The sequence below is a fragment of the Lithobates pipiens genome, unplaced genomic scaffold (genome assembly GCF_037356315.1).
Source record: "Lithobates pipiens isolate NorthernLeopardFrog02 unplaced genomic scaffold, aLitPip1_a1.2 Scaffold_18, whole genome shotgun sequence".
NCBI lineage: Eukaryota > Metazoa > Chordata > Amphibia > Anura > Ranidae > Lithobates > Lithobates pipiens.
The window spans coordinates 570,080,563-570,152,651 of NW_027507758.1; the positions used below are offsets into that span (position 1 = coordinate 570,080,563).

General features: G+C 41.4%; 3 protein-coding genes across 3 annotated transcripts; all 3 read right to left on the bottom strand.

Moving 5' to 3' along the window:
- Positions 1-6,842: 6,842 nt before the first annotated feature.
- Positions 6,843-22,915, bottom strand: LOC143990281 (interleukin-17F-like). Its single transcript, XM_077490341.1, has 3 exons — positions 22,794-22,915; positions 19,349-19,515; positions 6,843-7,856 (listed from the first exon to the last, which is right to left on the bottom strand). Exons 1-3 carry the CDS (start codon positions 22,818-22,820, stop codon positions 7,625-7,627), a joined length of 426 nt encoding a protein of 141 aa, XP_077346467.1. The 5' UTR covers positions 22,821-22,915; the 3' UTR covers positions 6,843-7,624.
- A 16,460-nt stretch (positions 22,916-39,375) lies between these two features.
- On the bottom strand, positions 39,376-43,976 carry LOC143990282 (interleukin-17F-like). Its single transcript, XM_077490342.1, has 3 exons — positions 43,884-43,976; positions 41,768-41,976; positions 39,376-40,808 (listed from the first exon to the last, which is right to left on the bottom strand). The coding sequence occupies exons 1-3, from the start codon at positions 43,905-43,907 to the stop codon at positions 40,574-40,576; spliced, it is 468 nt and encodes a 155-aa protein (XP_077346468.1). The 5' UTR covers positions 43,908-43,976; the 3' UTR covers positions 39,376-40,573.
- An 8,742-nt stretch (positions 43,977-52,718) lies between these two features.
- LOC143990283 (interleukin-17F-like) lies at positions 52,719-56,549 on the bottom strand. Its single transcript, XM_077490343.1, has 3 exons — positions 56,435-56,549; positions 54,607-54,815; positions 52,719-53,535 (listed from the first exon to the last, which is right to left on the bottom strand). The coding sequence occupies exons 1-3, from the start codon at positions 56,456-56,458 to the stop codon at positions 53,301-53,303; spliced, it is 468 nt and encodes a 155-aa protein (XP_077346469.1). The 5' UTR covers positions 56,459-56,549; the 3' UTR covers positions 52,719-53,300.
- Between the last annotated feature and the right edge of the window lie 15,540 nt (positions 56,550-72,089).

A 72,089-nucleotide genomic window follows, 5' to 3' on the forward strand; every position in this document is an offset into this window, starting at 1 on the left:
CAAAAATAGGTCCTCTCCCACAACAATGGACCCCCCCAGCAGCCAGTATCAACAGACCCTGCAGCATACCCCAACACCCCATGCCATTATATACATTCAGTCCTGGAGGTGGCGGAATGGCATTCCCCCACGTTCCCGCTGAAAAAAAGCCCTGTTAATTACACCCCAACTCAGCACTGCTTTAATTCAGTAATTTCCTGTCTACATGCAATCACTCCAAACTTGACTGTACATCATTGCTGTGGATTGGCTTCCTGGTAATGACAACAATGGACCATGCACAACTCTACCCTAAAGTACAGCTGTAAATGGCTTTCTACCCAGGATACATTCTCGGTCACCATTTACAGCTGTCATTCAGGGTCAAGTTGTAGTGTCTTTCTCCATGGTTTAATTCAGTGTCCTCTCTAGATGTTTTATTTGTTGCCATCTTTACTTTTGCTAGCTTTCTATTGAGTGTGAGTCCAACAACTGCAAATATGACCTGCTTTCCTTGGGAGAAGCCCTGATCATATTTTTGTACTTCACTTTAAAAGGTGTTTTACCTGTACTTTCTGGTGTCCTCTGTTTTAATCTTTTCTACAATTAGTAATGTTTCCTTTGGATATACACAGTGCTGACAAGAACCAGCAGTTTTGCCTAGATGCCAGTGAAGTGTGGTACATTTGAAGATTTTGTCTAAGATAGATGGTTAGGTTTATGTTAAGCATTACATTTAGGGGTTTATAGGTTAGGGTTGAGATTAAGGGTTGTGTTTATGGGTTAGGTTTATGGCTAGGTTTAGTGGTTGGGGTGAGGTTTATCAAGTAACTTTATTAGATGTCTTGAATAATTTTGTTAGGGTGGGATAAGTATGTTACATATGTGGTAAAAGTTATCTGTGAATTTATCTTTCAAGCTTCTACACCAGAGAAAAAACAAAAACAATTTTATGATTCTAAGAACTGTAGGCTGACCATACATTTATAGATTTTTTTGCTGAGCAGCAACTGCTGCCAAGTTGTTACTGCATGTGAGTTAAATAATGGTTCTGTAGCACCCTGGGGTTTTGTCAGAGGGCTCCTCACCAAATTCCTTGTTAGGGGTAGCTACCATAGTTAAATTGTTAGAGATCCATTGATTTCTCTCTAAGTTTGGCCTTGTTGTACTTTTCTCTTCAACCACTAGGTGGCCACACACTTGGTGGTACTAGCTATGAGAAGGACAACTCAAGGTCAGGTTATGGGTTTATGGGGTATCTCAGGCAATGGGCAGGGGTTTTCTTGAATCCCTTGGCTTGCTGGGAGAGCCTATATATTTGGGTGGAATCAGGTGATCTGTGTTCTGTGCCACCCGGACTGCCATCTGGGTGGACGTGTGTTGTCTGCCCGGGGCTGCTAGGCCAGAGATTGAGCCTATCCCAGGTGCATCTGGCTGCCGGGCTGTCTGAGGGCCTATCCAGAAGTAAGAGGGCAGTGCAGGGTTGGGACTGCAGCTTGCAGTGCAGTGAAGGTTCTGCTGGCCTGAGAACCTGTCATGGTCTGACGTAGAAGGGAAGCTGTCGCCACTAAGGGACCAACCACCTTTACCAGGGACCACAGTGAGTAACTGAAGCAAGTCCCAGAGCAGTATTCTCATGGAAGGCGCAAGGTGGAGTTTCGGGAAACTTCACGTGGTGATGATGTAAGGGACCCAACCAGCAGAGGTGACGATTGAAGGTATCCGAAGTGCCAAGCTAGGGACCCAGCAGGGAAGCATGGGTGGTGCTTGAGTGAGATACCACTGAAAAAGCCTTGAGGAGCTCACAGGATTCAGTTAGTGAATCAGAGGTTACATCGAGAGACCAGGAGCTCAAGGGGCTGAAGAACTACTAGTAGAAGTTGTAGTAAAGCTGAGAGAACTGTTATGTTTGAATTAGGAACTGTTAAGTACTGTAGCCATAGGGGACAGCAAACCTGCACGGGCAGAAGTGGCACCTTGCTGGGGCCTTTCCCTGTATAGCTGTCCTGCTATTGAAGCCACAGAGTTTGCCTATTGAAATTGCAACTACTTAAAGCGGGAGTCCGCCGGGACTCCGCGTTTTTTTTTTTTGTTTTTTTTTAAGTCAGCAGCTACAAATACTGCAGCTGCTGACTTTTAAAATAGTGACACTTACCTGTCCAGCGCGCCCGCGATGTCGGCACCCGAAGCCAATCTCTAGATCGACACTCGAGTGCTGCCGCCGCCATCTTGGGTATGGGAATCAGGAAATGGAGCCTTTCGGCTTCATTTCCCGGTTCCCTACTGCGCATGCGCGAGCCGCGCTGCGCAATGAGGACGGTCCCCGCTGCCTCTGGGATCTGTGTGTTTCCCAGCAGGCAGCGGGGCACTTGCGGAAGGGGGCGGGCACTTGCGGAAAGGGGCGTAATGTACGCCCCTTTCCGCAGAGAGCTAGCCCGGAAGTGGGTGCAGTTACCTGGATTATCCAGGTAACCGCACCCCCCTCCCCCCTGAAAGGTGCCAATTGTGGCGCCGGAGGGGGGGAGGAATCCGATGAGCGGAAGGTCCATTTTAGGGTGGACCTCCGCTTTAAGGGCGCCCTGGCCCCAACCCTCTTTCCCTTGCAAAATATAAAAGGACTGTTAAAAGAAATGAAACCTCTTTTACATCCAAGAAGTGTCTGGCGCCCAATGACTTTTACCACCTTTGCATCCACTATGCCTCACAAACCCACTACATATTGAAGGATGTCAGTGGTCTGTGGCCTCAAAGGTTCTCATTAGACTGGAAGAGGTTAGAGATTCTGCTACAGTTCTAATTTACAAGATATATTAGAGGATCCTGAAGATATCATAGATTTGTGAAGTCACTGTTTTCTCTAAGTCCATCCAAGTTTTAGCCTCTGTTGAGCCCTGATAAATGGGGAGTGAGGCTGCTCCTAAAACATGTTGCCTATTTTTATATGACCTATTTACTAATAATTAAAATGATCTTTGACGCTTTTATCTGGTTTTGGTTTGGCACTCCTTTCTGTATTTCTATGGTTTTAGCTACTGTTAACCACTTTCAGACCGGACCAATTTGCTGGTCAAAGACCAGACCACTTTTTGCGATTCGGCACTGCGTCGCTTTAACTGACAATTGCGCGGTCGTGCGACGTGGCTCCCAAACAAAATTGACGTCCTTTTTTTCCCACAAATAGAGCTTTCTTTTGGTGGTATTTGATCACCCCTGCGGTTTTTATTTTTTGCGCTATAAACAAAAATAGAGCGACAATTTTGAAAAAAACACATTATTTTTTACTTTTTGTTATAATAAATATCCCCCAAAAATATATAAAAAAACATTTTTTTCCCTCAATTTAGGCCGATACGTATTCTTCTACATATTTTTGGTAAAAAAAAATCGCAATAAGCGATTATTGATTGGTTTGCGCAAAAATTATAGCGTTTACAAAATAGGGATAGTTTTATAGCATTTTTATTAATAATTTTTTATTATTTTTTTTTTTTACTAGTAATGGCGGCGATCTGCGATTTTTATTGTGACTGCGACATTGTCGGGGACCCATCGGACATTTTTGACACATTTTTGGGACCATTGTCATTTATACAGTAATCACTGCTATATAAATGCAGTGATTCCTGTGTAAATGACACTGGCAGTGAAAGGGTTAACCAGTGGGTGGCAGTGTAGGGGTTAAGTGTTCCTAGGGGTGTGTTACTAACTGTGGGGGGGTTGGGCTTTCATTTAGTGTACACTGATCTCTGCTCCAATCACATGGAGCAGAGATCAGCGTCACTAGTTGCTAGGCAGAATGGGAAAATGTTGTTTATACAGCATTTCCTCCATTCGGCCGCTCCGTGAGACGATCGCGGGGATGCCCGCGGCGATCGAGTCCGCGGGTCCCGCGACCGGACTCACGGGGGTCCCGACCAGCGCGGGAGCGCGCCGCCGGCGGCGCGCTCCCGATGGCACGGCGGCAACGAATATTGGACGTACATGTACGCCAATATGCCTGCCCGTGCCATGCTGTCGACGTACATCGTCGTGCGCTGGTCGGGAAGTGGTTAAATACCCATTGAGGGAAGCCCTGCTGTGTGGAAGCTGCCTTACCAGAGCTATTGAGCTTCTTTGAAGTTTTCCTTCATCTGAATACACTTGCATGACTAAAAGTTCCCAGAAATCATGACTATTTGCACCTTGCCTTAAACATGCACAGTTCAGATTGCTAGCTCTCTAGAGCGGTTCTAGGCGGCACTTGCACATTATAGCCAGTTGCCCATACTGCACTATGTGTTTGGCCGATGATGCATGGATCAACTGAACACAACGCCAGAGCATAGTATGGGCAATGACCTGTACTGTGCATGCATTGGACAAATTCAACTCTAGAGAGCTAGTGGCCTGTACCGCGCAACAGGGCCAGATTAACATAGGGGTTATGGGAGCTGCAGCTCCAGGCCCCTTTCTCAAGATAGGCCATTTGCCCGAAAAAAAAAAAAAAAAGATTGACTTTGAGGATTGTAGCTCGGCGATCAGGAGTCACAGCCTGTCAGAAGCTACATACAGAGCGGTCAGTTTAAATACAAGCTGGAACACTCTGCAGCAGACTGAGAGGATGAACTCACAGAGCTTATAATAATAATTTGTATATTACTTATGATAATTAACCCCTTGCCACCCAGGCCCATTCTGAGACTTCTCTCCTACATGTAAAAATCATCATTTTTTTATGCTAGAAAATTACTCAGAACCCTCAAGCATTATATATTGTTTTAGCAGACACCCTATGGAATAAAATGGTGGTCTTTGCAACTTTTTATGTTACACGATATTTGCGCAGCAATTTTTCAAACTGTTTTTTTTTTAAAGAAACTGTTTCATTCATAAAAAAAAACACTAAAGTTAGCACGATTTTTTGTTGTGTATTAAGCGATGCTTTACATTATTGCTCTCGCTCTAACGAGCGTGGCGTATGTAACCTGTGTGTATCTGGCTCTAATACTAGCCAGAGCCTACCCAGGGACTGACTAGTATCTCTCCCCAGCCTGTCCCCACACACCTGCTGACCTGTGAATGGGGCGATCACTCCCGCAGTGTTATTGTGTTCTGCCAGTGAATACAATGATTAGTGTTGCTAACTGTAGCTGGCAGCACTGATTGTTTTGGGGAAAACCTGACAGGCTGGTTGTACTCAAGTCGGTTAATAGGTTGACTTGTGTAAAACCAGCTAGCCCATAGATAGATCGACTATGGCTGGTCTCTGCTTAATTGGTGTAATTTCAATCCATGTATGGCCCACCTAACCACTACGCAGTCCCTAAACATCCTTCCACAAACCTTTACATTTTTCCTTCCCAGATTACTTCATCCTCCTCTCCTATACATAGTGCCCACTGTCATACCCTCCACACTTCTCTCCTATACATAGTGCCCACTGTCATACCCTCCACACTCCTCTCCTGTACATACTACTCACTGTCATACCCTCCATACTCCTCTCCTATACATAGTGCCCATCGTCATACCCTCCCTCCACACTCCTCTCCTGTAATTACTGCTTACTGTCCTACTCTCCACACTTCTCTGCTGTACATAGTGCCCACTGTCATACCCTCCACACTCCTGTACATATTACTCACTGTCATACCCTCCACACTCTTCTCTTATACATAGTGCCCAATGTCCTACCCTCTACACTCCTCTGCTGTGCATACTGCCCACTGTCATACACTTCACACTCCTCTCCTGTACATAGTGCCTTCTGCCATACCCTCTGCACTCCTCTTGTGTACATAGTGCCCACTGTTAGACCCTCCACATTCCTCTCCCTCATCTGCACATACTTCCCACTTTTATACCATCCATACTCCTCCCCTATGCCTCTTACCCACAAAAACTGTTCTTTAAAATTATACTGAATATCCTCAATGTTACCAGCTCTAGAATAAGCACACCTTTGTTAGTTCAACTAAAGGAAATCTCACAGTCCTCATATTTGTTCTGCCCATTATTAGTACTTATTTAATTTTGTAATTACTATTGTGATGTATAGAGGAACATAGGGGATGTCAGCTACTCTAAATATAGCACTTGTAAAAAAAAGCGTCCCTGAAAATATTTTTGAAATGTTGACAACTATGCACTTAGGCACTGCCCAAGGGCCACAGGGTCAGTAGGGGGCCCCATGAGAGGCTCCTGTGATATTAAAGCGGTAGTAAACTTTTCTAGCATTACTACTTTTTAGAGGCCCTGGGGCAGGTTATGCCATAAAGTACAAGTATGTAGCACATTACGGTACACTTAAATTGTCAGACTGAGCCCTCCAGTGCTGTGCTGTGATCAATCCGGCGGGGCCCGGGCACTTCCATCTTCACCCGGTCTTCCTTCTGGGTTCTGTTCCTTCGGTCGCTTGCCTTGGCCAGGCTGCGTTGATGTCATTCACACACATGCTCATGTGTATCCTCTCTCTCATCCCCCCTTTCTCTCTCATCCTCCCTCCCTTACCCCTCACACCTCTTTCATCCCCTTTCTCTCTCTCTCTTTCTCTCTCTCTCTCTCATCCTCCCTCTCTCTCTTTAATTTAATTTGTTATAACAAAAAATAGTTTGCATTTTTATTTATTTATTGTTTATAAAAGGCCCCACCAAAATCCTCAGCACCAGGCCCATGATGTTCTTACTCTGGCCCTTCTGTGCAAGTGTTGGCCAAATAGTACCAGAGTGCTATCCTTGCATTGCATGCCTCCTTCCAAGCATGGCATTGAGCTTCTATTCAGTTATGACTAGCACATCAGGGATATCCTGCAAAGCAAAGATGCCACACTGTAGGTAGAAAGTAAAGTTATTTTTGCTGCATGAAAAAATGACAGGAAACAATGGTGACTTAAGGTATGTTACATTTATTTATCTTTTTCTTCACAGAGGGTTTAATAACATTTTAACTGATGTCATTTGGAGATCACAGGTCACACCTTTTTACACCTTTACACATAATCATATAGTCATACCTGTAGGCCATTTGGACCTCCCACAGAAGTCCTGCCATGCTTTCACTTCCTGTCCTGACGATTCATTAAAAAAGTAGAAGGAATTTTTTCAGGAGATGGAAAATCAACTTGTAGACAGTTGTCCCCAGAATAGTTATCCCAATTGGAAGCTCTCTGAATTCCCCATCACTTTCTGTTCTGGTGACAATGATCAACAAGACACATAGAGGGGTGAAAGCAGGGACACAAACAATGCAGACCTGACAAATGTTTTAAGCCTTCCTTTTTTGGCTGACCTCCCTTTAAAAATGTTTGGTTGTTTGGTTTATATGCTGGCCCACTTGTTTCAATAATTTCAGAATCACTGATTTGGAATAAGTAGATTGAAAATTTTTAATCTGCGCACTTTAAAATTAAATATTGCTCCCAACTAAGTCAGCACACTCAAATATTTACAAGGATCAACCTGTCAAATAAAAAAAGGTATCTGGTCCCAAGGCTAAAACTGACATATTTTCGCTTCCAGGGCACAACCAGAGACAACCTACTGTAGAGGAGAGATGGTGCTGCTGAGTTTCATATAAGAATTAAACAGATCATTTGCCCCATCCATCCTATTAGGTTGTCTTTGCCTTCAAGCTATCTTATTTGCATGTTCCCAACAAAGTCTTGATCTTATCCTTGACGCTTTGTTTTAGACTTGATGCAGGTGCAGGCCACAGGAATTATTTTGGGCTCCAGCTTGATGGTCTTGCTTCTTTCTTGAAACCTTACAACTAGAATCTCCTGGTATATGGGTACAGAATTCAAACTGTTGATCACGTTATTGTCGGCATCTAAACATCTCTCCAAGAGGCATTTTGCTTCAGAAATTTCCCAGGGGAACATTATACAACCCATCCGAGATCTGGGAAGGAGGGAAACAAAAATGAATGAATTATAACCTGTTTGTTGTGTCCTTTCTACTCTACTTCTACTAAGGGGAAGAAGTATTATTCTTCATAATCCTTTAAGCCAAGTGAAGGACTGTGAAGTCATTGCTGACCCTACACAAATTAACCCTACACAATTTCTGTGAGACGTGATCTATAATGCTTTCATTGGGGTAAAAATAATGCCCATGGTGTTCTGTCCCACAGCCTCAAAACCAGTATAAGCTCAACTCTCCTTAAAGTGGCACTAAACAATGGTTTTAAAAAAAAAATCTATTCATGTATTCTTAACTACAGAAGTATCTTCCATTGTTCTCAACTTCGTGAGCCAAAATTGCTTTATTTTTTTTTTATTTTTTTTTTGCTGCTGTGATCTGTGATTTCCTGTTAGAGGGTGGCTACTTATCTTCTCCATGTTGCCACCTTGTGTAGAAACAAATAGTAGATAATGGCTAGAACTGAAGAAGGCTTTCTAGGCACCACACCAGTTAAAATTAGGAGTGGCCGCCTCTTAGCCCTTGTACACGCGGTCGGAGAATCCATCGGAATGTGTCTTATCGGACCGTGTTGTCGGATAATCCGACTGTGTGTGGTATGCATCGGACTGATTCCGTCTGAATACCGTCGGACCCAATTTTCCAACTTGTTGGAAATATTTTCCGACCAACTGGTTCGATCGGACATACTCCGATCATGTGTAGAGAATTTTGATCGGACCAAGTGCCACGCATGCTCAGATCAAATTCCTACATCAAAGCTATTGGCTACTAGCCTGAACGTAGTCCCATCGTAACGAAATTACGTCATCACGTTCTGAATGATCGGATTTTTCGACAACTTAGTCCGACCGTGTGTATGCAACAGTTTCGGACAAGATCCGATGGACAAAATCCGACAGACAAAATCCGACGGATTTGGTTGTCGAATTCTCTGACCGTGTGTACAGGGGCTTAGAATACAAGGGCGCTGTGCAGTGCAGGGTCCTTAATGCTGGCCCAAGCTTTTTGTGGAGGCTTTAAAGCAGGGGAAGGCAACCTCTGCATCCCAGCTGTGGTGAAACTACAAATTCCATCATACCTCTGCCTCTTGGAGTCATGCCTGTGACTGTCAGGGTCTTGCAATGTCTCATGGGACTTGTAGTTTCACCACTACCCTGGAGGGCTCAGGCTGCCAACCCCTGCTTTAAAAGGTCTTCACATTCAATGGATGGGCATTTTAATCCTCCGTGGCTATCAGTTTCCATGCTGAAGTACTGAATATAGAGAATTGTAAGCCAGGCATACAGCATCTTCTAGGTAAACCTGTTCCTACATTTTATGGTTGTAGACTAAGAGTACTGTGGGAATACGTTCTAATTCAGCTGACCAGCATCTGTTCGTTTAGGTCAATGTGCTGGAAGTGCTGGGTAAGTGCTGGGTAACTCAGTGATTTGTTGTTATTGTTGTAATGTCCCTAAATTTGCTTTGGTACCTTATATTGTGTCATTCTGTGTTGCCCCTGCAATTCCATCCATTTGTTGGATTAAAAAAAATTGAAAAAAATTGAAAGTATACCCAAGCTCCTAAAGAAACGTTGATTCACGAAATATATTTAGCTACATCAAGCTTATTTAGGTTAAATTTGAGTCTCACTGCACCCCAAGTATCTCACCAGTACTTCATTACCACAGTGGGATTTTGTTTGGCCTTTGTTATATAATAATCTCCAAGCTTGATGTTTTAAACTATGGTTTTATATTGTTTTCATACCAGCAATTTTTTATATGTATTGTGTAGTCTAAAAAAAATGTAATTTCTAATAAAAAATTTATTTCAACCAGACTATAAAACTATGTAACTAGTATGGTGTCTAAAAAGTCTTTCTTCAACTCTAGCCATTATCTACAACCCCTGGCAAAAAGTAAAAGGTATGGCATCACCACTGATGAAAATAGTTATGCAATTTTTTAATAGTGTAAAAAAAAAGTAATCCCAGACATGCTTCAAAACTATTTTTATTTAATATTCCAATCTTCTGGCTTTCAGAAACACTTAAAAAAAAAAGAAAAAAGAATGAAAACTGTAGTCAATTGCAACTGTTTTTGCACATCAAGCAGGAATCCATTCTGAGGAAAATACTATGGAATCGTAAAAAAGCACTACAGCAGTTAGTTGCAACACCTCTGGCTTTTATAACAGCTTGAATTCTCTAAAGGCATTGATTTAACTATCGACAAACAGTATTCTTCATCAATCTGGCTCCAACTTTATCTCTTGCAGGTGCCAGATCAGCTTTGCAGGTTGGAGCCTTGTCATGGACCATTTTTTTTTTTTCATTTGCACCATAGATTTTCAATTAGATTGAGGCAGGCTATGCCATTGCCATAATATGTCTTTCTTTTACGGCTTTTGTGTATGGCAAGATGCAATATCATCGTGAAAATGATGTTGTCATCAGCAAACATTCTGATGGAACAAGAATAAGAAAAGTGTCCAAAATCTCAATATAAAATGGTGTATTTATTGAATATTTAATGACTGTTATCTCCCCCCTACCTTTACCTGACATGCAACCCCATATCATCAAGGATTGTGGAAATTTGCATGTTTTCTTCAGGCAGTCGTCTTTATACATATCATTGGAACGGCACCAAACAAAATTTCAAGCATCATCACCCTGCCCAATGCAGATTGGTGATCCATCATTGAATATCACTTTCATCCAGTCACCCACAGTCCATGATTGCTTTTCTTTAGTCCACTATAACCTTGTTTTTTTATGTTTAGGTTTTAATGATGGTTTTTGTTTTTCTGTATGTAAATCCCATTTCCTTTAGCTGATGTCTTGAAGTTCAGTGACAGACATTGACTCCAGTTTCTGACCATTTGTTCCTCATTTGTTTTGTTGTGCATTTTCTGACACATTGATGTCTTCCTTGGCCTACCAGTATGCTTCCCTTTAACTACCTTCCTATTTGATTTATACTTGGTCCAGACTTTAGACACAGCTGACTGGGAACAACCAACATCTTTTGCAACATTCCGTGATTTACCTCCTTGAAGTTTTAAAATCCTATCCTTTGTTTCAACTGACCTCTCTCATTTTGGAGCTATGATTTATGCCAATCAGGTTGGTGCAACAGCTCCCCAAGGTGTGCAAGAACTCTTTTTTAATGCAGACTAATTAGCAGATGTAATCGGATGCAGATGTAGAACTGCAAAGTACATAGTGATTCCATAATATTTTCCTTAGAATTGAGTGATTCCAGATTTTTTCCTCTGCTTAAGCTGCAAAAACAGTTGCAATTGACTACAGTTTTCTTTCTTTTTTTTCTCTTTTAATTGTTAAAGCCAGAAGGTTGGAATGTAAAATGAAAATAGTTTTGAGGCACGATTCGTTTTTTTCTACACAATTAAACAATTGAACAAACATTTTCTAAGAGTGGTGATTGCATACTTTTTGCCAGGGGTTGTACTATATTATCCAGGATGTCCACTACTACCCTGGGGTGGTGTACAAGTATTTACTCAACTATGTTACATAGAAAAATAGCCAAATCTTGCTAGCTTCTGAGATGGACTAGGGGCTATAGATTATAGACTATGGGATGGGTAGTGTGCATAGAGCAGTGCACATGAACACAACTAATGTGCAAGGAAAAAGGAAATGTTCAAGAGCTCACAGAGGATGCTACAAGAAGGTAGAAAAACTGTGAAAAAAAGAAAATTTAATTAAAAATAGATTACAGAGCCATTAAGTAATGGATGTGTATGGATTATTAGCAGTGATGTAACTAGCAGAGTTAAAGTAAACTGCGTTACTTTAGATGGTAACGAGTAATCTAACTGATTACTCTTCCCCTCATGGTAACACTGTTCCCATTACTTGGGCGGCGTTACCGCAATTACATCTACCGCCACTAGGGGCGCACCCGCCACGATCTGCAGAGCGCGCCGTGGCCTTGGCCTTAGGAAAGGCCGTGACTTTGGCCTAGCTCCAGAGCGGCGGCCATCTTGGTGCACCCTCCGGCCATTTGCAATGTGATTTCTCCATCAATTGACGGAGGGATCACTTGTTAACAAACCAGCGTCATGTTGATGCCGGTTCCTCTCTCCCCTCTGTGTATAGATCTGTACAGTGGAGGGGAGAGATCGGATGGCAGCAGCGCTTTGGGCTGCATCTGTAGTGACCACAGGGCTGTTCTGTGACAATTGCAGTCACAGCCATCCCTCCATACCCTGCCAATACTCTGCAATTCCCTGCCAATACTCTGCAATTCCCTGCCAATACTCTGCCATACCCTGCCAATACTCTGCAATACCCTGCCAATACCCAGCAATACTCTGCCAATACTCTGCAATACCCTGCCAATACCCTGCCAATACTCTGCAATACCCTGTCAATACTCTGCATTACCCTGCCAATACTCTGCAATACTCTGCAATACCCTGCCAATGCTCTGCCAATACTCTGCAATACCCTACCAATACTCTGCAATTCCCGGCCAATACTCTGCAATACCCTGTCAATACTCTGCAGTACCCTGCCAATACTCTGCAATACCTTACCAATACTCTGCAATACCCTGCCAATACCCTGCCAATACTCTGCCAATACTCTGCCAATACTCTGCAATACCCTGCCAATACTCTGCAATACCCTGTCAATACTCTGCATTACCCTGCCAATACTCTGCAATACTCTGCAATACCCTGCCAATGCTCTGCCAATACTCTGCAATACCCTACCAATACTCTGCAATTCCCTGCCAATACTCTGCCAACACCCTGCAATACCCTGCCAATACTCTGCAATACTCTGCAATACCCTGCAATACCCTCACAATACTTTGCCAATACTCTGCCAATACTCTGCCAATACGCTGCAATACCCTGCCAATACTCTGCAATACCCCGACAATACCCTGCAATACTCTGTCAATACTCTGCCAATACCCTGCCAATACTCTGCAATACCCCGACAATACTCTGTAATACCCTTTCAATACTCTGCAATACTCTGCAATACCCTGCCAATACTCTGACAATACTCTGCAATACCCTGCCAATACTCTGCAATACCCTGCCAATACTCTGCCAATACCCTGCAATACTCTGCCAATATTCAGCAATACTCTGCCAATACTCTGCAATACCCTGCCAATACTCTGCAATACCCTGCCAATACTCTGCCAATATTCTGCAATACCCTGCCAATACTCTGCAATACCCCGACAATACTCTGCAATACCCCGACAATACTCTGCAATACCCTGCCAATACTCTGCCAATACCCTGCCAATACTCTGCCAATACCCTGCCAATACTCTGCCAATACCCTGCCAATACTCTGAAATACCCTGCCAATACTCTGCAATACTCTGCAATACTCTGCAATACCCTGCCAATACTCTTCCAATACTCTGCAATACCCTGTCAATACTCTGCAATACCCTGCCAATACTCTGCAATACCCTGCCATTACTCTGCAATACCCTGCCAATACTCTGCAATACTCTGCAATACCCTGCCAATACTCTTCCAATACTCTGCAATACCCTGTCAATACTCTGCAATACCCTGCCAATACTCTGCAATACCCTGCCATTACTCTGCAATACCCTGCCAATACTCTTCCAATACTCTGCAATACCCTGTCAATACTCTGCAATACCCTGTCAATACTCTGCAATACCCTGCCATTACTCTGCAATACCCTGCCATTACTCTGCAATACCCTGCCAATACTCTGCAATACCCTGCCAATACTCTTCCAATACTCTGCAATACCCTGTCAATACTCTGCAATACCCTGCCAATACTCTGCAATACCCTGCCATTACTCTGCAATACCCTGCCAATACTCTTCCAATACTCTGCAATACCCTGCCAATACTCTGAAATACCCTGCCATTACTCTGCAATACCCTGTCAATACTCTGCAATACCCTGTCAATACTCTGCAATACCCTGCCAATACTCTGCAATACCCTGCCATTACTCTGCAATACCCTGCCATTACTCTGCAATACCCTGCCAATACTCTGCAATACCCTGCCAATACTCCGCCAATACCCTGCCAATACTCTGCAATACCCTGCCAATACTCTGCAATATCCTGCCAATACTCTGCAATACTCTGCAATACCCTGACAATACTCTGCCAATACTCTGCAATACCCTGCCAATACTCTGCAATACCCTGCCAATACTCTGCCAATACTCTGCAATACCCCGACAATACTCTGCAATACCCCGACAATACTCTGCAATACCCTGACAATACTCTGCAATACTCTGTCAATACTCTGCCAATAAGCTGCCAATACCCTGCCAATACTCTGAAATACTCTGCAATACCCTGCCAATACCCTGCCAATACTCTGCCAATACTCTGCAATACCCTGCCAATACCCTGCCAATACTCTGCCAATACTCTGCCAATACTCTGCAATACCCTGACAATACCCTGACAATACCCTGCAATACCCTGCCAATACTCTGCAATACTCTGCAATACCCCGACAATACTCTGCAATACCCTGCCAATACCCTGCCAATACTCTGCCATACTCGGTAATACCCAGCCATACTCGGCGATTCTGCACTTCCGGGTCTGCGGCTTTCACACGCGCCCGACAGCAACCCGCTCCCGCTGTGATTGGACACAGCTGAGCCAATCAGTGTGTCTGGCAGACCTGATCGATCCCAACAGAGACAGAATGGCGGTCTGCCTATGAAAACAAGGCAGATTACAGTTCTGTTAGTAGGGGAAACAGTGATCCTGTGTTTCTGCTAAGCAGGAACATGGATCTCTGTCTTCCCACCATTAAAGCACCCCCCACACAGTTAGAAAGCACTCCCTAGGAACACATTTAACCCTTTGATTGGCCCTGATGTTAACCCCCTCCATGTCAGTGTCATTAGAACAGTGACAGTGCATATTTTTTAGCACTGATCACTGTATTGGTGTCACTGTGCCCCAAAAAAGTGTCACTTAGTGTCCAATTTGTAAAAAAATGAATTAATTAATAATCCTTAAAAATATCCCATAGTTTGTAGACGCTATAATTTTTGCGCAAACCAATCAATATATGCTTATTGGGATTTTTTTTACCAAAAATATGTGGCAGAATACATATTGGCCTAATTTGATGAAGAAATTAGATTTTTTTTAAATTTTTATTGGATATGTTTTATAGCAGTAAGTAAAACATTTTTTTTTTCAAAATTGTCGGCTTTTTTTTGTTTATAGCGAAAAAAAATTAAAACCGCAGAGGTGATAAAATACCACCAAAAGAAAGTTCTATTTGTGGGGAAAAAAGGCAGTTTCGCAAAATATGGCATGAAGGGGGGTAAACCTTCCGGAGCTGAAGTGGTTAAACAAGTGTAGAAATAAGGAGTACCAGAAAAAAACACTTGCTCCTTTAAAACATGCTTGTACTGGGTCTACAATTCAAAAGTATGTAATGAAAACAATGATGTATAACCCCTTTCCGCCAAGCGTACGCAGATGTGCTTACTCAGCTTTCGGGGGTATACCGGGATGATGCCTGCACCTGCAGGCATCATCCCGGTGCTGTTTTTCAGAGCCGGCGATCGGCTTTCCAGCCATAACAACCGTCCCCCCTCCCACCGCCTCCCGCCACTCTTACCGGGGCTCCCGTTCAATCGGGAGCCCCGATCTAACATTTGATGCCTCCAGCAGCTAGGGAGGGACTGGAATGAAGCCTTCATGAAGTCACTTCCCGTTTACTCAGCTGCCAATGGCGGTTTTAAAAAAAAAAATACAGTATTCAGAATCACTGAAAACAGCAATCTGAATACTTTGAAGTGTAAAGGAGGGATCGAGGGTCTTTTAGACCCCCGATCCCTCCATAAAGAGTACCTGTCACCACCTATTACTGTCACAAAGGATGTTTACATTCCTTGTGACAGCAATAAAAGTGATCAAATTATTATTTTTTTTTTAAAAACAATTTATTAATTTTAAAATAAATAAGAATTTTTTTTTTAAAGTGCCCCCGTGTCGCCGCGAGCTCGCACAGCAAAGAAAACGCATACGGAAGTCGCGCCTACTTATGTAAACAGTGTTAAAATCACACATGTGAGGTATTGCCGCGATCGTCAGAGCGAGAGCAATAATTCTAGCTCCTCTGTAACTCTAACCTGGTAACCAGAATTTTTTTTTAAAGCGTCGCCTATTTTTAGGTACCGTAGTTTGTCGTCATTCCACGAGTGCGTACAATTATAAAGAGTGACATGTTTGGTATCTATTTACTCGGCGTAACATTATCTTTCACATTATGCAAAAAAATTGGGCTAATTTTACTGTTTCTTTTTTTTTAAATTCATGAAAGTGTCCCTTTTCCCAAAAAGTTGCGTTTAAAACACCGCTGCGCAAATACCGTGTGACATAAAATATTGCAACAATCACCATTTTATTCTCTAGAGTCTCTGCTAAAAAATATATATAATGTTTGGGGTAACTTGCTAGCAAACAATATGGATTTTAACTTGTAAACACCAAATGTCAAAAATAGGTTTAGTCAGGAAAGGGATAAAGATCTTTAGATGTGCCTACTAGCAAAGGTCAAAGATAAAATCAATACTTTTGAAAAAAAATAACATTTCTTAGAATGATATCTTTTGTCACAAAACTGCATCGCTAAGCCCTAAACTATAAATTAAAATAAAATAAAAAAACATAAATTTAATCTAAATAATCTCATCTGTGTCTCTACTAACTTTGTACATTTACACTTTGCAATATTTGCCCACTCTTCTTTGCAGAATTGTTCAAGTTCAGTTAAATTTGATGGTGGCCGTTTGTGGACTGCAGTCTTCATGTCATTCCACTGATTTTCAATGGGGTTTAAGTCTGGGTTCTGACTAGGCCATGCAAGAACATTCACCTTTTTCTCCTTAACCGCTATGTGGTCATTTTTGCTGTGTGCTTTGGGTCATTGTCATGTTGGAAGATTTTCCTTAAGAATTTGATGGTATTTTGCCCCATCCATTTTTCCTTCTATCCTGACAAGTGCTCCAGTTCCTGCTGCAAAGAAATACCCCCATAACAGGATATTAGCACCTCCATGCTTTACTGTAGGAATCGTGTTATTTGGATGGTGAGCTGTATTGAATTTCTGCCAGACATATAGTTTGGTGTTGAGGCCAAATCATCCAATTTTAGTCTCATGTGACCATAACACCTTTTCCCATGTAGCCTCAGAATTTTCAAGGTGCGTTTAACATGGTCAGATGAGACTAAAATTTAATTATTTGCCTCAACACCAAAGAATATGTCTGGTAGAAATCCAATACAGCTCATCCAAATAACACCATTCCTACAGTAAACATGGAGGTGGTAATATCCTGTTATGGGGGGGGGGGTTCTCTGCAGCAGGGACTGGAAGGGGAAATGGATGGATGGGGAAAAATGCCATCACATTTTTGAGTAAAATATGCTGCCCTCTCCCAGACAGTTGTCAATGGGAAGAAATTTTACCTTCCAACATGACAAGGACCCAAAGCACACAGCAAAAATGACCACACAGTGGTTGAAGGAGAAAATGATGAATGTCATTGTATGGCCTAGTCAGAGGCCAGACTTAAATCCTATTGAAAATCTATTGAATTACTTGAAGACTGCAGTCCATAAATGGTCAACATCAAGTTTAACTGAACCTGAGTAGTTCTGCAAAGAAGATTGCCAAGACCCTGAAACGGGAAAATATCGCAAAGTCTAGATGGGCAAAGTCAGCAGAGACACATCCCAACAGACTAAAGACTGTTTTTTAAAGCAAAAGGTGATTCAACAAAAATAATGACCTAAGGCAGTAATCCTTTTTCCAACTCAGTGATTCTGTTTTTGAATTTCTTTTTGAATTTTTTTATGACATGTTGGTGTTATATCTTTCACTTGGATGTAATAAATTGCACCAGTAAATACAGCTGGATAAAACAAAAACGGTGTCTGTTTTGATTTCAGGCTGCAAAGAAACAAAATGTGATTATTTTAAAGGGGGGGGGGGGGGTGATCCTTTTCTATGCTCACTGTAGATACACTTTAAGGCCGCGTACACACGGTCGAACTGTTTGACGTACTTAGTCCGTTGAAACACAGTTCAGCGGACAATCCGCTCGTGTGTGGGCTTCAGCTGACTTTTTCAGCGTGCAGTCTGGAGTACTAAGATTTTCGGTTTTTCCAAAAATCTGTCCGTCGTACTTTGGTTTCAGCGGACAGTACGGTCGTCAGTATGCTAGTTCGACAGACTAAGAATGGCACATGCACAGAAAGGATTTACACGGCGGAAGGGTGCTTTGCTGTGTCTTGGACTTCCTATTTCTAGTCCCGTCGTACGTGCTGTACACGTCATCGCGCAAGCTTTCGACGGACTGTTTGTGTATCCGTGTGTGGTCAAGTCCGTTCAGTGGAAAGTACGCCGGATTGTCCGTCGGATTGTATGACGGACTAAGTACGCCATACAATCCGCTCGTGTGTACGCGGCATAAGTTATCAATTGAATATGTTCTCTTTTATGTGTTGAGTTGTGTTGTGATTGCTGACAACTTGTGATTTTTGTGTTTTGCAAATGTCTATGCCATTCTAATCTTACACTTGGCATGTTCATTATTTTGTACAATAAAAACCTATAAATTCCCCAATGGTTTCATGGTTATGTGTAAGTGTGAATATCTTTTGCTGTTCTCTGTGGATGAAATATCCAATTTCAACTCTCAAAGGAACTCTTCACTGCCAGCTGTCTAGTACAATCAAGAGAAATGTCTGATGCAAATGACACCATTATTTCTCTCTAATGCCCTGTATACACGATCGGACATTCCGACAACAAAATCCATCGGATTTTTTCTGACGGATGCTGGCTCAAACTTGTCTTGCATACACACGTTCAATTCCGATCGTCAAGAAAGCGGTGACATACAACACGTATGACAGGACTATAAAGAGGAAGTACAATAGCCAGTAGCCAATAGCTTCCGTCTCGTGATTTATTCTGGGCATGTGTGGCACTTTGTGTGTCGGTTTTGTCAACACATGATCGGAATTTACGCGTTTGGATTTTGTTGTCGGAAATTTTTATATCCAGATCTCATACATTGTGTGTCGGAAATTCAGATGGAAAAAGTCCGATGGAGCCTACACACGATCAGAATTTACAACAACACGCTCCAATCACACATTTTCCATCGGAAAGTCCAACCGTGTATACAGGGCATTACACAAATCCTCTTTGTCCTAATCAGAAGAGCCATCCAAAGATTGTGTCTGTATCACAATCCAAGCAATAAACGTTGGAGAACTTGAATGGTGGTCTCAAGTTCTCCAAAGATGTTTATGGGTTGGACACCTATTAGAGGAGGACAGTAAAAAATTACAGAACCTGGAGATGGATCAAGAACCAGAATATGGAAGTTGGTGAAGAATCGCTCCAAATATAGCTTAACGTTTAATGGAATTTATGTACCGTGATGTTTGTCTTGTGTAGTTCCACGGAGAGAGGGATCGCTCATTAACGTTCTCAAAGGCAGGAACATGACTGGTGTGCTCTTCTAGTGAATTACTGGAGAACAAAAGCTTGAGATCTTGTAGTTTTATTCCATGAATAGTCCTTCCCAAGAGAACCAGCAGAAGCTGAGAAAATGAATTAAGAACAACAGTTATTTGTGGTTCACCAACATATCTGTAGTTTTCTAGTTGCTGATAGAGGAGTTATATATGCACTACAAAAGTATTTTTCAACTTTCTGGTGGGGGATCCTTTTTACCAAAACTGCAAAATTATTATTATTTAATATAAATCCTGCTAAATACATAAGCAGTTTCCACTACCCATTACTTCAACTAAACTCTTCCTGCTGACCACAAAACAAGCCTTGACACCCCAGAATGATAAGTAGCCAACAACCATCTATTCAAGGCTACTTCTTTCAAATCTGTCCTGAAATCATTCAAACAAGTAACACTTGTCCCAGACATTCGGCGCAGCATAGTGATTGGATTATATCATTAGAACAGAGTGGTTTCACAAACATTCACACCTCCCATCATGAAAATCAACATCTGCTATGACCCATTCCATGCAGTGTTACTTTTGGCAGCAAATTTCAATTTAGTTTTAGTCTTAGGACTAAAATGGCATTTTAGCTTTAGTCCCATATTAGTCTTCTGCAATTGTTTTAGTCCTATTTAGTCGGCTAAATCTCCAGTACATTTTAGTCGACTAAAACTCATTTTAGTCATCTAAAATCTAGCGGGTGTAGTTAAAGCGTAAAGCATTATTTAAACATTTCTCTACAATTTCCAAACTCATATACTGCTGGAGTGAAAAATTTAATATGTAATTAATTCTGGTATTAAGGTATGAGCATGCAATGCAGACCAGTGTTAATTTTTACATCAAATTTCAATTTAGTTTTAGTCTTATGCCCCATACACATGGTCGACGGAAAATGTGCAATCGGATCATGTTGTCGGATCGTGTGTGGGCTCCATCTGACTTTTTCCGTCGGATTTTCAGACGCACAAAGTTTGAGAGCAGGATCTAAAATTTTCCGACAACAAAATCCGATCATGTGTAGACAATTCAGACGGACAAAGTGCTACGCATGCTCAGAATAGACTAATGCCCTGTACACACGATCGGACATTCCGACCACAAAATCCGTCTGATTTTTTCCGTTGGATTTTGGCCGAAACTTGTCTTGCATACATACGGTCGCACAAAGTTGTCGGAAAATCCGATCATTCAGAACGAGGTGGCTTATAAAACGTACGATGGGACTACGTAAACGCCAGTAGTCAATAGCTTTCATCTCCAAATTTTTTCTGAGCATGTGTGGGACTTTGTGTGTCGGAATTCTCTACACACGATCGGAAAAAGTCCAATCAGATTTTGTTGTTGGGAAATTTTAGGTCCTGCCCTCAAACTTTTTCCATCAGAAATTCCGACGGAAAAAGTCCACTAGAGCCCACACACGATTGGATTTTCCGACAAAATAATACGATCTGACTTTTTCCGTTGGAATTTCCGACCATGTGTAAGAGACGAAAGCTATTGGCTACTGGCCTCTTTATAGTCCCATCATACGTGTTATACCGCATTCTGAACGATCAGATTTTTCGACAACTTTGTGCGATCGTGTGTATGCAAGACAAGTTTGGGCCAAATTTTGTTGTCGAAATGTCCGACCATGTGTATGAGGCATTAGTCTTTTGACTAAAATGGCATTTTAGTTTTTGTCCCATTTTAGACTTTTGACTAAAATGACATTTTAGTTTTTTAGTTGCATTTTAGGCAGCTCAATCGTTTTAGTTTTAGTCGTATTTTAGTAGACTCAAATGGTATTAAGTCAGTTGACTAAAATGTTTTAGTCGGTTTTAGTTGACGAAATTTACACTGATTCCATGGTGACTAGATCAAGGTGACCGCTTTACCCATGCATTATTTATAAATAGTGAGGTATCTGCGTTTATGTATAGACTAGTGGAACCAAGAGACTATATATAACACAAACAACCCTAGAGCCCACATTAACCACTTGGCAACCGCATAACTTAGCTATACAGTGAAAGGGTGGCTCTCCTGTGTCAGATCACAAACTAGGTACATGATCTGGCACTTTCGTGTAAGGGGCACTCAAGCACCGCCCACACCATGGCTGTGATTACACACAGCACAAGCTTATCAGAGGTTGCCGGCCAATGAATCTCCACTGATCAGTGAGGAGAGACACAGAACAGAGCTCTGCCTATGTAAACAAGGCAGGGCTCTGTTCTGTATAAACAGGGATCTGATGGATTTTCTTTCTCTGAAAAGCAAAGAATAAAATCCATCACATCCCTTAGTAAAAGCAGCGCACACAGTACACAAAAACATTGGGGAGGTACACAGTTAACCCTTTGCTCTCCCTAGATGTTTAACCCCTTCCCAGCCAGTGTCATTAGTGACAAAGCATATTTGTAGCACTGATCACTGTATTAGTTTCACTGGTTCCCACAAAGTCTCAGTTAGTGTCAGACTGTCTGCCATAATATCGCAGTCCATTACCAGTATAAAATAAATAAATAAAAATGACAGTGTATATCCCATAGTTTGTAGATGCTTTAACTTTTGTGCAAACCAAACGCAATACACGCTTATTGGGACTTTTTTTTTTTTACCAAAAATATGTAGCAATATATATTGGCCAAAATTATGAAGAAATGTAATTTTTTAAATTTTTTTTATTTAATGTGTTTTATAGTGTAAAGTAAAAATTATTGCTTTTATTTTGAAATTTTTTTGTTTTATTTCATATATAGCGCAAAAAATAAATTAAAAAAAAAACCGTGGTGGTGAAACACCACCAAAAAAAAAAAAATTACATACATTTCATTTGGGTAAAGCCTTGCATGAACGCACAATTGTCAGTCAAAGTAACGCAGTGCCATATCCCTAAAAAGGGCCTGGTCACGAAGGGGCGTACATCTTCCAGAGGTCAAGTGGTTATATCTCTAAGGGGCTTATCTCTCCTAGTACCAATTGGTGTAGATTACCAAAATAATAAATAAGCATAATGACAAATTTAGGTCGCAAATACTAGTTAGCTGGTTGTCATGCCTCAAACTACAGCTAAAGACTTTTGACTTTTATCCCACCTTCTCAATCCTCATTACTGTTCAAGGTCAGTAACTGAAAAAGTATTAAACCTGTGTTTCAGCATAAAAGCTAGGCAACTAACATTCTCATAGGCATCAATGACAGTGAGTTTGTCATAGGACAAATTTAATTTAAGTAGGTTAAGTTAATAAACAGCAGTAGCCAGATGACATTTCAGAGATGTCTCCTAGCCCTAACTCAGTCTCAAGTTGTAGAACCCTATTTGGCTTGTCATGCTATGACAAGTAGGTCGATCTTTGGTTAACACTCACCAGGTAGGTGCCTCTCAGGATTTCCATAACTGGGTGACCAGCTTCTTCCCTGCATGAAAGGAACAGATGTGTACTATGGCATTAAATGTTGACTCTATATAAGCGCCCCAAATTGTACCGGGATTTCCACTATAAAGACTGAGGTCACCTGTGGTTTTACATTGACTAGATATTTCAGTAGAAACTTGAGCAGTATTTATACAGTAAATAACTATATATGTGTTTCCTGCCTTTTGCCAGAACCTGCACATTTGCAGACAGCTGTCTAACCACTCAAGGTGCTTTTACAAGCGGTAAAGGTATATGACAATGCAGCAGGGAATAAGGTCATGGTTTATACATGCCAAAACACTACATGCCTTACCAGCCCTGGTTAGAGAAAACTTGAAATTATATGTAATATATTTGTTCTTTTTTATTTCACATGTCTTTGTATTTTTTTCAGCAAAGCTTGCCTATATTGATAGATTTCAAATGAAGGTTTGTACGGTTCATATGAACATTCATATGAAAGTTCTAAGGACATTCAATGACTTCACCAATGTCCCTTGAAAGAGCTTTAGAATTTAGTTTGTACAAAACGGTATGTGGCGCTACCTCGCTTACTAAAAAACTACAAATAATTAAATAAATTTTACAAATAATTAAATCAATTAAATAAATATTACAAATAACCCTTTGATAAAGTCACATGGATGTGACGCAACGCGTTAGGGAGGAGCCAGGTGTCACTATCGTCACTTCCGGTCGCGGCCGAGACCAGAAGTCTGTTTGTTTACTTACTCGAGAATTTGTCTAGCAGAACTGTAAGTGTGGATATATTTTGAATAACGATTTTATTATACATACTACACATGGGAGCCCCCCCCCCCTCTGTCTTTTTCTCATCTCATACATGGCTGGTGAATTGTTATTACTGACGGGCTGAACTCACGAGGAGGAAAAGAAAAGTGAGAGTGTCATCAGGGTTTACACAGCGCCGTATGGCCTTTGATGGTCTTTTTTTTTTTTTTTTTTTTTAAAGTATTTATTGAGAAATGCAACAGAAATAATAGTACATATGCATCAAAAGTAAGTGCAGTACAGTAGGACCATCATCGCAGATGAGGTGCGCGAAGAGAAGGAGAACAGAGTAAAGCTGCAACATATTAATCGTACATCACATACTGTAATAAAGGAACCAAATAGCGAGTAATACCTCAAGTAAAACAGGGCAGCAAAACTAACAATAACTGGATGGATCCTAAGGCAAAAGGTTGTTGCGATAGCAATATAGAGTTAACCAAGAAAATGACATTTCCCAGAATTTAGTAAAGATAAAAATAAAAAGGGGGGGGGGGAAGGGAGGAAGGGACACAAACAGGAAGGGGCAAACGGGGGGGGGGGGGTGAAGGAGGGGGATGGGGTAAGGAGTCATGGGTTCTCGTGTCTAGTTCCAGAGGCGGGGGGGTTCCGTAGGGTGGATCCTGGGGAGTAGTGGGTTGTTAAGAGCAGATTAGCCATTAGGGGGGGGGGGAGGGGGCTGACCCCCAGAGCAGATGGAGAAGCGCCATAGTAGAAAAAAGTGTAGTGATCCAAGTTGGTAATGTCCACCGGGGAGAGAGTGAATGATATGAAGGGAAGCCATAGCGCGTAGAAGCGAGACTTTGCTTTTTCGTCCCGAAAGTTTGCGTTGCATCGGTCCTTGTAGAGGAGTGAAAGGAGGTCTTTCTGCGTCTGATCAACGGAGGGGGGAAGAGAAGAAGTCCAGTTTTTCAGAATAGATTTCCTGGCTAGTAGCAAGCAGAGGAGAGCCCAGTCTTTGTGGGAAGGTTTGCAAGGCGTGCCGTTAGGGGGCACGAGGCCACCGGTGGGAGACCACGGAAGCAAGAGGGGGTCCCAATATCCAAAAATGAGGAGGAGGGGGTCCTTTGGTAGTTGCAATAAGGTAACTTTGAAGATGTAGGCGAGTATCCGATCCCAGAATGATGAGATGTAGGAGCAGGACCAGAAGCGGTGAGCCAGCGAGGGCCTGTTAAGAAGACAGTGGGGACACTTGGTGGTGTCCTGGTCAGTGGCAGATGGAAGGAAGGGAAGGTATGCCCGGTGGGCAATTTTTAGTTGCGATTCTCTACAAAGTTCGTTGGGAGTCAGACGATATACTTTGTTGAGACCTTGCAGAATTTTGTTTACTAGATCCGGGTCAGGAAAGTCTTTCTTCCAATTGGCGACAGATGAAGATGTCAGGGGGGAGGAACATCGCTGGAGCAAAGGTTTGTAGACGTCTGATATTTTGTAGGTATCATCTCTGAGCAGACGGTCCAAGAAAGTTAGGGTGAAGCGTTTATGTTCCTCTCTGCAGATGCCGTTTAAGAAGCTGGTACATTGCCTATAATGAAAGGCATGGGCTGGAGGGAGGGAAAACTTTTCTGCTAGGAGAGCAAATGACAGAGGGCGGCCAGAGTCCAGGTCACAAAGTGTAGCAAAGCTTGTGATGCCCTTCTCTTTCCAGAGGTGGAATGTCTTGTGGAGAAAGCCAGGGGAGAAAGTAGGGTTCCCCTGTATCGGGAGGTGCCTGGAAACAAAAGGGGGGAGCTTGAGGCACTTCCTGGTTTCTCTCCAGGCTATGGCAGTGTCCCGGAGTAGGAGATTGTGTTGGAGCAGAGGTGGTACCGATTTCCACCGGCAGTGGAGGAGAGCTGTCAACGATAGTGGATAGACCATGGCGGCTTCCATAGAGTAGTTGGAGTATTTGGAGGATTGGGATATCCAATCCAAGCCAGTGCGTAACAAACATGACAAATTATACAATCTTAAGTTAGGCAAGCCAATACCCCCCTCGTGTCTGGGAAGATGCAACTTTTTTAGGGCTATACGTGGGCGTTTGCCCTGCCACAGAAAGGAAGAAAAAGCTGACTCTAGAGTCTTGAAATCCTTGTGGAGAAGGAGCAGAGGGATGGTTTGGAGTGGGTACAGTAGCCTGGCAAAACTAACCATTTTTAGAAGGTGGCATCTTCCCAGAAGCGAGAGAGGCAGATCCATCCAGTTAACCATTTCCTGAGAAATTTTTGTGATCAGAGGGGGGTAGTTAAGGTGGTAAAGGGAGGAGGGCAATTTACCAATTTTAATACCAAGGTAGGTGATGTGGGAGCTAGCGGTTGTGAAGATAGAGTGTTGCGTCCAGGGGGGTGTACGATGGGAACCTATCGGGAGGATTTCGCTTTTGCCGTAATTTATTCGAAGCCCTGAGCAGGATCTGAATACATCAAAGACCTCTTTAATGGTGATCATGTCGGAGGCAGGGTCCGACGAAAAAATGAGCACATCATCTGCAAAGAGGGAGGTGCGCAGATCATGTTGGCCTATGCGGATACCGTGAAGGGGGGCCTTGTGTGTTAGGTATCTGGACAGGGGTTCTAGGGCGATGTTAAAGAGGAGCGGGGAAAGTGGGCACCCCTGACGAGTGCCCTTGTGCAGGTGAAATTCATCTGAGAGAACACCAGCCGCTACTAATTTTGCTACAGGGGAAGAATACATGGCTTTGATAAGGTGGCAGAAGTGGCCCTTGAAGCCCATTTCAGATAGGGACATAGAGAGCCAATCAAAACTGACGTTGTCGAAGGCCTTTTCCGCATCTAATGTTATAATGGCAAAGTCCCCACCGGGGTTGTTTTTTGCATGTTCCAAGGCGAGCATAACCTTACGAATGTTCAAGGTGGCAGTTCTGCCCTTCACAAAGCCAGATTGGGCAGGATGGATTAGGGAGGGAATAATGGCAGCTAGTCTAGTGGCTATTATTTTGGACAGTATCTTGACATCCAGGTTGAGGAGGGAAATCGGCCTATACGAGCCTGGTTCGAGAGGGTCCTTCCCCTTTTTGTAGAGGAGTTTAATAACAGCCTGGTTCCCAGAGGGGAGATATGGACCACCGGACCAGATGCCATTATATACCTTGTGTAGTGTGGGCTCTGTGATGGAGGAGAGGGTTTTATAGAATTCACTGGTGTAACCATCGGGGCCGGGAGCTTTGGATGGGGTTAGTGTGCGGATCGTGGAGGAGATTTCGGCGAGCGAGATGGGGGCATTAAGGGCTTCTAATTGTTCAGAAGTGACTTTTGTTAGGGGCACACTATCTAGGAAAGAGCGGGCGGAGGCATTATCTATAGGGTCTGGAGCATACAGGGCCGTGTAGTAGTTTAGCATCACCTTGTTAATTGCTTGCGGGGTGGAGTGAAGGACACCCTTTGAATCTTTAAGAGAGGTGATGTGCGTCGGGTGAAAGGGGCCTTTGTATAGCCTCGCTAGGAGTTTACCCGCCTTATTACCAAACTTGTGGAGCGTTGCGTCAAGTTGAGATCTTTTCGCACGTTCGAGTGTGTCCGCCCAGGTGTCAAAATCTTGCTTGGCTGCCCGCCATTCGGCTCTATTGTTGGGGGAGTCAGTAGTGGAGAGGGATCTTTGGGCTAGATGTAGTCTCGCGCTGGCCCGTTTATAATGGGACAGGGCGTTTCTTTTGAAGGAAGATGCATAGGAGATAATTCGGCCCCTGAGAAATGCTTTACCAGCGTCCCAGAAGAGGTTGGGGGACTCAGAGTGGGGGGAATTCGCTTCCGAGTATTCGCGCCAGGATACCGCCATAAAGTGTTGGAAGTCAGGATTATTGTGGAGATAGGAGGGGAAGCGCCACAGTCTAGGGTGTGGTGGAAGATCTAAGTTGTCAAGTCGAGTTAAGATCGGGGCATGATCAGAATTAGCAATGTCAAGAATTTCTGCTTCAGATAGATTGGGGATGAGGTCGTCGGATCCGAAAAAATAGTCGATTCTCGAGAACATGTTATGGGGGTGGGAGTAAAAGGTATATTCCCTGTCTGCCGGGTGAGACAGGCGCCACAAATCACGAAGATGTAGGGACTCCATGGTGGCGGCAAAAACGGAGGTGTCAGAGGGAGCACTTTTTAAACTATGTCGTGGGGGAGGGGATCTGTCGTCTGCGGGGTGAAAGATGTCATTGAAGTCACCGCCGACCAAATGGGGTGTTTGGGTGAAACGAAGGAGCCAGGAGGTCAGACTGCTGTAAAAGGATTTACCGGGGCTATTGGGAGCGTATACGTGAGTGATCACTAGGTCTTTGGTTCCCAGGCGAATATGCACTGAGAGGAGCCTGCCCTGAGAATCTGAGTGTGTGGACAATACTTCGCATGGGAGGTTTTTATGTATCAGCAGGAGAACACCCGCCTTTCGGTTAACGGCATCGGAGCCTAGGACCTTTCCAACCCAGAGTTTCTGCATGCGATGAAAGTCTGGAGCGGATAGGTGGGTTTCCTGTAAGAGGGCAATGTCTGTTTTCAATCTTTTTAGGTGCCGTAGGATCTTCATTCTCTTATTGGGCGATCTTAGGCCTTTCACATTCCAGGATATTATGTTCATGTCAGGGGGGGCGAGAAGGGGATATGGGCCGATGTTGTATGTTTAACGCTGGCCGGTGGACCGAGCAGGCTAGAGTGTGGATTGGATAGAAAGAATCCAGTGTAGCAGTGGAACCCGTAGAGTGTGACGTAGAGAGGGGGGACGTAGTCTCCAATAGAAAGATAGGGGGGGGGAGGGGGGATGGGGAATAAACTGAAATACATACATAAACAAAAACATTGGAGCGAACTTCGCTTTTTTCCGCATGGAGTCACTGTGTAGGCCAGCCCCCAGTACACGACCCAAGGCAGGGAGCAAAAGCACTCGGGTGGGAGTATGAGCACGGTAAAAAGTGTTAGAGGAGAGCCAAAAAAAAAAGAATACGTGCCATGGTACGGCGCTAGTCTTGCACAGTGAGTCCAGAGGGGACACAATATCGTCATAAGTCATGTAAGGAGGGAGCTTCATATAGGTATGAAGCTTAAGCATTTTAGGAAAAAGACCCAAAAAAAGAAAACAGGGTAGTTTACGGGGGGAGCATATCTATAGAAGAAAAAGAAAATGTGGACCGTAGAAATATACGTATCAAAAGAGCATATAAAAAAACAAAGAAACATACAAAGATACTAGTGTAACCAAAAATTACAACATATAAGATGGCCGCAATAGCGGCAGGGCCACGTCTAAGCGAGGACAAAGAGTCAGTCGATATAGAGGTGGCCAGGAAGACAGAACAACGGTGGTTAGATTGCTACATAAGAGCATAATTTGGCACGGGGCCTAAAAATAATAGAAACTGGGTATGCATCAGGCAGAGCAAACATCCTTGTCTGGTCGGATGAATTAAAACCTAACAAGGCAACTTACAAGTCTGATGGACCCGGCAAAAGGGTCGCCGGAAAGGCGAGCAGAGGAGGAATCCGGGAGACTGCCATGACCTCACCGAGGGGTATCACGGGGATAGCGGTCCGGGGCAGAGGGCCTGAACCGTTTGGGCGAGTCTTTCCGCGGGCTCCGTTGGTCCAGGGAGCGGTTAAGCGATGATGGCTTGGATGGGGTGTGGGGGTGCGAATCCGAGTGAAGAGAGCGTATAAATGCCTCCGCTTCGGAGGGATCTTGAAAAGTTAGCTGGTCGCCGTTTGGAGCTTTGAGGCGCAGGACAGCCAGAAAGGCCAGGGAGAACTTGAGTTGCATTTTGAAAAGTTCCGAGCACACCTGCTGGAATGCTTTCCTCTTCTTGGAGACCTCGATGGAATAATCGGCGAAAATCAGGACCTTGATTCCATCCAATTGAAGAGAACGGGTTTGTCTGAACTTCTGTAGGATCAGGGCCTTGTCAGAGTAATTGAGGTACTTTGCAATTATAGGTCTGGGGGATTTGCGTTCAGGTGCGGCGGGACCCATCCGGTGGGCCCTCTCTACCGTGCAGGGGCCCGGGAGGCCCAGGGCCTCTGGGATGCGGATCGCACAAAAGTCAGATAATTCGGAGGTCTGAAGCGACTCAGGGATGCCAACGAATCGCAGGTTACTCCGTCTGGCCCTATTCTCCAAGTAATCGAGCTTCTGTAAGATGTATTGGTTCGTCCTGTCCTGGGAGCGTTCAGTAGCTTGGGCCTGGTACAATTCCTCCTCCATGTCAGACACGCGGTGTTCCAGGTCATTTAGTCTGGTGTGGTGTTCGCCTATTTGGGCCTTTAACTGTTGCATGCCTGCATTTACGGCCTTTTCCACCGATGCAGAGATCATGGGGGATAGTAGAGCAGCCACGGCCTGGGCAATGCGCTCCGTAGTTGAATCACCTGCAGGGGTTGTGGGGAGAGTGCCCTGGGATGGAGGAGCTGGAGAGGTCAGTGGGGATTGTGCAGGGCGAGGGGAGGATGGGTCACTGCTCACCTCCATGTCTGTAGAGCGCTGTGAGGAGAAGGTAGCCGAGTAGGCCGAAGCCGGGGCCTCAATTTGCGGCCGCGCCGCGGTCGCGGGCGGCGCCGCGTTCGTTCGCGCGCTGGACTTCTCCAGGTACTTGTCCATGGCTCAGGAGGCTATGAGAAGGGTGGATTGGTGGTTTCCCAACCGCTCGGCCGATTTTATAAGCCGGGTTACAGGGTCGCGCTGCGGGAGCTGAGTGAAGGAGCAGTCACTCCATGCGGCGCCGGAACCGGAAGTCTTGATGGTCTTGTATTGAGGTGAGAGGCTGGGGATAACAGGGGGTGCACAAGCTAAAATATCGGTGGACTGTCACAAGCAGGAGTTGCTGCAATTTTTTTTTTTTTTTTGTCTCACTGCATGGACTTCGTGGACTGTCACTGTTTTATATTGAAGTTTGCACTGCACTTTTGAACAAGATTTCACAATTTTTGATATATGGATTTCATGCAATATTTGTTTGCACTTGTTTTGCACTTTTATTGTTGATTGCACTTTTGTGTATATTGCACAATTTTATTTGTATTTTTAAGTGTGGTTATTATTGCACTTTAGGCAATGTTTTTTCGCTTCAGCTATTTTGCACATGGTTTATATAAAATTTTTGCCTATTTTGCACATATTTATTATTATTTAATTATTTGTAATATTTATTCAATTGATTTAATTATTTGTAATATTTATTTAAATATTTGTAGTTTTTTAGTATGCGAGGTAGCGCCACATACCTTTTTGTACATTTTCTTTGTTGGTGTAAAGATCACTATTTATGTTGGCAGCTTCCCTTTAGTCATCTGATTAATAGGTATTTATTAGGGTTATTAGTTGGGTGGAGCGCACTAGTACTTGTGTTTACATTAGAATTTATTTTCCTTTCGACATTCAATTTTGAAACCCCAAACTCGCTCATCCATGTCTTTATGGGCTTTGCTTTGTGCACTGGTCCAAATCATTTGGTGGAGGGGGGATTTTGGTGTGGGGTATTTTTTCAGGGGTTGGGCTTGTCCTCTTAGTTCCAGTGGTAACTCTTAAGGAGTCAGCATACTGAGACATTTTGAACATTTTCATGCTCCCAACTTTGTGGGAACAGTTTGGGGATGGTCCCTCCCTGTTCCAAGATGACTGCACACCAGTGCACAAAGCAAGGTCTATGAACATATCATGGATGAGCGAGTTTGGGGTGAAGGAACTTGACTGGCCTGAGTCCTGACCTCAACCCGATAGAACACCTTTGAGATGAGAAATAGGAAGGAGGGAGCACCCACAATGCCACATCCATAATGTATCAAAGGAAAACAAAGATACCAAATAGATATCAACAGGTCGGACTTTTAAGGCAGTGTTTCTCAACTCCAGTCCTCAAGGTGCCCCGACTGGTCATGTTTTCAGGATTTCCCTCAGATGAAACAGCTGTGGTAATTACTGAGGCAGTGAAACTGATCAAATCACCTGTGCAAAATAATGGAAAGCCTGAAAACATGATCTGTTGGGGCGCCTTGATGACTGGAGTTGAGAAACACTCTTTTAAGGCATGGAAGCAAATAGGGAAGTAGAAAAAAATATTTATTTTATTGAAAAATACAATATAATAACAGTGTTCAAAACAATATAAAAATCATATGAAATTATATAATTTGTACATAGAGCCCTTGTGCGAGCCAGGCTTTATTGTCCACATCAATGCCTGACCTCACATGTCCTTCTGGATAAATGGTCAAACATTCCCATAGACACACGCCTAAACTTTGAGGACAGAAGAGTTGAAGCTGGTATCGCTGCAAAGGGTGGGCCAACTCAATATTGAACCCTACGGACTAAGACTGGGATGCCATTAAAGTTCATGTGCGTGTAAAGGCAGGCGTCCCAATATATTTGGTAATATAGTGTATATTGGTTTTCCACACTTAGCATCTTGATTGTGCTTGTCACCCTAATAAAGGGACCTAAATGTCCCTGCAATGTGATTGGATTTTTATCTAACTTATATGGATCTTAAGTACATTTTTCTATTTGCAATTTGGAGTGCTGACCTTCTTCTGTCTAGTCTACTATGAACTTTAAACATGTCTGCCTTTTTAACCTCTATTAAATGGATAGTAAACATGTCAGTAGTTTTCACAAGAAAGATAAGATTGTTTTTGCTTTCAGGTCATTTCACAGGAAGTGCTTACAATTGTAACCTTTTATTCACATGATTTAAATACACTTATATTTTCTGTATGTAAATGTGGGGGGCAAGTGGAAAAAAAATAAGAATGTAAGTACATCCAAAGGCCAAATTAATGCACAAGCCTCGTAAAGTAAACAAAAAACTTCCTTTCCCTTCCCTGGCTGTGCCAAATGCTCCTTCATTTGTGTCACACGCTCCCCCTCCCGGACACTGCAGCTCACAGTGGGAGGGTTTCAACAATCCAGAAAGCAGTGACCAGAGCTAGGTGTGGCCAGATGCTGATTGATATGCTGCCGGTGTCTTGTCATATAAGGTCCCCCATCCGATAGTGTCCGCTGTGTACTGCGCATGCGCAATACACAGCTACACAGATTCCGAAAAATTGCCGAGGATGAACGGCGCCTGCGCCGTGAGTCCAGGTTCCATCCCCACTATCCAAGTGGACATAAAGTAGGAATATAAAAGAGCCGAGCGCAGCGAGGGCGAGCCCGAAGCGTGGCGAGCAAAGCTCGCCTGCGAGGGGCCCTCTAATATTCACAACCCTATGTCCACTTGGATGGAGGGGCCACCACCTCCACTCACGGCGCAGGCGCCGTTCAACTTCGGAGATTTTCCGAAGCTTCGTCCGCCCCGTACTGCGCATGCGCAGTACGGGGCGGACGCTATATGATGGCTGGACACTATATGGCACAACACCGGCTAGTGAATGAATAGTGACAATGCTAATAGCCACACCCACTGCAACATTTCATCCCACTGTAGTGCAAGCAGGTACAGCTTGCATGAGGGACAATGCTGCTCTGAATTCAGGAGCAAGGCAGCATCATTCTCATTGTGTTGAAGGCCCTCCTAGGATCCAAACAGGTAAATTAGTTGCTGGAACTACAGGGAGCCTCTTGTTCAGCAGCTTTGCAGGGATGGTGACCCAAAGCCCATCTTGTACCACCAGTTTACAGTAAAGACACTTATTGCATTAATTTTTAGTGGGGACCTTTAGTATAATTGATAACCTCAGCACCACATCCCATATAAAATTAGCAGTGAGACTTTTTAGGTGCAAATATAGATGCTCTCAGGAAAAATACACATACAAACGTATATAAAATCATAAATTGTATTCCAAAACGTATTGTAAGTAACCCTAAGAGCCCTTGAACACTGACAGTGCAGCTGCGTTAGTGATAAAGCGCCGCTAGTTTTATCGGCACTTTACAGTAGTTTTAGAGGCGATTTATTGGGCCGCTAGTGGGGGTTAAAAGTGCCCCCCGGCAGCAGGCGAATAAAGGGTTAGAAGCACCCCAAAGCATCACTGCTGAGGTGCTTTGCAGGCGCTTCAGCAGCTCTGCCCATTGATTTCAATGGACAAGGGTGCTTTAGGAGCGGTGTATACACCGCTCCTAATGCGCCTCAAAGATGCTCCTTGCAGGACTTTTTTTTTAATGTCCTGCCAGCGCAACACCCTAGTGTGAAAGCACTCGGGCTTTCACACTGTGTCTGCAGATTAGCCATTTTTCAGGTGCTTTACAGGTGCTATTTTTAACACTAAAGCACCTGAAAAACATCTCCAGTGTGAAAGGGGTCTTAAAGGTAAAAGCATACTGCATGAACCTTGTTGCAAATATACAGTCAGGGACCCCATAACCTTTCCATACATACAAATTAGCATATAAATAATGTTTAACCAATAATACATAAATTAGAACAAAGTATAAGGAAGGTGTAGTATCCCAATGCGTTTCGACAAGTTTGGCTTCTTCAGGGTTTCAAGGGGTGCAGCTGAAGAGGAAGTACAGCAAATGTAATTTACATGTTCAAACAACAGTCAGTGGATGTAACGTGTTGCCGGTGATATAGCTACAATTAAATATAATAGTATACTCACAACAATATTTGTCATATAAAGGAAATAAAACTGTTGCCTCTATAGGTGGAGATGTATAGGGAACAAATGCAGAGACGGAGACAGCACTAGCTTTGGGTAACAAATATTGTACATTTATACATTTATATTTATCCATTCCCTATTTTTTAAGGTTGGTCATAGGACACTGTTTGGATCTTCTCTGACAGTAGGGCAGTCTTTTTCAACTGGGATGCCATGGCACCTTGGAGTGCCATTTTTGTTCATCAGGAGTGCTGGGGAAAATGCCTGAAAATTGCCCCAAATTGCCCAGAATATGTCAGCAAGGTATAGAGTAGATGTCTCCACTGTGGGGACAGTCATATTTTAGTGTTAGGACCACAGGTACCAGGGTGCCCTGACGAGGCTCTGTGGCTCACGCATGCGTTTGCAAATGCATGTGGAATAAAACCCCTGTTTTTAACGCATACTGTTAGACAGGTCAATTTGGTTGTCTGTGAGCTGGCGGTAAGTAGGCTTTGTTTTTTTCCTGGGCCTTCCCCAGACTTTGTTGTTATAGAGTAGATCAAGCCTGTTGTTTTTTGCTACACAAAGCCACTGGTTTTTATTGTGCAGTATTACTTTTTTGGGCACTGTATTGGCTGGCTAACAGCATCTTACCAACCAATAATGTAATTGATAACTTAGGGGTGCATCGGGTGGCTGCACAGAATTCTTGTTTGCCCCTCCCCTGCCCCTCTCTGTCAGCAATGGGGTCATGATAGCTGTATGAGGACAGAAACTGAGGGAGAAGAGAAAGAACCAGTTTGCCAAAGTCTATTTCCATTGTACAAACATTGGGTGTCCAATGTGTAGGGATTTCCAAAGCATGGCTTGTCTAAGCATTATGCTTTGCGTCATAATCGTAATCCCGAGGGGATCATCTTTTTAGGAATAGATAGGTTTACTAGTCATTGGAGGGGTAGCAATGTAGTCGGGTAGCAATGTAGTCAGAGAGGTTTCTAGGTTAGAAACGAGATGGATATAGCAAGCTAAAACCTATACCCCATTCTGTATGAATATCGAATAGGATAGGAATTCTTTTATTAATAATGATTAAATATAGATGTTGCCACTTGCTTAATATTTTTTTATATCGACAATTAATTTTTCTGTTTGTAATATGGCCTTAATCAAGGTGTATTTGAATTTTTAGATGTACATGTTAAAGTGGAGGGCCAAAAAAAATAAAAAATAGCATTAATATTCTTCAAAAAATAAGAAATAAAACATTTGAAAAAATATATATTTTTTAATTTACTAGAAACCCCTGTTGCTAGGCAGTCTTCCTAATCTGCCTCTTCCTACTCCGCGGTGATCTTCGGTATTCTCTTCTCCTCACGCTGTCTTCTGGGGAAGGTGGCGCGGTGTGTTCTGGGAACCGCGTGTGTCCCAGAACACAGCGCGCCCCATTCACAAAGCGCCGCGCGACTCAAGCATGCCCAGTAGGAAACGGGCAGTGAAGCCGCAAGGCTCCACTGCCTGTTTCCCTTAGTGAGTACGGCGGCGCCGGGTCACGATACGAGGGACATATCGGCCTCGGAGGGGCCAACATCGCGGGGGCCCTGGACAGGTAAGTGTCCTTATTAAAAGTCAGCAGCTATAGTGTTTTGTAACTGCTGACTTTTAAAAATTGTTTTTTTTGCGCTGGTACACCCCTTTAAGGTGTGTTTTATCATTGTAATGTACTTAGTAACCACAAGATGGTGCTGTTCCCTGATATATTCGGTTTTAATGGGCCTAAGTTGTCTATAGTTAACAAGTGTCTGTTATATCTTTGAATGCTTGTGATTCAATTCCTTATTAGGGGGTGATATCTTTCAGAACTGGATATATTATCATTTTTATTAACCACATCAGCCTCAGAAAAGATGGCTGCTCAATGACCAGGCCATTTTTTGCGATACGGCACTGCATCGCTTTAACTCACAATTGCGCATTCGTGAGACGCTGTACCCAAACAAAATTGATGTCCTTTTTTTCCCACAAATAGAGCTTTCTTTTGGCGGTATTTGATCATCTCTGCGGTTTTTATTTTTGCGCTATAAACAAAAAAAGAGTGACAATTTTGAAAAAAACACAATATTGTGTTTTTTTTTGTATGTTTACACACACATGTCCCTGTTCTGACTTTCGTGCCCGCAATCGAGCGTGGCCGATGGTCATCATGACTGCCAGCCATGCGCATTGGCAACCTCCCAATCCCTCCGGCAGCGTGCGCGTGCCTTAAGGGAGCTGACATACAGCTACGACGGTTCGCGGGATCGTGCCGACCTGCCGTATAATGACGGCGGCTGGTCGGCAAGTGGTTCATGATTTTCTTCTATGTGCCTACCTTTATTGTGAATGGCCTTTGGTTGTATTTCTGGTAACCTGGAACGCAGATAATAACTGTTATTTTTGCATAAGCTGTCCCTTATTTAAATAGCCATATCGTCAGTCCAAGCCACGCCCCTGATGACATCATCTGATGACAAAAAATGTAGAGAGGAATTGGAATGTGTGACGTGATCATGTGCTGGGACACTGCAGCCATCTTGTTGGTTGGAAATGCTGGTTGTTTCTATATGCAATTATCTTACTATGAGAATGTAAGTTATATTCCTTTTTTACAATAAACCTTTAACTGGGATGTCTGTGCAATGAGGAGTGTTTCATTTGTATTTTGAGAGTATCATTGTCGTGGTGGAAGCATCATTTGACATTCATGCGGATTGCTGGTAGAATATACTCCTAAATTGGCTTCCATTATCTGCTGATCGGTGCTAGTGAAATCTTGCTCTGGTGGAGGTGATATCTTTAGCCCCCGTACACATGGTCGGCCATTCCGACCACAAAATCCATCAGATTTTTTCCGACGGATTTTGTCCGAAACTGGGGTAGCATACACATGGTCGGACAAGTTGTTGGAAAATCCGATTTTTCGGAACGTGATGACGTTCGTGCATTACGACGGAACTACGTTGAGGCTAGTAGCCAATAGCTTTGGTCTTGTAATTTGATCTGAGCATGTGTGGCACTTTGTCTGATTGGAATTCTCTACAAACGATCGGACAATGTTGTCGGAAAATTTTATATCCAGCTCTCAAACTTTGTTGGTCAGACATTCTGACGGAAAAAGTCAGATGGACCCCACACACGGTCGGATCATCTGACAACACGGTCCAATCGGACATTTTCCATTGGAATGTCCGACCGTGTGTACAGGGGCTTAGAGTGGAAGATAGCTGAGCTTGCCATCAGATGATACTTATTGCCTATATGTTTCTTCTTGAGGGCAATGCCGCGTACACACGAGCGGATTGTATGGCGTACTTAGTCCGTCATACAATCCGACGGACAATCCGGCGTACTTTCCACTGAACGGACTTGACCACACACGGATACACAAACAGTCCGTCGAAAGCTTGCGCGATGACGTGTACAGCACGTACAACGGGACTAGAAATAGGAAGTCCAAGACACAGCAAAGCACCCTTCTGCCGTGTAAATCCTTTCTGGGCATGCGCCATTCTTAGTCCGTCGAACTAGCATACTGACCACCGTATTGTCCGCTGAAACCAAAGTACGACAGACAGATTTTTGGAAAAACCGAAAATCTTAGTACTCCGGACTGCACGCTAAAAAAGCCCACACACGAGCGGATTGTCCGCTGAAATGTGTTTCAACGGACTAAGTACGTCAAACAGTTCGACCGTGTGTACGCGGCATTAGAGTCAGTGTGATGATCGGGTGTTGGTGACGGTTTCCATGCATAGATTATTTATAAACTCTTTAATTTATTACAGACTTTATTTAATTCGGCACTGCACCATTACCACATATTACTGTCAACAATTTTGTACTAGCTTCTGTATGTAGGATTCTTATACTAAACCTAGCGCTATAGATTTGTGTTTTTTTGAATGTGTAGGGATGCTGCTCGGTTATGTAAAATTATTTGTTTCATTTTTAACCTTTCAGAATAGGGTGTCACGAGATTGTGCATCATTTTAAAGGGTGCCTTGATTGAAAAGAGGTTGAGAAACACTGATGTAGAGAGCAGCATTGATATGATAATGTCAACTCCACTCTCTACATCAGGGTTTCTCAACCAGAGTTCCATGAAGCACTAGGGTTCCTCCATAGGTTGCTAGGATTCCTCGAGCAATGAGAAATGTCTGCCTCTCAGATGAGTTCCTACTGACACCATTGATCCTTTTAGCTATCTGCAGGGTAGTAATTCTTCCCAATGACCACAAGTGTAAGGAGCATTCTTTCTACTGACCATCACACTAATGTATCATGAGTTGTATATACAATAAAGTTATTTTTAGCAGGGGGTTCCCTGAGATTGGAAAAGTTAGTTCAAGGGTTCCTCTGTGTTTAAAAGGTTGAAAAAGACTGCTCTACATAGTTACACTGAGTGTCGGGTACCGTTATGATGTCCCCTCAGGGAGCAATATCATAACACCCTGCACTCACTTTAGAGAAAAGAACAAAGTCGCTTCTAAAAGTATCTTCAAAAATCCCTACTGTTTTTCCTTTTCATTTCATTTATTGGAATTTAGAAGATACTCTTGGAAGTGCTTTTATTCCTTTCTTACAGTTTGGCATCATTGCCACCGGAGTAGTTGTTTCAGAAGTCTTGAAGGATTCTTTAAAAACTTCTAGATCACCTCATGGGGAAGATTGTTTGGTTGTCTTTTGCCCCCTTTTATTTTAAGTATTTTTTTCCCTATTTGGACTACACTCACTTGTGTCCTTAGTTTTCCAGATTGAATCATTTTGAAAATCATTCAGCCTGGAGGACAGTGCAAGAAGGAAGGTGTGCATTTCCGTTTTTATGTATATTTATGATGGCTGGAGCACCATTTAAAAAATAAATTGGCCAGATTTGGGCTTTAAGGATAAAATCCTCTGACTATTATATTCCCGGGAAGCACCCCCCCCCCCCCACTTTGGGAATATTTCTCTCACTTTCTGTTGTGTCTGTGGAACAGGAATTAAGAAGAAATATTCCTAATGGGGAAGCAATACAAAAATGACCAGAGGTTCTCTTCATTTTCCAACTCCACAAAAAAATAAAAAATAAAATTCTGCCCATGTACCACTTTAAATTCTCCAAATCCATTGAAATGCAATACAAAAATGGTTATGATATTGTTTATACAAACATCTTTACCACATTCAACTTTTTTCCACATGTTTTATTTTTTGGATGATCATAAATATATAAAGTATAGACATTTCACAACAATATAAATATATAAAATATATAAATACATTAAATAAGATATAGGATTTGCAACATACATTGCTACTCAAATAACCACACTTTAAAAGTGCTACTGATTCTTATTATGCATGGTACAGTTGCCTATACATACTACAGATAAATGTCCAATTCAAGAGACCCTGTCACTGGTGGCTATTTTGTCAGCTGACCTAATACTCATTACTTTAAAAAAAAAGTCACATCACAATCGGCAGCATTCTCTGGAATAAAAGAGAATCCAGCAATACTGCTGAGTGACAGAATCTCTGTAAAGTGAACTTGTCAATGTGTAATAAATGATATTTTGCAAAGGAAGCGGTTTTGGGAGGTTGGCACTGGTTTTAAAAATAATTTTTAATTTGGTTTTGAAGGCTTGGTCTATATTTCGAAAAAGTGAATGATCTGTACTGATTATGATAAACACTACATACTACGATGTTACCCTGTCAGCAGTGGAGTGCTTAGGTTATGGAAACATCAGTGTTACCTCTAGTGATGTCTTAGCCCTTGTACACACGGTCGGAGATTCCGACAACCAAATCCGTCGGATTTTGTCTGAAACTGTTGCATACACACGGTCGGACAAAGTTGTCGGAAAATCCGACGTGATGGCGTTATTTCGTTACGACGGGACTACATTCACGCTAGTAGCCAATAGCTTTGGTGTAGGAATTTGATCTGAGCATGCGTGGCACTTTGTCCGATCGTAATTCTCTACACATGATCGGAGTATGTCCGATCGGAGCATTTTGTCGGAAAATTTTACCAACAAGTTGGAAAACTTGGTCTGTCGGATACTCCGACGGAAACAGTCTGGTGTAGACCACACACAGTTGGAATATCCAACAAAACTGTCACATCAAACTGTCACATCAAACTGTCACATCAATTTAGCCTGTCACATCAAACTGTCTAACAACCTAAACTTTTTGCTCTACACATGAAAAATGCTTATCACAATCAGCAAAATCAAGAAGTAGAAATTCTTTCCACATAAAAAATGGTTTGAAGGCATACAGAAGCAGTGTAGACCTTTAGTAAGACTCTAAAAGACACCAAAACCTCCTATTTCAAACCTCCTATTTCAAAGAACTATTTATGGGTGGCATCCCAAAGGAGTCCAGTAACATTGCTGTCGTTCTGTGTTATTGCTCTTGGACCATGGGCCGGGCACAGGTGCAGCCAACAGTGACCATCTTCTTCTCCAGCTTAAAGGTGGAGGCACAACCTTTCATTTCTCGGTGGATGACCAGAATCTCTTGTCTGATGGGGACTGAGTTCAGGTTGATGTCCACATTACCTTCTGCATCCAAACATCCGGTATGGAGACACTTGGCCTCAGCAATTGTAGAGGGGAATCGGTTGTTGTTTACATCATAGCTGCGTAAAAGAAACAACATTATAAGTTATTATTGAGCGACCTCAGACAACAAGCAAAATGAGTCAGAGAATTTTTAGTGGTGTCATTACACTGCAGCTGAGCTAAAAAGACATTTAAAGTATATTGTCTTAAAGTCCAAGTCCATACTCTGAGCACCCCCTCAGCTGGACATTTCTCTACATTGTATTAAAGCGCTATTAAACCCAAAACCAAAAATATAATATATTGCAGATTACCAATCATTAGATATGGTGGCAGCATAATTTTTAGGCTTTTTTCCCTTTGTTTTCACCTGGTGATCTGGTCATTAACACACTTCCTGTATTACAGTGTCCCCACTCTGGATGAAGGAGCATGGGGGCACCTTTGGATAGCAACATTGTCATTCTAGGGGGAGGGGGGTGTTAGATGCACTAGGAGATTTAGATATGCTAACAAATTGAAGCCAAACTCTAGCTAACTGCTATATAATAACACTCTATAACTATTTTCAAAATCAATAACACATTTAAACGTTTTCCCCCATAAGTTATTTAATGTGCAAAGTGTGAGCTGTCATATATGGTTAACATAGACATACTTGAATATTTTTGGGGTTTGTTCCAAAGCTTCTTCCCCTAGTGATGACACACAGTGAGCGAAAAGCCTTAATAGTTGTAACCAGAACAAGTGCACTGAAAGGAAGATTTCCCTCACCTCTTGTTCTGCAACATCTGTCAACTGACGGATGTTCCCTCACTTTCTCTGCCTCACTGAGGCGACAAATGAAGCTAAATATTCCCAACAGGGTCGTAAATAGCAATTAAAACGGGACAAATGTTGTAACCCATTGCACAACTACTAGTTGCAAATTTCTGACAATGTTTGTATTAAATCTGTCTGTGGGTTCAATTAGTAAAGGGATTTTGCCTCTAAAGAAGCTAAGATCATGGCAATTATGACAGCAAAGAAAGATTACCTGTACTCCCATGGAGAGATGGAACGTTTCCTCACATCACCACTAATGGCGGGAACATCCTGTCCATTAATGTTCAGATTAACTTTCACTGATGTGGGGAACTTTGTAACAGGGGGACATCCTCCTTTCTTTGGGTGATGGAGATCCAAAGCTGCGATAGGGACCAACAGAGAGTCCCCCAAGAGCAAAATCAGTACAGTGAGCTGGATCTGGGGAATAAAAAAGAAGACCAGTTAATGATATATATATTTTACAGCACTACTACTGGGATAATCTTGGACAAATTTCCATTATCCGTAAAAAAAAAGAAAAAAAGAATGACAACTGAATTTTAATTATGTTTAAGTAAATATAAGTAATTTTAATAAGCATATTTTTACTTCAAAATCTATTCTACACAAAATACCAAAAAATAATAATTAGGTATTATTTTGAAATGTTTTTATATGTATATTGTGAAACAGAAAATACATTTATAGGCAATAATTAAAGCAAAACTTGTAAATATTAAAGTACCCAAGGTGCACAAGAGAGCGTTTTAAAATTGTAGACTTTCAACATTTGATAGTTAGATGGTCACAAAAATACAGCAGGATTGATTTTCTAAAACAGGAGAATGCAAAATCTGGTGCAGCTGTACATGATAGCCAATCAACTTCTCATCTTGTTCAATTAAGCTTTGATGAAAAAAAAACAAAAAAACCTGGAAGCTGATTGGTTTCTATGCAGAGCTGCACCAGATTTTGCACTCTCCGGTTTTAGTAAATCAACCCCATTATTCCTTGCGCATACAGCTCCCTAAATGACAACAAGTAAAATATAGGAATTTCCATTTTGACATACCTTCCCTGCCTTAGTAACCTTAAGAACTCAAACAAGATATGTACTGATAAACTGTTTGTAAAATCAGTTATCTATGGCCAGAAATGAAACAGAAATTTATTCTGTAAGATTCTTCCAAAGCATCCAAAAAAAATTTAATATTACTTTATAAATCATTCCATATGCAAGCCAAAAAAAAAAAAACATTTCCACTTGGGCATAAAAATTTCCTTCAAAAGTCTTATTTTATAGAACAAGATTTGTAAACTAAATAAACTGATTTAAAGGCAGAGGCCAAAGCAACAGAACCTACAGCCCCAAATATTCATCTAAAGCAGCCTTTCTCAACCTTTTTGAGGAAGCCTTGAAATAATTTTCAGGTCTCGGGGGACCCCTGCTAAAACCAATTCATAGGAGGTCAGTGGGACAAATGCTCATTGCACTGGTGACCAGTGGGAAGAATGCCCCTTACAGTGGTGATCAGAATGCCCCCTTCCCCCCCATACAGACAACAAAAAGATCATTGGTGCCATGCTGCTGGCTTGCCAAGTGGTATTTTTCCCAGAACTATGGAGGGACCATCAAATAGAAGTCAATCAGACAAAGCTCAGGGAATTTCTAGCAACATCTTGAGGAACACTAGGGTCCCCCTGAGTGAGAATGGCTAATCTAAAGTACCCACGTTGAAAGGAAATGCATTTTAAAGGGTTACTTTTTATCTCTGGGATTTTAATTAAGTAACAAAGATAATAATATAGGTCCCCACATGGCAGCATGAATACGTCAGCACCCTCAGAAGCTTCAGAAACAATAACAAGGTATGTAAAGAACAAAATTAGCAAAACCTATCATTTCAGTCCCCCCAAATTACAACTTCAAAAACGACAAAAAAGGCTGGCTCTTAAATTTGCATGGTTTAAGCATAATGTCAAATCAAGAACTCATATTTCATAATGTATTATAATTTATTATAGGTATTTATATAGCAAAAAAATAACGTATTGCACTTACAGTTTAAGGTCTCTATCTCACATGCATACACACATAATAGGGCCAATTTAGACAGGAGTCAATAATCCTACCTATATCATGAACATATATTTAAAATCATTTTGCTGCCCTGACTTACAGCAAAAATGTTGATAAAAAGACACTAAACAACAGACTGCCTCTTGATTTTGCAGGATATGAAAGCAATGCCTAACCAAGATCAAAAAAAGATTATATATATATATATATATATATAGAGAGAGAGAGAGAGAGAGAGAGAGAGAGAGATTAAAGCGGTCCTCACCATGGTGGCTCGTGTGCTGTCCATAGTTCTTCTCTGTTCTCTATGTGAATGTATCTGCAGCAGGTAGGTGCTGTGAGATGTACATCAGGTTGGGACCCCGGCATTATATAGCCAGCTCTATGGGCTTTCCACTGATCTCTGGTAAGTCTGTGGTTTGGTTTCATTGTAGTGTGGTTTCCTCTCTGACATTGGTGTACCAAGCGTGCTCTTATTTATTGAGCAGAAGGAAAATCTTACCTTGATAAATCATATTGACAGCGGCCAAGCTTCCTGAACTAAAATGTAGTGCTGATAAATCATAGACCATATTTGCATATCTCTACCAGACGTCACCGTACAATTGTGTCCTGGTTTTCTTTCAAAAATAGTTCATGAGCTGTGTGTGTAGTCACATCGGCTTGTTGTTTTTTTTTTTTCTTTTAAAAAGTAAAAAAAAGCAATGTTAAAACTAAAAAACACATCTTTATTTACTGCTTTAACCACTCTTAGGGCTCATTTATATCAGTTTGCATGCTAAGACATGTTTAATTAAAACGGTTTACTTTCTAATTTTTGTAAATTTTATTGAAGTGCCACATTCAGCTGGAATCATCTTAAATTTGCGCCAGTTGACTGGCTTAAAACTTCACACATTAAGCCCCTGTTCACATCGGCATGATTTGACATGCCAAATCGCAGCCTATTGCTGGCAATGGCACTGTCCCAATTGTTGCAATGCTGACTTTGCGGCGCAGCACCAATTTCCAATAGTAGTTCCTGCACTACTTTTGGGGACTTTGGGGGCGATTTCAATAGACATTTGTGCATAAACCCGCACAGATGTCTTTCAAATCACCCCAACTCGCACTGAAATGTGGGTTTGAAATTGAGCGAGTTCAAACCCGCACAATTTCTAACCCGCCCTCAGTGTGAACGAGGGCTCAACATCATTACACATCACAGATACAGTGACACATTGACATATGTCATAAGAAAAATGTCACTTTTATAATATTATAATCATTTCAATATGAATACAAAAAACGTAATTACACATTACAGATTCATGAGTGTATCAAAAAACCAAGGGCATATTTTGGGGTTCATAATTTATATGTGATCTGTAAAATTAGTTCTGGATAGGGAAGGAGGATGGGGTACCTAAACACATTGACAGCGGGACAAACAGGGAGATGGAATCTTTCTGGCGGTGAAGCAGACAACAATAAAAACCTAAAAATTGTTTAGAACTTCCCAGCTGAATAAAAAAAAAAAAAATACACAGTACTTTATATATTTAAGTCACAATTTTTGGGGTGGGGGGCAATCGGAAACAAAACCTGGTGATGCTTGTGTAGCACCCTGGTCCTAAACAGGGCTGCTAAAAAATCTAGCTATGCTAGGTGGTAACTAGCATGGGTAATTGGTAGGTTGAACCACTGATTCCTGTCCTAAGTCTGAGTCTCTCTCTTCTGTCAATAGGTGGCACTGTAGTTTTTGGCAATAGAATGATGGATTACCATAAATTTAGATAATGGGTAACTAGCTGTATATGCTTGGATAGGCTATTTATTTGGGAGGAGTCAGATGATCTGAGTTTTTCCAGCCCGAGGCTGTGGCCTGGGTGGGTGTGTGTTGAGAAGCTCCTGGTTGCTAGGCCTGAGCCCGAGGCCTATCTAGGAGGCATGCTGGCTTCTAGGTACACTTAAGGCCTATCCAGCAGTTTGTGGTTCCGCAAAGAAGGAGCAGCCAAGGTTAAGCCTGAAGTCTGGGGTGGAACAGCATGTGTTAGAGGCTCGGCCTGAGGGAGCCTGATTGTTGTCAGAGGTAAAGGAGAAGCAGTTGCCACAAAGGAAACACCACTCTTGTTACCGGAGGCAAGTTTAGAGAGGTTGAAGTTCTGAAGGTGTGCCAAAATAGACACTTCACTAGCCAGGGATGGTGGAGTGGTGGGAAAGCTTCATTAGAGACTCATCCAGGAAGGCAGTGGGTAGCTGTGAGAAAAGCTTGAAGGAGTACAGCGGGTAGCTGTAAGTAAAGCTTGAAGATAAAGTACAGTGGTTAGCTATGGATGAAGCTCGGGAGTCCAGCGGGTGACTGAGCATCCAAGAAGTCTAGTGAAAGATGGCGAGCTGAGCTTAAAGTGGTTGTAAACTGCCTTGTTTGACTTTTACCTGCAGGTAAAAGTGGAAATATCTCCGAAGTGTGCGCGGTTTAGGAGATATTTCACATGTAGTGTGCCGATGTCGTCATCGTCGGATGCACTGTGAAGAAACGGACCTCCGCGCCGTTTCTTCCCCAGCGTGTGCCGTGACTGACTGCTGCGGCGCGCATGCGCGGGAGTGATGTCACGCGACTCCGGCCAGTGACAGAGCCGGAGTCCGCGGTCCGGGAAGGAAGAAGGGCGAAGATGGACACAGCCTGCACAGGGGACAGCGCAGGCTTCGTTTGCAGGTAAGTTTCACATAGTGGACTAGTATGCATTGCATACTAGCCCATTATGCTTTTAGTTTGCAGGGTTTGCAGGGAGCAAAAGAAGACGTAAAACCCATCAGGCTTTACTTCCTATTTAAGGATCTATAGTGGGATACTGTGAGATAAGCTTGAAGATCTACAGTGGGTTACTGTGAGTTAAACTGGAAGATCTACAGTAGGATATTGTGAGAGAAGTGGTTGCCATAGGAGACAGCTGTTGCTACAAGATAAAGATCGCTGCATTCAGCGTAAAGGCCTTCGTTCTGTATGTGCCTTAATTGCTATTGCATTTACCTAAGGGTGTCCTGTGCCCTAAACCCTCTCTCCCCAACGTTCCTGTTTAGAGAAATAAAACACTAGTTTTTACAGAAGTGACAGGCGCTCAATCTTTTTACCTTGCACCACACCCACTATGCCTAGTAACCTGCATCCAGAGGAGGAATGTCAGTTCTCCCTGGCTCTGGGGGTCACCATCAGGCCCTTGGAAGTCAGGGAGACCGCTACACTTGTTATTAGTGCAGGGACTGGGTGGTATTGGTGCCTAATAGTCAATGGTCAAATACTTTCAGCAAAGTCAAAGTAAGTTTTTTTTTTTTTTTTTTTTTTTTATAATTCCTTTAAAAGGTTGGTTTTAATCTAACTCTAATGTTAGGGTTTAAGAATTATATTTGGATTAGGGATAGGATTAGAGGTTAAAGTGGTTGTAAACCCTTGAAATGAAAAATGAACAGAGCATATCCCTCTAAGTGTGTACTTGCCTCAATCCAACACACCTAGTTTGATTTCTTTCTGCTCTCTCATTCCTCTGCTATCTGAATCACTGCTAAGAGTCTATGCTGACACCAAGAGATCCTGGGACATGATCAGGTTGGGTAGAAAGCTTAGCTACCACCACTTCCAAAACAAAAAAAATATATGTGCCTTTTTCGGTTATGTGTCATGCAGGGTCCTCTTCTTATTCTTCTTTCTGCAATGTGGACAGTCCTTGCAAAGCAGTACTACAAGTCCAGGGAGGTATAATGATGGGGTTTAACCCAATTAAGACTGGGTAATATACATTTACGTCACCAAGTATAATTGGAATACTGGGATTATGTTTGCAGCTACAAGCATCATCCGAGTGTTTCTTTCAGCAGCTTATTCTGTTCTGCAAAAGCAGTCCTGGCACCTCTCCGGGCTCTCCTATCCCAAGTGGCAGCCCTGGACTTACCATAGAGGTGATCAGGAACCGGATCTTCCCCTATTATTTCTATGGTATTAGAAACCAGAATGTAAATAAGTCATTTGTGACTTGATAAAGCATCTGATCTTGGTTTGGTTTCATCAGATGCTTTTAAGGGCAGAGGAGAGACCTGGGGTCTAATAGACCTTAGATGTCTCAATAAAGAGGACCTGTCACTGCTTATTGCTATCACAAGGGATGTTTACATGTAAAAGAGACAATGTAAAAGAAAAAAATTCAACTAAAATAAATAACAATAATAATAATTATAATATATATATATATTTTAAAGCACCCATGTACACCCGTGCTTGCACAAACTCTAACTCTAAACTGATAACCTGTAAAGGCTTTTAACCACTTGGGATCCGCGCTATTGCAAAATGACGGCAATAGCGCGGACCCACATTTTCGGGACTACGTCTATTGACGTAGTCCCGGTTACGAGCGGCCTGCGCGCCCCCTGAGGGGCGCGCGCGGCGCGCTCTGTGATCGGCGAGTCCGTGAGACTCGCCTGATCACCGATCCGTGTAAGGGGTCGATCCCGACCCCTTATCACGTGATCAGCTGTCAGCCAATGACAGCTGATCATGTGATAAAACGGAGCCGGTAATCGGCTAGTATTCCTCCTCGCGCTGACAGCGCGAGGAGAAAAAAAAAAGCCGATCGCCGGCGGCCGTGTTCGGGACATCAGTCCCGATCACGGCCAGCAATTTAAACGGACACCTGCCCCCTGCCAGTGCCCACCTGCCACCCGCAGTGCCATCCTGAAATAAAGTAAGTGCCCCCCTGTCAGTGCCACCCAGCAGTGCCCATAGTGCCCACAGTGCCACCCAGCAGTGCCCACAGTGCCACCCACAGTGCCACCCAGCAGTGCCACCCACAGTGCCACCCACAGTGCCACCCAAAATCTGCCTCAGGTGCTGCACCCCAGTGCCGCCCATCAGTGCCCAGCAGTGCCGCCCATCAGTGCCCAGCAGTGCCGCCCATCAGTGCCCAGCAGTGCCACCTATCAGAGCCACCTATCAGTGCCACCTATCAGTGCCCATCAGTCCCATCTATCTGTGGTACCTATCAGTGCCCATCCGTGCCACCCATCCGTGCCACTTATCCGTGCCACCCATCCGTGCCATCTTATCTGTGCCCATCTTTGCCCATCAGTGCCGCCTTATCTGTGCCCATCGGTGCCGCCTTATCTGTGCCTATTAGTGCCGCCTTAACTATGCCTATCAGTGCCCACCAGTGCAGCCTATCAGTGCCCACCAATGCAGCCCATCAGTGCCCACCAATGCAGCCCATCAGTGCCCACCAATGCAGCCTATCAGTGCCGTCTAATCAGCGCACTTCAATGAAGGAGAAAAATGACCCGTTTGCAAAATTTTATAACAAACTATTAAAACATGATTTTTTTTTTTTTGCATCTTTTTTTGTTTGTTTAGCAAAAAATAAAACTCCGAGCTGTAACTAAATACCACCAAAAGAAAGCTCTATTTGTGGGAAAAAAATGATAAAAAATTCATTTGGGTACAGTGTTGTATGACCGCGTAATTGTCACTCAAAGTGCATCAGCGCTGAAAGCTGAAAATTGGTCTGGGACTGAGGGGGGTTTAAGTGCCCAGTAAGCAAGTGGTTAAAGCATCTCCTGTGGAGATTTTTAAGTACCGTAATATTGCGCCATTCCACGAGTGTGCACATTTTAAAACATGACATGTTAGGTATCTATTTAATCAGTGTAACATCATCGTTTATATTTTACTAATAAAATTGGGTATTATATTGTGTTTTTTTCATTAAAATTAATTCAAATGTATTTTTTTTTTTAAATGCGTTTGAAAAACCGCTGAACAAATACCATGACATAAAAAAAATAGCAAAACCCACCATTTTATTCTCTATGGTCTCAGCTTAAAAAATCTATAATGTTTGGGGGTTCTAAGTAACTTTCTAGCAAAAAAAAAAAAGAAAAAAAGATTTTTATATGTTTAATGATTTTTACAAGTGGTCTACATTAAAGATAAACTATCCAGTCAGAAAGGAAAAAGCTCCTGCTGTGCTCAGGAGTAATTGCCAGGGGATAGGAGCATATAAATGTAAAAGGCCAGGAAATACTGTCACCAGAGAGCTGAGCATCCCGAGGAAGCAGTTTAGAGGAGTCAGTGGATGCTCAGTTTGGGTCATCACATCACAGCCACATCTACTGAGGACAAAAGGGGCCTACCTCCTAACCCCTGGGAACCCTGATCCTAACTTAACCACAATGCTACCCATGTTTCAAGTGTGTTTGCCATTTCCAGTTACTGTAAGTTTAAATACATGGGGCAGCACAGTGGCTAAGTGGTTAGTACTTGCGCCTAGCAGCACTAGGGTTGCTGGTTGGAATCTCAACCACTACATTATCTACCTGGAGTGTGCATGTCCTCCCTGTGCCTGTGTGGGGTTTACTCTGGGTACTCTGGTTTCCGTCCACACTCCAAAGACATGCTGGTAGGTTAATTGGATCCTGTTTCTGTTTAAAATTGTCCCTAGTATGTGTGTGAATGAATGTCAGTTAGGCACCTTAGAATCCCGTAAGAGCACCCAGAATAGGAATGCCTGAGGCATTGAGAGTGACCACACTGATCCTGCATGGAAACCATGCAATCAAATGCTGGGCAGGGGGCAGAGCCATGTTGCCCGGTCTGTTTCAATAGACACGGAAAGGGCCGCTCAGGAGGGATCATGAACAGGGCGCTTGTCAAAGAGGAGGGGCCTGGAACACTGGCGGAGACCCCAGAAGAAGAGGATCAGATCTACTTTATGCAAAACCATTTTTGGATTCCCTTATGTATATGTATGTTATCTATGATGTTTTATGATTGTTATGCTCATGATTTTATCAGTCACAATTATTTTTACATTATATTATGTTTTATTGTAGCTCTGATGAAGGGGGGGTTTATTTGACCCCCAAAACGCATTGGTTGTCTTTAAACATGTAGCAAGGTGTCTGGTCTTGTCCAGTCTAATGAGGACCTCCAAGGCCAAAGATAGCTGACGTCCTTCAATATGTAGTGGGTTGTGAGGCATAGTGGCTTCAAATATGTAAAAGTCATTTGGCGCCAGACACTTCTTGGATGTATAAGCGGTTTTATTTCTTTTGACAGTCCTTTTTCATTTTTGGGGGAATGAGGGTTAGGACCAGGACACCCTTAAGTAGCTATAGATTCAATTGGCAGACTCCAAAACGTCAATAGGAGGACAGCTGTGCAGAGAACGGCTCCAGCAAGGTGCCACTTTAGCACATGAAGGAATGCTGTCTCCTATGGCAACAGTCCTTTAACAGTTCTTAACTCAAATGTAACAGTTCTTTCAGCTCCATTACAACTGCCTCATGTAGTTCTTCAACACTGAGCTCCCGGTCTCTCACTAGACCCTCTGATTCACTGACTCTGAATACCTTGAGCTCCTTCGAGGTTGGCCGTGGTATCTCCTCAAGCGTTTCCCTGCTGAGTCCCTAGCTTGGCACTCCAGATACTTCTAAAGCTTGACCCCTGATAACCAGTGAGGTCCCTGGCTTGACTCACAATGCTGCCCTGCAAGCATCTCCTCCACGGGTTGGGCCCCTGACTTGATCACCACCTGAAGTTTCCCGATTCTCCACCGTGCCCATTCGGTAAGAATATGGTTTCCACTTTCCAGTACTTTCTTCAGTTACTCACTGTGGTCCCTAGTAAAGGCGATTGGTCCCTTTGTGGCAACAGCTTCCCTTCTACCTCCAACCACTGACAGGTTCTCCGGCTGGTTAAATTGCCTGCTGTGAAAGGGGACACTTGCAGTATTTGCCATGGGGAGATTGTTTCCCTCTAGTGCTCAGCACGAACACTGTTTGCCACATCCTGAATGCAGAGTAGACAGGTTTGCATTGGAGTCGGACTGTTGTGGACTACAAGTTCCAGCCAGCTGGAGTGAGAGAACAGTATGCTGGGAGAGGGGATAAATAGACTTTTTGGAATGATTTGAATTGAGATCCGTCAAAAAATTATCAATCAGTTTGAATTCTGTGTAAAAAAATACGTGGTTGTTATGCAGCGGGCCAGGAACTTAAGCGGGCCTGCGTCCTTAACAACCGATGATTCATCAGCTGCCAGTAGGCTTCTCCACTGACAGTTAATGTGATTGTAACCGTATTAGTGCAATTGTGACAGAGAAAATTGAGTACAGTCCGTGATATTTTTTTTATTTGCACTAACATAAATTTTTCAGGACAAGCTTTTCGGGGTATGTCCCCTTCTTCAAGGTCTTGAGTACTGCTTGAACCTTGAAGAAGGGGACATACCCCGAAAGCTTGTCCTGAAAAATTGTATGTTAGGGCAAATAAAAAAAGTATCACGGACAGTACTCAATTTTTTCTGCCAATGACAGTTGAAATGTAAAAAAACAATGCCAGCAATAGAAATTTCCAGAAAAAAACAGCAGCCCCCCTCTCCGCCCCCAATCCACACCTGGCCCTTCTAGTCTTTGACCCCATGCCAAAATTAAAAAAAAATTTATAAAATGGCATGGGGTCCCCCCCCCCAAAATTCTGTGTGAAGAGTGGGTAGTTGTTAGCCAGGAAGCCGGTCGCTGCCTCCCTAACAACCTCTGGAGAAACCCTAGGACACCATTGAACCCTGGCTGAGAATGGCTGCCATAGACTTATCCTTTTAATCCAATACTAAAGAAAAATAATATAGAACCAGTAATAACATTTACTTTGAAAATGAACTTTACCTGTCTACGGTTTACTGCACTATTATGGCTCTAGCCCATCACCTTACCAAATGAAAACACAAACTATTGCAATATATATGCACTGTATCTTGTACAAAATTTTGTATCTATGGTGATTTTCTATGTTTGTCTTCTTGATATACATTGCATTTATTATATTATATCTATGCTTACTCTCTGTACTTTCTCTATGTACCAAATAAAAATCGTTTGTAAACAAAAAAAAGAAAATGAACTTTACAACATTCAACTTTGTGTTACTTCTTTTATTTTTTTTATATTACAATAAATAAATAAAGTGTAGACATCATATAAAAGATATAAATATATAAATACATTGTTAAAAATACAATTACTATATAATATGCAATATACATTGCTACACAAGTAACTACACTTATTCACTGCTACTGATCCCTACTATGTGCAGTATATCTGGCAATATATAATACTGACAAATGCCCAGTTCAGTAGAACCTGTCAGTGGTCGCCATCTTGTGGTTTGTTCCAATACTTGGCTTTCATATCACTAAGAAAATGCCAACAGGAAACAAATATTGGGATAATAGTAGCTATAATGTAGCTATAATTTGGGTTTCCACTGACAACTATCTAGCAGAACATTTCCTTTAATGTGGAGAGATTTTCGCTTATTTCCTGTTGTGTGTCTGAGACATGATATAAAGGAAAATATCCCCAATGGGACACAAAGGGAAAATACGTTGACAGGGGTTGAACCTTTCCTTAGACTCATACAAAACTTTGGCTATATTTCTTTTAAGTTTTAAGTAAACTGTTTGACTACATTGTGATTACTTTAGGAGTGAAACATTTTGATCCATTAGGTAGTTACATAGTTTATAAGGTTTAAAAAAGACAGGTCAACCGTTGGGAGCAGGTCATGTTGGAGGGTTTGCCTTTTCAATATCTTTTAGAGAATTATTTATGGCTGACAGGTTAGTGGAGTCCAGTAACATCACTCTTGTTCTGTGTTATTGCTCTTGGACCATGGGCCGGACACAGGTGCAACCAACAGTGACCATCTTCTTCTCCAGCTTGAAGGTGGAGGCACAGCCTTTCATCTCCCGATGGAGGACCAGGATCTCCTGTCTGATGGGAACTGAGTTCAGGTTGATGTCCACATTACCCTCTGCATCCAAACATCCTGTATGGAGACACTTGGCCTCAGCAATTGTAGAGGGAAATCGATTGTTGTTAACATCATAGCTGCAGGCAAGAAAAAAACATGCATTGTAAGTTATTATGAAGAGACCTCAGACAACACATAAAGTCAATCAGAAAACTTTAATGATATCTGTGTACACTGCAACTGGTCAGAATTTTCAGCCTGAATTTATTTTAATGAGCCAAGAGGAACACTGAGTTTAGAACTGCTGACCTCTCCTTCTGAGAATCAGTCATGCTGATCCTCTACCTTCAATACATTGAGTCAATGACCTACAAGTCACATAGCGGTTGATTTACTAAAACTGAAGAGAGCAAAATCTAGCTGCCCAGCAAAAAGTTGCTGCCCAAGTGTGTCTCCGCTGTTGTTCTAAAGATGGAAGAGCCACACTAAGATAGACAATGTGTTACTAGCCAGATCACCAGATATAAATAAATGAAAAAAGCCTAAAAACAGAAAACGAAATCAGCCACCACATCTAAGGACTGGTAAGGACCACTACTGGTACTGCTTTAAAAAGAAAACATTTGGCATTCTTACTATTTTGATTATTTATTAAAAATTGTTCATATAAAATGATTTAAAATTTGAGGTAAACATATTTATGGAAGATGTATTTTTTTTAACTCAATTTTTACTGCAGCAAATTACATTTTGCAATCTGAAGACTTTCTCAAAATGATCAGCACATCGAGGCTAAAGGTAATTTATTTTCAAAATGCATGTTCATATATTTGCTTTAGCAATGAGATGTTATTAGATGTAAAAAAAATGTTGGTAGAACTCCTAGTTAGTTACATATGTCTGACCAGGTATCTTGTATACCAGTTAACCTATTAATTCTATGTTGACGTTAGGCCTTGTTGTCGAGTCTGTTTACCGCTGTTCTCTTAGTTTAACACTGCGATGCTATTTCTCCCGCTTCTCCCGCTCAATGTCATATGATTCTTGTTTATTATATTTCTTTACTTTTAAATGGAAATTCTTAATAAACATATGAAAAAAAATAGCAATTTTGTACTTTACTCTGAAAGTACTGAAGGCACAACTCTTAAACTTGACTCTAAATGTTGCGTTTTTGTTTTTTAATGATGGCAGAAGTAAAGAGTTACCTGTATTCCCATGGAGAGGTGGAGCGTTTTCTCAAATCTCCGCTCATGGTGGGAGCATTCTGTCTATTAATGTTCAGATTAATTTTTACTGATGAGGGGAACTTTGTAACAGGCGGACAGCCTCCTTTCTTCAGGTGATGGAGATCCACAGCAGCAATAGGGATCAATAAGGAGTCTCCCAGGAGGAAAATCAGTACAGTGAGCTGAATCTGCAGAAAGAAAATCAGGACCAGTTAATGACATATATGTTACAGCACAATGGAGTTGACTTGCTAAGTGAATAGAGGCTTAGTAAATAAGATAAAGCTAAGTTTATTTAATGCAGCCTCATAACAAAAAGCCTGATTTTTTTTTAGCTTCCATAACACATATTTGGGTGTTTAATTAAATAGAGGTTTAAATAATTTCCTTACTTTCACCTTGAAAAGTGAGTGAACACTTTGCAAAGTAATTGTTCCATTTTACAGGTAAACAGAATGTACTCTTCAAAAATCTGATTTTAAATAGGTATTTTATCACAAAAAAATGGTTTCATTGAAGTTGCAGATAAAATACATTTCTGTGAAATGTTTATTCTAAAGAAATTCAATAGTTAAAGATTATTTGCGGCATTTTGAATGAGTTTCCAGTTTCAAGAAACCAAAATTGCAGTGAAAATCCAACAAAACCATCAAAATTCTGATGAAAAGAAACTGCATTTGGTAGATTGCTACAGAGTGTTCAGTTCCATGCAGTCGTGTTTCTACTGATACAAGACTTTCAAACTGTCAAAATTTTTTTTAAATATATGGACAGAAGAAACAAACTCTGACCTGATATTCAAAATTTCTATTGCATGACAAGTATGTATCAAAATTTTATTGTCTTTTCTCAATGTAATCTAAATCTGCCTCTGATTCTTTATTCTATTTCTATTCTATGTTAAATCAAATCTGTTAAAAATCAAAGGAAAGAACATTAATACATTCTGTTAAAATCAACTTTAAACTACCATTTATTCTTTACAGTTTTGATCAATAGGGATGGGGAAAGCACAATCAGAATATACTGTATATTATAGCACAAATGTCGTTGTTTTTTTTTTTTTTTCATTTAATCAGCTTCAAAAAAGAAACATATTTTTGAAAATGTTACTTTTAGTTCTGAGCATGAAAAAATAAAATATAAAAATAAAAATCAATATGTACAGAAATTCTTGTGTGTGTAACTTGACTCTCTCTCTATATATTAAATATATTTAATATTATACAGCAATAAAATAAATGAATACATTTTGCAAAAGATAACCAACCCAAATGATGCTACTGATTTTGAATCCAGGGATCATGAAAAGGGGTGTTTTTCCCCGTTGGAAAAAATCAGAGCATGCTTTATAAGGGCTTTTATAGCCTTCCTCTTGTTCAATTGTGGGTTTAGGGTCGCTGTATATAAATATCAGGTTTTTCTAATTATTTAGTAATTCTTGTTGGGCTTATGTCTTTTTTTAAACCTAACAATGTAACGTGAGTAAAGTCTTTAAAGAATTTAAAACTGACAAGAGAATAATCACAGAGACTCAACGTTTCAAATGTCTACATTTCTCCACAGACAGAAAGTAAAATACAAATTTTCCTAACTTTAAAACTTTAATTTAGAGAGTATTTACAAGATGAGAGAAGATAAACTGTAAGAACAAATTTGCCAAATCATTTTGCTGCCCTGACTTACAATTTGAAATAATATAATAAAAAAAGGTAATGACAGACTGCCTCCTAATTTTGCATGGTTTGAGAGTAACCTCTAATTAAGAAATCTAGAAATAAATAAAGGTCATTAAAGTGGTTCTCACCATGGTGGCTCTTGTGTTGTCCATAGTTCTTCTTTGTCCTCTATGTGAGTGTCTCTAAAGTAGGTAGATGTTCTGAGTTGTACATTGGGTAGGGACCCGGGCATTATATAGCCAGTTCTTTGGGTTTTCCTCTGCTTTCTGCTAATCTGTGGTTTCAACGTAGAGTGGTTTCCTCTCTGACATCGGTGTACCAAACACGCTATATCTTGTTGAGTAGAAGGAAAATCTTACCTAGATAAATCATATAGACAGCGTCCAAGCTTCCTGAACTGGAACACAGTGCTGATAAATGATAAACCATATTTGCATATCTCTGCCAGACGTCACTGTGCAATTTTCATTCATAAATAGTTCATGAGTTGTAGTGGTGTGTGTTCTCACATTGACATTGGTGTTTTTTTTTACACAGTCGGAAAGCAATGTGAACTAAGACTACTAAAGGCACCAGGAAAACAAATCTTTATTTAATGCTACAGACACTCATTCCAGGTTGGGCAGCACCACCCACCAGAGAATCCTTCTTTACCTGGAACCCCCTCTTTCCCGCCAGCATTTTTTATTTTATTTGTATTCATACATTTTATGCTACAGCATGTGGGTGCTATTTTGAGCAATACTTTGCACCCAGGGGGCACGTTCATGATACCTTGGGCTCACGGGAAGTGGGTTGAATGATGCTGGATGTCATTCAACCCAGAAGAGACCAGTGGCAAAGGATGTGGGGGTATTACTGGCACACTAGCAGTGAGTGTTTATCAACCTCTTTTTTAATGCAACATGAATGTTAGGGCTAATAACAATATATATAACCCTTATTATAATTACCAACAGCCATTGCAATAATCCTTTTTAAAATGCTAGTTGACTGGCTGTTATGACTTTTCCTGGGCTTCAATAATTTCTCATCTAGTGACTGGAACATGTAATCATATCAGGAAAGTGGTAGAAAAGTCAGAAGACTGTTCTGGGTCACCATCCAAAGTATTGAGGCCAGGGTGTTGGAATTGCAGTCAGTTAACTAACATTTTTTCAGAAAGGGGGGTCAACAATTGCAACCTTGCTTTTTCTCCCACAGCATGCTTTTTTTTTTTTCAAAGGAGACCTATCACTGATTTTCAAATTTTTTGCAAATGAATAAAACACGCATTACTAAAACCAATTAATTAAAACAATTACAAAAAAATCTGTAAAAAAAAATAGTTTTCACACCACCAAAAGAGTAATCTAAAGTAAATGCAATGTAGCCCAACATAAAATCCACATATATGCAATTAAAAGTCCCAAAAAATAATAAAAGTATTCCAACAATTGGGTATAAATGTACCAGTCCATCGGCATTTACCCGATTGGCGGGCACATCGGGGATCATCAGGCATCAGCTCTAGGATCCTTTTGCAGCAGGCATAGTGCAGTGTCTTCCGTGTCCTTCTAATATCACGGCGGTTTCCACTGTGCGTCTCCTCCCCTCCTCGTAGGCATCCAATAGGATCACCTAACATTTTAACCAATCGGGAAACGGGTAACAGACCCACACTTCCTGATTGACGGAGAGGCGATTCAGTGTTAGAAAAACATATATTCATTTGATTTTATAACACATCTGGGTGGATATTGAGCACAATGCTCTGCCTATAGCTCTAAACAGGTGCTTCAAAAAAGCACCCCCGCCACTGTAATTCAGTGAAGAGTGATCAGCGATTTATTGCAGCGGACAATCAGACACTAACTGACACTTTTGATGCTTTGTGGGAACCAGTGAAAATAATACAGTTATCAGTGCTAAAAATATGTACTGTACTAATGACGCTGGCTGGGAAGGGGTTAAACGTCTAGGGCAATCAAAGGGTTAAATGTGTGCCTAAGCAGTGTTTTTGTGTAAACTGTGTGCTGCTTTTACTAAGGGAAGTGATGGATTTTACTCCCTGCTACGAAGGAACACAAGATCCATCAATTTCCCCGCCAGAACGGAGCTCTGCCTTGTTTACGTCAAATCTGCAGAAGAACAACAAAATAGGAACAAAATAGGAATTTCCTTTTCACGTAATCAGATGAAGTGAAGATAATGATCAGTAGAGCAAACAGAGAGAGGGAATCTTCCCAGTGGTGACACAGATAGCAAAAGGCACTTCCTTGATGTATTCAAAATGAAAAAAAGAAATACACTGTAATATATATTTTTGAAATGATATAAGGAGACTATCCGAAACAAAATTCAGTGCTGCTTTTTTTGATGCAGGAACTGGGTGATTTTGTTACCTTCCCTGGTGCCCCATCTTCCAATACTTTCATCAAAGGTAAAGTAAAAGTGATTAGTCTAATGTTAGGCGTTACCCTACATGTAGGGTTGGGATCAGAGTTTTAAAGGTTTAAGTGTTAGGTTCACATTAAGTGGATATGCCTACTGTTTTTTTAGGGTCAGGCAAGGAATGATGGGCTAATTTGGGCCTTAAAGTGTTACTAAAGTCAGATGTGTTTCAAATTAAAATAACAAACATGTTATACTTACCTGATCTGTACAGAGCGGCCCCAATCCTCCTCTTCTTGGTGATCTTGGCTCCTCCTCTTATTTTCTGTGTCCCTATAGCCAGCTGTTTGCTTTGGTGACAAACAGTGGGTGCTCGCTCCCGACCTGTGTGTCTATGGAGCTGCGCTCCATACACTTACACAGCGGGACTTAGGCCCGCCTCCCCATGTCCTCTTTACTGTATTTGATTGACAGCAGCAAGAGCCAATGGCTCCTGCTGCTGCTCAAATGCTGTGTGAAGAGGAAGAAAGGGGAGAATAGATGCAGCCTAGCACAGTGCTGATCTCTTCCCCCCTTTCTTAAAAGGTAAAAAAAGGTTTTAAGTTTAGTATCATTTTATATTATCTGTAAACATAATATGTGATCTAGATGTATCGGATATTATCTGTGATATTGGAGATTTTGGAGTAATATATGTATGATTTTATGTATTATCTAGTTTCTGCTCTTCACGTTATTAACTTAACATAGTGGTGATTAACTTAATTTTATCTATTTAATACATTTTTGACGTATGAATTTTTACCTTTTTTGGAGCACGCTGATTGGAGTATAAATAGCACATCAGCACTCTATGATTAAGTATATATTTGTTTAATCATTAAGCACTTAGCACTTTAATATCAATTTTATTTTCATCTTAGTATGTTATTTCTAGTATTTATAGTAAGCACATAGCACTTTTGTAGGTAATTGGGCACAATGTGTACTATTGGCAGTTTGCAAGCACATTGCACTTTATGTTAGCAGTTTGGGCACATTGTTCTTAAAGATAAACTATCCAGTCAGAAAGGAAAAAGCTCCTGCTGTGCTCTCTTTTTAGTAAGCTCAGAAAGCGCTGCAAAAGCAATTGCATAGGCTATGTACATGTAACACTGTGTATTGTTACTGTACTGGAGAACTTTATTTTGGCCACAAGTTGGCAGTGTTTAGAAACTTAGTTCAACAAAAGGCCCAATACAGGAGTGCTGAGAGTGCTGGGACTTGTATGTTGTAAGCAGAACATTTTCATATGGTTTAGCTGAGATTGAACTACACTGCCCAGGAGTAATTGCCAGGGGATAGGAGCATATAAATTTAAAAGGCCAGGAAACACTGGGGGAGAGAGTGTGAGATGGTGCTGAAGTTCGGATGTGTGTGGGTGAGCTGTGTGGATGCGCGTAGGCCCAGACCAGATAGGACCAAGCCAGAAAGCTGCAGCTGTCACCAGAGAGCTGAGCATCCCGAGGAAGTAGTTTAGAAGAGTCCGTGGATGCTCAGTTTGGGTCATTGCCATCATCACAGACACATCTACTGAGGACAAAAGGGGCCCATCTCCTAACCTCTGGGAAACCCTAATCCTAACTTAACCCTAATGCAATCCATGTTTCAAGTAAGTTTGCCATTTCCAGTTACTGTAAGTTTAAATACATGGGGTAACACAGTGGCTAAGTGGTTAACACTTGCGCCTAGCAGCACTAAGGTTGCTGGTTGGAATCTCAACCACTACATTATCTACCTGGAGTGTGCATGTCCTCCCTGTGCCTGCGTGGGTTTACTCTGGGTACTCTGGTTTCCATCCACACTCCAAAGACATGCTGGTAGGTTAATTGGATCCTGTTTCTGTTTAAAATTGTCCCTAGTATGTGTGTGAATGAATGTGAGTTAGGCAGCTTAGAATCCCGTAAGATCACCCAGACTGGGAATGCCTGAGGCATTGAGAGTGACCACACTGATTTTGCATGGAAACCATGCAATCAAATGCTGGGCAGGGGGCAGGGCCATGTTGCCCAGTCTGTTTCAATAGACACAGAAAGGGCAGCTCAGGAGGGATCATGAACGGGGCACTTGTCAAAGAGGAGGGGCCTGGAACACTGACGGGGGGCCCCAGAAGAAGAGGATCAGAGCCTCTCCGTGCAAAACCATTTTTGGATGCACGTATGTATATGTATGTTATCGATGTTTTATGATTGGTATGCTCATGATTTGATCAGTCACAATTATTTTTATGTTATATTATGTTTTATTGTAACTCTGATGAAGGGGGGGGTTTATTTGACCCCCGAAACGCATTGGTAAGTCTTTTAACATGTAGCAAGGTGTCTGGTCTTGTCCAGTCTAATGAGGACCTCCAAAGCCAAAGATAGCTGACATCCTTCAATATGTAGTGGGTTGTGAGGCATAGTGGGTTCAAAGATGGTGAAAGTCATTGGGCGCCAGACACTTCTTGGATGTAAAAGAGGTTTTATTTCTTTTGTCAGTCCTTTTTGTATTTTTGGGGGAACACGGGTTAGGGCCAGGACACCCTTAAGTAGTTATAGATTCAATTGTCAGACTCTGAGACTTCAATAGGAGGACAGCTGTGCAGGGAAAGGCTCCAGCAAGGTGCCACTTCAGCACATGAAGGAATGCTGTCTCCTATGGCAACAGTCCTTTAAAAGTTCTTAACTCAAACGTAACAGTTCTTTCAGCTCCACTACAACTGCCTCATGTAGTTCTTCAAAACTGAGCTCCCGGTCTCTCACTAGACCCTCTGATTCACTGACTCTGAATACCTTGAGCTCCTCCGAGATTGGCCGTGGTATCTCCTCAAGCGTGGTCGTGGTATCTCTATGCTTCCCTGCTGGGTCCCTAGCTTGGCACTCCAGATACTTCTCAAGCTTCACCCCTGCTAACCATGGAGGTCCCTGGCTTGACTCACAAGGCAGCCCTGCAAGCGTCTCATCCACGGAATATGATTCTGGTACTTTCTTTAGTTACTCACTGTGGTCCCTAGTAAGGGTGATTGGACCCTTTGTGGCAACAGCTTCCCTTCTAACTTCAACCACCGACAGGTTCTCCGGCCGGCAGAACTGTCACGTTCGGTTGGACTGCAAGCCACAGTCCCAACCCTGTGCTGCCCTCTTACTTCTGGATAGGCCCTTACACAGCCTGGCAGACAGATGCCCCCGGGATAGGCCCAATAACCAGCCTAGCAGCCCGGGGCGTACGACACACATCCACCCAGACAGCTGTCCGGGTGGCACAGAACAGCAATCACCTGACCTCACCCGAATATATTGGTTCTCCCAGCAGGCCAAGGGATTCAAGAAAACCCCTGCCCATTGGCTGAGATATCCCATATACCCATAACCTTACCTTGGGTTGCCCTTCTCATATCTAGTACCACCAAATTCCAGACCACCTAGTGGAGAAAAGAGAAAACAACAAGACCAAACTTAAGGAGAAATCAGATCTCTATGAACCGACCAAGATAACTACTCTTGGTAAGTCAATTTGTGAGGAGTTCCCTGACTAAACCCCAGGGTGCTACAAACATATCATTAATAAATTAATTTGGACTCTTATCTTTGGTCTGGTGTTCCTCCCATATATGTACATGTTTTCCTGGTAACCTGCTGGCATACCCACACTAGGGTAACCTTGTTTATTGTGAGCAGCCTAACCTGAGCCAGTGAGCTCTTCAAATGTTTTTTACACTCCTTGTTTAAAATCATACCAAAGTCCTAACTCCTCTTGTATACCCTTTTTTCAAGGGAGCTGAGACCCCTCTTCCATGCTCTTCAATATTTTTAAGGTGCATTTCAGAAGCTTTTTTAGCCTGTAAAAATTGGCCTCCTTCCTCAAGTGCTTTCCATTGGCGAAATTAAAAATGCCTGAAACTAGAAATAGCCTTCTAATACTCTTGTATACACCAGCAAAGATGCTCAAAAACAATAAAATAAAAACTGAAAAACACTGAAAAGTGCACTGCTCAGGTGTGAATGCAGCCTAATGATAATCACTTGGCCAGTTTTTAACGCTGTTCAAGTTTTTACTTTTAGCAACTAATTAGAATAATCGTTCCCCCTGTAGCCAGGAGCTGGCTAAATTGCCTGCCTTGAAAAGGGACACTTGCAGTTTTTGCCATGGGGAGATTGTTTCCCTCTAGTGCTGAGCACGAACACTCTTTGCCACATCCTGAATGCAGAGTAGACAGGTTTGCATTGGAGTCGGACTGTTGTGGACTACAAGTTCCAGCCAGCTGGAGTGAGAGAACAGAATGCTGGGAGAGGGGATAAATAGCCGTTCTGGAATGATTTGAATTCAGATTGGTCAAAAAATTATCAATCAGTTTGAATTCTGTGTAAAAAAATACCTTGTTGTTATGCAGCGGGCCAGGAACTTAAGCAGGCCTGCGTCCTTAACAACCAATGATTCAACAGCTGTCAGCAGGCTTCCCCACTCACAGTTGAAATGTAAAAAAACAATGGCAGCAATAGAAAATTCTGGGGAAAAAACAGCAGGGGGTCCCCCCCCAATCCACACCTGGTCCCATCTTTGACCCCATGCCAAAATGTAAAAATGTAAAAAAAAAAAAAAAGCATGGGGGTCCCCCCCAAAATTCTATGTGAAGAGTAGGTGGTTGTTAGCCAGGAAGCCGGTCGCTGCCTCACTAACAACCTCTGGAGAAACCCTAGGATGCCATTGAACCTTGGTTGAGAATGGCTGCCATAGACTAATCCTTTTAATCCAATACTAAAGAAAAACAATGTAGAACTAGTAATAACATTTACTTTGAAATTAACTTTACAACATTCAGCTTTGTGTTACTTCTTTTATTTTTTTATATTACAATAAATAAATAAAGTGTAGACATCACATAAAATATATAAATATATAAATACAATGCAATATTGTTAAAATACAATTACTATAGAATATGCAATATACATTGCTACACAAGTAACTACACTTAATGACTGCTACTGATCCTTACTATGTGCAGTATATCTGGCAATATATAATACTGACAAATGCCCAGTTCAGTGGAACCTGTTGGTGGTGGCCATCTTGTGGGTTGATCCAATACTCCGCTTTCATATCACTAAGAACATGCCAACAGGACACAAATATTGTGATAATAGGCAGTATGCTTCAATGTAGCGATCAAACCTATAATTTGGGTTTCCACTGACAACTATCTAGCAGAAGATTTCCTTTAATGTGGAGAGATTTTCTCTTATTTCCTGTTGTGTGTCTGAGATATGATATAAAGGAAAATATCCCCAATGGCACACAAAGGGAATATACGTTGACAGGGGTTGAACCTTTCCTTAGTCTCGTACAAAGCTTTGGCTATATTTCTTTTAAGTTTTAAGTAAACTCTTTGAGTACATTGTGATTACTTTAGGAGTGGAACATGTTGTACCATTAGGTAGTTACATAGTTTATAAGGTTTAAAAAAGACAGGTCAACCGTTGGGAGCAGGTCATGTTGGAGGGTTTGCCTTTTCAATATCTTATAGAGAATTATTTATGGCTGACAGGTTAGTGGAGTCCGGTAACATCACTCTTGTTCTGTGTTATTGCTCTTGGACCGTGGGTCGGACACAGGTGCAACCAACAGTGACCATCTTCTTCTCCAGCTTGAAGGTGGGGGCACAGCCTTTCATCTCCCGCTGGAGGACCAGGATTTCCTGTCTGATGGGGACTGAGTTCAGGTTGATGTCCACATTACCCTCTGCATCCAAACATCCTGTATGGAGACACTTGGCCTCAACAATTGTAGAGGGAAATCGATTGTTGTTTACATCATAGCTGCAGGCAAGAAAAAAACATGCATTGTAAGTTATTATGAAGAGACCTCAGACAACACGTAAAGTCAATCAGGAAACTTTAAGGATATCTGTGTACACTGCAACTGGGTGGAATTTTCAGCCTGAATTAATTTTAATGAGCCAAGAGAAACACTGAGTTCAGAACTGCTGACCTCTCCTTCTGAGAATGAGTCATGCTGATCCTCTACCTTCAATACATTGAGTCAATGACCTACAAGTCACATAGCGGTTGATTTACTAAAACTGAAGAGAGCAAAATATAGCTGCCCGGCAAAAAGTTGCTGCCCAAGTGTGTCTCCGCTGTTGTTCTAAAGATGGAGGAGCCACACTTAGCCCTTGTACACACGGTCGGAGAATCCATCGGAATGAGTCTTATCGGACCATGTCATCGGATAATCCGACTGTGTGTGGTATGCATCGGACTGATTCCGTCCGAATATCCGTCGGACCCAATTTTCCAACATGTTGGAAATATTTCCCGACCAACTGGTTCGATTGGACATACTCTGATCATGTGTAGCGAATTTTGATCGGACCAAGTGCCACGCATGCTCAGATCAAATTCCTACATCAAAGCTATTGGCTACTAGCCTGAATGTAGTCCCATTGTAACGAAATTACGTCATCACGTTCTGAAAGATCGGATTTTCCGACAACTTAGTCCGACCGTGTGTATGCAACAGTTTCGGACACGATCCGACAGGCAAAATCTGACGGATTTGGTTGGCAGAATCTCCGACTGTGTGTACAGGGGCTAAGACAGGCAATGTGTTACAAGCCAGATCACCAGGTATAAATAAATGAAAAAAGCCTAAAAACAGAAAACTAAATCAGCCACCACATCTAAGGACTGGTAAGAACTGCTACTGCTACTGCTTTAAGCCTTTTCCTTAGCACAAGAATGTTTAAAAAGAAAACATTTGGCATTCTTACTATTTTGATTATTTATTAAAAATTGTTCATATAAAATTATTTAAAATTTGAGGTAAACATATTTATGGAAGATGTCTTTTTTTAACTCAATTTTTACTGCAGCAAATTACATTTTGCAATCTGAAGACTTTCTCAAAATGATCAGCACATCCAGGCTAAAGGTAATTTATTTTCTTGTACAAAGGGTTTTATTGAATATACAGATCAACAAGAACATCCAAAAAATAGTAGTGGGGACGGGCATGTTCATATATTTGCTTTAGCAATGAGATGTTATTAGATGTAAAAAAAAATAGCATTTTTTTTTTGGTAGAACTCCTAGTTAGCTACATATGTCTGACCAGGTATCTTGTATACCAGTTAACCTATTAATTCTTGTTGACTTTAGACCTGGTTATCAAGCCTGTTTACCGCTGTTCTCTTAGTTTAATACTCTGAAGACTATGCTATTTCTCCCGATGTCTTCACTGCTTATTGTATTTCTCTACTTTTAAATAGAAATTCTTAATAAACATATTAAAAAAAAAATAGCAAGTTTGTACTTTACTCTGAAAGTACTGAAGGCACAACTCTTAAACTTGAACCTAAATGTTGCGTTTTTTTTTTTTTATGATGGCAGAAGTAAAGAGTTACCTGTATTCCCATGGAGAGGTGGAGCGTTTTCTCAAATCTCCGCTGATGGTGGGAGCATTCTGTCCATTAATGTTCAGATTAATTTTTACTGATGAGGGGAACTTTGTAACAGGCGGACACCCTCCTTTCTTCAAGTGATGGAGATCTACAGCAGCAATAGGGATCAATAAGGAGTCTCCCAGGAGCAAAATCAGTACAGTGAGTTGAATCTGCAGAAAGAAAATCAGAACCAGTTAATGACATATAATTTACAGCACAATGGAGTTGACTTGCTAAGTGAATAGAGGCTGTTCATATAAAAAAAAAAAAATATTTGCTGAGCTTAGTAAATAAGATAAAGCTAAGTTTATTTAATGCAGCCTCATAACAAAAAGCCTGATTTTTTTTTTTAGCGTCCATCACACATATTTGGGTGTTTCAATTGAATAGAGATTCACCTTAATTCCTTACTTTCACCTTGCAAAGTGAGTGAACACTTTGCAAAGTGATTGTTCAGTTTGCCAGGTGAACAGAATGTACTCTGCAAAAATCTGCAAGATTTCAAATAAGTATTTTATCACAAAAAAATGATTTCATTGGAGTTGCAGATAAAATAAATTTCTGTTCTAAAGAAATTCAATAATTAAAGATTATTTGCCACATTTTGAATGAGTTTCCAGTGAAAATCCAGCAAAACCATCAAAATTCTGCTCAAAAGAAACTGCATTTGGCAGATTGCTGCAGAGTGTTCAGTTCCATGCCGTCGTGTTTCTACTGATACAAGACTTTCAAACTGGCAAAAAAAATGTAAAATATATGGACAGAAGAAACAAACTCTGACCTGATACAGCTGTTCAAAATTTTTATTGCTAGACAGGTATGTATAAATATTTTCTAAATCTCCCTCTGATTTTTTATTCTATTTCTATTCTATGTTCTATCAAATCTGTTAAAAATCAAAGGAAATAACATTGATAAATTCTGTTAAAATCAACTTTAAACTACCATTTATTCTTTACAGTTTTGATCAATAAGGATGGGACTGGGCAATCAGAATATACTGTATATTATAGCATGAATGTAGTTTTTTTTTTCTTTAATCAGCTTCAAAAAAGAAACATATTTTTGAAAATGTTACTTTTAGTTCTAAGCATGAAAAAAGAAAATATAAAAATAAAAATCAATATGTGCAGAAATTCTTGTGTGTCTTAACTCTCTTTCTATACATTAAGTATATTTAATATTATAGCAATACAATAAATAAATACATTTTGCAAATGATAACCACTCCCAATGACGCTACTAATTTTGAATCCAGGGATCATGAAAAGTTGTGTTTTTCCCATTGGAGAAAATAAGAGCATGTTTTATAAGGGCTTTTATAGCCTTCCTCTTGTTCAATTGTGGGTTTAGGGTCACTGTATATAAATATCAGGTTTTTCTAATTATTTAGTAATTTTTGATGGGCTTATGTCTTTTTTTAACCTAACAATTTAACCTCTGTAAAGTCTTTAAATATCCATGCTAGCCAACAGAAAATTGTCATGGGGGAGAGAATTTTAAACTCTGACAATAGAATAATCACAGCAACTCAACGTTTCAAATGTCTACATTTCTCCACAGACAGAAAGTAAAATACAAATTTTCCTAACTTTAAAACTTTAATTTAGAGAGTATTTACAAGATGAGAGAAGATATAAACTGTAAGAACAAATTTGCAGAATCATTTTGCTGCCCTGACTTACAATTTGAAATAATATGATAAAAAAAAGGTAATGACAGACTCCCTCCTAACTTTTCATGGTTTGAGAGTAACCTCTAATTAAGAAATCTAGTAATAAATAAAGGTCATTAAAGTGGTTCTCACCATGGTGGCTTTTGTGTTGTCCATAGTTCTTCTTTGTCCTCTATGTGAGTGTCTCTAAAGTAGGTAGATGTTCTGAGTTGTACATTGGGTAGGGACCTGGGCATTATATAGCCAGTTCTTTGGGTTTTCCTCTGCTTTCTACTAATCTGTGGTTTCAACGTAGAGTGGTTTCCTCTCTGACATCGGTGTACCAAGCACGGTATTTCTTGTTGAGTAGAAGGAAAATCTTACCTAGATAAGTCATATAGACAGTGGTCAGGCTTCCTGAACTGGAACACAGTGCTGATAAATGATAAACCATATTTGCATATCTCTGCCAGACGTCACTGTGCAATTTTCATTCATAAATAGTTCATGAGTTGTAGTGGTGTGTGTTATCACATTGACATTGGTGTTTGTTTTACACAGTCGGGAAAAGCCATGTGAACTAAGACTACAAAAGACACCAGGAAAACAAATCTTTATTTAATGAAACAGACACTCATTCCAGGTTGGGCAGCACCACCCACCAGGGAATCCTTCTTTACCTGCAACCCCCCCCTTTCCCGCCAGCATTATTTTTTATTTGAATTCATACATTTTATACTACAGCATGGGTATATGAAGTGGGTGCTATTTTCTGCAATCCTTTGCACCCAGAGGGCACGTTCATGATACCTTGGGCTCACAGGAAGTGGGGTGAATGATGCTGGATGTCATTCAACCCAGAAGAGACCAGTGACAAAGGATGTGGGGGTATTACTGGCACACTAGCAGTGCTTGTTTGCCAACCGATTTTTTAATGCAAAAGCAATGTTAGGGCTAATAAAAATATATATAGCTCTTATTATAATTACCTACAGCCACTGCAATAATCCTTTTAAAATGCTAGCTGACTGCCTGTTATGACTTTTCCTGGGCTTCAATACTTTCTCATTTAGTGACTGAAACATGTAATCATATCAGGAAAGTGGTAGAAAAGTCAGAAGTCCTGTTCTGGGTCACCATCCCAAAGTATTGAGGTCAGAGTGTTGGAATGACAGCCAGTTAACTAGCATTTTCAGAAAGGAGGGTCAACAATTGCAATCTTGCCTTTTCTCCCACTGCATGCTTTTTTTATTTTATTCTTTATTTTTATTTTTTAAAGAAGACCTATCACTGATAGGTCTCCTTTCAAATGTTTTGCAAATGGATAAAACACATGTTACTAAAATCAATTAATAAAAAAATAAAAAAAACAATTACTGATTTGTCTAAGTTGTAAAATAAGAATGACTACAATCAGGAATATTCAATAAAAAACAAATTATGTGTTGCACAGCTAGACACTGTACAGTGTTTTCACACCACCAAAATATTAATCAAGTAAATGCAATGTAGCGCAACATAAAATCCACTTATATGCCATTAAAAGTCCCAAAAAATAATAAAAGTATTCCAACAATTGGATATAAATGTGTCCACTTATTTCCCAATAATGAAAAAGTTCTGTGAAGAATAATAACGTAAGCCAACTCGCTGATCACACTCCCTACCAGATCAATTTTGTCTCCTACTTGCTTCCCAATAGATTAGTCTGCTGACCGAGGGATTCCTCCAGTTCATCTCACATATCATATAAGGCAAAAGGGCATAGACATAGGGGTTGATTTGCTAAAGGCAAATAGAATGTGCACTTTGCAAAGTGCTGTTGCACTGTGAAGCTTTATCTCATTTACTAAGCTATGGAGCAACTTGCACTTTGTAAAGTGCACAGTCTACTTGCCCTTAGCAAATCAACCCCATAGTGTACTCTGTTTGACATCTTTATTAAAATACCCCACTATAAAATACCCCAAATTATAAAATCAATAGCGCTTGCAAGAAATCAACACAACTGGCTCACCACCAAGTCTCCTCCCTAGATACAATGCACCTGGTAATTTGGCTTCTTCATTATTTCCCATGATTTTTTGGGACTTTTAATTGTACATATGTGGATTTTATGTTCTGCTACACTGCATTTACTAAATTTAATTTCTTTTATTTAATTTGAGTAAGCTGTCTCTCATTGATATCAAAATCTAAAGCTTGAATTGTTAATCAATTCTTTAATTAGCACCAGATTACTGGGGGTGGATAAATTAAAGGCAAACAGACTGTGCACTCTGCTTGTGCAGTTGTACTAGTTTTCCTTGTAGCTTAGTAAATGTGGTAAACCTTTGCGGATTTCCATCATTCAATTTTGTGCAATCTTGCACCTGATTGTTTATCCTACATAAATCGGCCAAGATATTACAACACTGATCAGGTATTCTTTACAAAGTGAAGCTTTACCACATTACATTTGTGCAAATTAGTGCAACTGCAATTACAAAGTGCACAGTCTATTTGTGTTTTGTAAACTGACTCCATTAGCATTGAACGATGATATACTGTAAACCATATGTGTAATATAATCATTTTAAAATAAAAATAAAAAAAATATTGGAAATTCATGAGAAGCTTAAAAAATCGCATGCCATGTGAAATATGCAACATAAATGACTTTGGAATAATTTGCGGTTGATTAACCACTTGACTTCCGGAAGATTTACCCCCCTTTATGACCAGGCCATTGTTTGCGATACGGCACTGCGTTACTTTAACTGTCAATTGCAGTGGCGGCTGGTGGCACCTCAATCCCCCATGCTGTTTACCAGTCCACTGGCACTTACTCGATCGGCAGGCACATTGGGGATCATCAGGCATCAGCTCTAGGATCCTTTTGCAGCAGGCATAGTGCAGCGTCTTCCGTGTCCTTCTAATATCACGGCGGTTTCCACCGTGTGTCTCCTCCCCTCCTCATAGGCGTCCAATAGGATCACCTAACCTTTTAGCCAATCAGGAAATGGGTAACAGACCTGCACTTCCTGATTGACGGAGAGACAATTCAGTGTTAGAAAAGCAAATATTCATTTGATTTTCTAACACATCTGGGTGTATATTGAGCGCAATGCTCTGCCTATAGCTCTAAATAGGTGCTTTAAAAAAGCACCCCCGCCACTGTAATTCAGAAGCCCGGTGTCCAAAAAGGGGCCGGATGCCTGAATAGGGGTGGCAGCAGCGGCCATGGATAGATTCATGCAATGCATGAATCTTTCCATTATACATATAGGGGGGTGGCGAGAATAGAGGGGGCAGTGCCCCTGCGTCCTTTATACACGGGCCGCCCCTGGTCAATTGCGCGATCATGCAACGCTGTAGACAAATAGAATTTATGTCATTTTTTTCCCCCACAAATATAGCTTTCTTTTGGTGGTTTTTGATCACCTCTGCATTTATTTTTATTTTTTTTAGTTTTTTCACTATAAACAAAAAAAAAACAGTCATTTTGAAAAAACAAAATGTATTATTGTACTTTCCGCTATAAAACCTATCTAATAAAAAAAAAATTAAAATCTAATTTCTTTATAAATTTAAGCCAATATGTATTCTGCTACATACTTTTTGGTTAAAAATCCCATTAATCATATATTGATTAGTTTGCGCAAAAGTTATAACACATACAAACTATGGTATATATACTGGAATTTTTTATTAATTTTTTATACTAGTAATGGCGGTGATCAGCGACTTATAGCGGGACTGTGATATTGCAGCGGACAATCAGATGCTAACTGACACTTTTGATGCTTTGTGGGAACCAGTGACAATAATACAGTTATCAGTGCTAAAAATATGCACTGTACTAATAACACTGGCTGGGAAGGGGTTAAACGTCTAGGGCAATCAAGGGGTTAAATGTGTGCCTAAGCAATGTTTTTGTGTAAACTGTGTGTTGCTTTTACTAAGGGAAGTGATGGATTTTACTCCCTGCTTCAAAGGGACACCAGATCTATCGATTTCCCCGCCAGAACGGAGCTCTGCCTTGTTTACATCAAATCATCTGCAGAAGAACAACGAAATAGGAACAAAATAGGAATTTTCTTTTCATGTAATCAGATGAAGTGAAGATAATGATCAGCAGAGCAAACAGAGAGAGAGGGAATCTTCCCAGTGATGACACAGACAGCAATAAAAAACCTGTAAAAGCACTTCCTTGATGTATCCAAAACAAAAAAAAAGAAATACACTGTAATATATATTTTTGAAATGACACAAGGGGACTATCCTAAACAAAATCCAGTGCTGCTTTTTTTGA

Excerpts from the sequence above, each read along its gene's own strand:
- LOC143990283 (XM_077490343.1), bottom strand. The coding sequence starts at position 56,458 with ATGGACAACACAAGAGCCACCATG. Across the intron at positions 54,816-56,434 it reads ACAACACAAGAGCCACCATG|ATTCAGCTCACTGTACTGAT; the intron begins GTGAGAACCACT and ends TTCTTTCTGCAG. Across the intron at positions 53,536-54,606 it reads ACCTCTCCATGGGAATACAG|CTATGATGTTAACAACAATC; the intron begins GTAACTCTTTAC and ends TCTTGCCTGCAG.
- LOC143990281 (XM_077490341.1), bottom strand. The coding sequence starts at position 22,820 with ATGGAAATCCTGAGAGGCACCTACCTG. Across the intron at positions 19,516-22,793 it reads TCCTGAGAGGCACCTACCTG|CTTCTGCTGGTTCTCTTGGG; the intron begins GTGAGTGTTAAC and ends TCATTTTCTCAG. Across the intron at positions 7,857-19,348 it reads TACACAAGACAAACATCACG|ATCTCGGATGGGTTGTATAA; the intron begins GTACATAAATTC and ends CCTCCTTCCCAG.
- LOC143990282 (XM_077490342.1), bottom strand. The coding sequence starts at position 43,907 with ATGGACAGCACACGAGCCACCATG. Across the intron at positions 41,977-43,883 it reads ACAGCACACGAGCCACCATG|ATCCAGCTCACTGTACTGAT; the intron begins GTGAGGACCGCT and ends TTTATTCCCCAG. Across the intron at positions 40,809-41,767 it reads ATCTCTCCATGGGAGTACAG|CTATGATGTAAACAACAACC; the intron begins GTAATCTTTCTT and ends TCTTTTACGCAG.